This window comes from Oncorhynchus clarkii, chromosome 9, assembly GCF_045791955.1.
Source record: "Oncorhynchus clarkii lewisi isolate Uvic-CL-2024 chromosome 9, UVic_Ocla_1.0, whole genome shotgun sequence".
Lineage (NCBI taxonomy): Eukaryota > Metazoa > Chordata > Actinopteri > Salmoniformes > Salmonidae > Oncorhynchus > Oncorhynchus clarkii.
In genome coordinates this window covers 79,588,944-79,661,032 of record NC_092155.1, presented here as the reverse complement: position 1 = coordinate 79,661,032, position 72,089 = coordinate 79,588,944, and the positions used below count along the sequence as shown (strand labels likewise).

The window sequence follows — 72,089 nt, the reverse complement described above, 5'->3', positions numbered from 1 at the left end:
GCAGGGTTAGTGTGTTAGGACCAGTCAGTCAGCAGGGTTAGTGTGTTAGGACCAGTCAGTCAACTAGCAGGGTAGTGTGTTAGGACCAGTCAGTCAGCAGGGTTAGTGTGTTAGGACCAGTCAGTCAGCAGGATTAGTGCCTTTGGACCAGTCAGTCTACAGGGTTAATGTGTTAGGACCAGTCAGTCAGCAGGGTTAGTGTGTTAGGACCAGTCAGTCAGCAGGGTTAGTGTGTTAGGACCAGTCAGTCAACTAGCAGGGTTAGTGTGTTTGGACCAGTCAGTAAACCAGCAGGGTTGGTGTGTTAGGATCAGTCAGTCAACCAGCAGGGTTAGGGTGTTAGGACCAGCCAGTCAGCAAGGTTAGTGTGTTAGGACCAGCCAGTCAGCAGGGTTAGTGTGTTAGGACCATTCAGTCAACTAGCAGGCTTAGTGTGTTAGGACCAGTCAGTCAGCAGGGTTAGTGTGTTAGGACCAGTCAACAGGGTTAGTGTGTTTTGACCAGTCAGTCAATTAGCAGGGTTAGTATGTTAGGACATGTCAGTCAATTAGCAGGGTTAGTGTTTTGGGACCAGTCAGTCAGCAGGGTCAGTGAGTTAGGACCAGTCAGTCAGCAGGGTTAGTGTGTTAGGACCAGGAAGTCAACTAGCAGGGTTAGTGTTTTTGGACCAGTCAATCAACGAGCAGGGTTAGTGTGTTAGGACCAGTCAGTCAACCAGCAGGGTTAGGGTGTTAGGACCAGCCAGTCAACCAGCAGGGTTAGGGTGTTAGGACCAGCCAGTCAGCAAGGTTAGTTTGTTAGGACCAGTCAGTCAACCAGCAGGGTTAGTGTGTTAGGACCAGTCAGTCAACTAGCAGGGTTAGTGTGTAAGAACCAGTCAGTCAACTAGCAGGGTTAGTGTGTTGGGACCAGTCAGTCAGCAGGGTTAGTGTGTTAGGACCAGTCAGTCAGCAGGGTTAGTGTGTTAGGAACAGTCAGTCAACTAGCAGGGTTAGTGTGTTAGGACCAGTCAGTCAGCAGGGTTAGTGCATTAGGACCAGTCAGTCAGCAGGGTTAGTGTGTTAGGACCAGTCAGTCAACAGGGTTAGTGTGTTAGGACCAGTCAGTCAACTATCAGGTAGTGTATTAGGACCAGTCATTCAGCAGGGTTAGTGTGTTAGGACCAGTCAGTCAATTAGCAGGGTTAGTGTGTTAGGACCAGTCAGTCAATTAGCAGGGTTAGTGTGTCGGGACCAGTCAGTCAGCAGGGTTAGTGTGTCAGGACCAGTCAGTCAGCAGGGATAGTGTGTTAGAACCAATCAGTCAGCAGGGTTGGTGTGTTAGTACCAGTCTGTGAACTACCAGGGTTAGTGTGCTAGGACCAGTCAGTCAACAGGGTTAGTGTGTTAGGAACAGTCAGTCAACTAGCAGGGTTAGTGTGTTAGGACCAGTCAGTCAGCAGGGTTAGTGCATTAGGACCAGTCAGTCAACAGGGTTAGTGTGTTAGGACCTTTCAGTCAACTACCAGGGTTAGTGTGCTAGGACCAGTCAGTCAGCAGGGTTAGTGTGTTTGGACCAGTCAGTCTACAGGGTTAGTGTGTTAGGACCAGTCAATCAGCAGGGTTAGTGTGTTAGAACCAATCAGTCAGCAGGGTTAGTGTGTTTGGACCAGTCAGTCAACTAGCAGGATTAGTGTGTTAGGACCAGTCAGTCAGCAGGGTTAGTGTGTTAGGACCAGTCAGTCAACTAGCAGGGTTAGTGTGTTAGGACCAGTCAGTCAGCAGGGTTAGTGCATTAGGACCAGTCAGTCAGCAGGGTTAGTGTGTTAGGACCAGTCAGTCAGTCAGCAGGGTTAGTGTGTTAGGACCAGTAAGTCAACAGGGTTAGTGTGTTAGAACCAGTCAGTCAGCAGGGTTGGTGTGTTAGTACCAGTCAGTCAACTACCAGGGTTAGTGTGCTAGGACCAGTCAGTCAGCAGGGTTAGTGTGTTAGGACCAGTCAGTCAGCAGGGTTAGTGTGTTAGGACCAGTCAGTCAACTAGCAGGGTAGTGTGTTAGGACCAGTCAGTCAGCAGGGTTAGTGTGTTAGGACCAGTCAGTCAGCAGGGTTAGTGTGTTAGGACCAGTCAGTCAACTAGCAGGGTAGTGTGTTAGGACCAGTCAGTCAGCAGGATTAGTGCGTTTGGACCAGTCAGTCTACAGGATTAGTGTGTTAGGACCAGTCAGTCAGCAGGGTTAGTGTGTTAGGACCAGTCAGTCAGCAGGGTTAGTGTGTTTGGACCAGTCAGTCTACAGGGTTAGTGTGTTAGGACCAGTCAATCAGCAGGGTTAGTGTGTTAGAACCAATCAGTCAGCAGGGTTAGTGTGTTTGGACCAGTCAGTCAACTAGCAGGATTAGTGTGTTAGGACCAGTCAGTCAGCAGGGTTAGTGTGTTAGGACCAGTCAGTCAACTAGCAGGGTTAGTGTGTTAGGACCAGTCAGTCAGCAGGGTTAGTGCATTAGGACCAGTCAGTCAGCAGGGTTAGTGTGTTAGGACCAGTCAGTCAGACAGCAGGGTTAGTGTGTTAGGACCAGTAAGTCAACAGGGTTAGTGTGTTAGAACCAGTCAGTCAGCAGGGTTGGTGTGTTAGTACCAGTCAGTCAACTACCAGGGTTAGTGTGCTAGGACCAGTCAGTCAGCAGGGTTAGTGTGTTAGGACCAGTCAGTCAACTAGCAGGGTAGTGTGTTAGGACCAGTCAGTCAGCAGGGTTAGTGTGTTAGGACCAGTCAGTCAGCAGGGTTAGTGTGTTAGGACCAGTCAGTCAACTAGCAGGGTAGTGTGTTAGGACCAGTCAGTCAGCAGGATTAGTGCGTTTGGACCAGTCAGTCTACAGGATTAGTGTGTTAGGACCAGTCAGTCAGCAGGGTTAGTGTGTTAGGACCAGTCAGTCAACTAGCAGGGTTAGTGTGTTTGGACCAGTCAGTAAACTACCAGGGTTAGTGTGTTAGGATCAGTCAGTCAACCAGCAGGGTTAGGGTGTTAGGACCAGCCAGTCAGCAAGGTTAGTGTGTTAGGACCAGCCAGTCAGCAGGGTTAGTGTGTTAGGACCAGTCAGTCAACTAGCAGGCTTAGTGTGTTAGGACCAGTCAGTCAGCAGGGTTAGTGTGTTAGGACCAGTCAACAGGGTTAGTGTGTTGGGACCAGTCAGTCAACTAGCAGGGTTAGTGTGTTAGGACCAGTCAGTCAATTAGCAGGGTTAGTGTGTTGGGACCAGTCAGTCAGCAGGGTTAGTGTGTTAGGACCAGTCAGTCAATTAGCAGGGTTAGTGTGTTAGGACATGTCAGTCAATTAGCAGGGTTAGTGTTTTGGGACCAGTCAGTCAGCAGGGTCAGTGTGTTAGGACCAGTCAGTCAGCAGGGTTAGTGTGTTAGGACCAGGCAGTCAACTAGCAGGGTTAGTGTTTTTGGACCAGTCAGTCAACCAGCAGGGTTAGTGTGTTACGACCAGTCAGTCAACCAGCAGGATTAGGTTGTTAGGACCAGCCAGTCAACCAGCAGGGTTAGTGTGTAAGAACCAGTCAGTCAACTAGCAGGGTTAGTGTGTAAGAACCAGTCAGTCAACTAGCAGGGTTAGTGTGTAAGGACCAGTGATTCAGCAGGGTTAGTGTGTTAGGACCAGTCAGTCAATAGGGTTAGTGTGTTAGTACCAGTCAGTCAGCAGGGTAAGTGTGTTAGGACCAGTCAGTCAGCAGGGTAAGTGTGTTAGGACCAGTCAGTCAGCATGGTTAGTGTGTTAGGACCAGTCAGTCAGCAGGGTTAGTGTTTTAGGACCAGTCAACAGGGTTGGTGTGTTGGGACCAGTCAGTCAACTAGCAGGGTTAGTGTGTTAGGACCAGTCAGTCAATTAGCAGGGTTAGTGTGTTGGGACCAGTCAGTCAGCAGGGTTAGTGTGTTAGGACCAGTCAGTCAATTAACAGGGTTAGTGTGTTGGAACCAGTCAGTCAGCAGGGTCAGTGTGTTAGGACCAGTCAGTCAGCAGGGTTAGTGTGTTAGGACCAGTCAGTCAACTAGCAGGGTTAGTGTGGTAGGACCAGTCAGTCAACTAGCAGGGTTAGTGTGTTAGGACCAGTCAGTCAATTAGCAAGGTTAGTGTGTTGGAACCAGTCAGTCAACAGGGTTAGTGTGTTAGGACCAGTCAGTCAGCAGGGTTAGTGTGTTAGGACCAGTCAACAGGGTTAGTGTGTTGGGACCAGTCAGTCAACTAGCAGGGTTAGTGTGTTAGGACCAGTCACTCAGCAGGGTTAGTGTGTTAGGACCAGTCAGTCAGCAGGGTTAGTGCATTAGGACCAGTCATTCAGCAGGGTTAGTGTGTTAGGACCAGTCAGTCAGAAGGGTTAGTGTGTTAGGACCAGTCAGTCAATTAGCAGGGTTAGTGTGTTAGGACCAGTCAGTCAATTAGCAAGGTTAGTGTGTTGAGACCAGTCAGTCAACAGGGTTAGTGTGTTAGGACCAGTCAGTCAGCAGGGTTAGTGTGTTAGGACCAGTCAACAGGGTTAGTGTGTTGGGACCAGTCAGTCAACTAGCAGGATTAGTGTGTTAGGACCAGTCAGTCAATTATTAGGGTTAGTGTGTTGGGACCAGTCAGTCAGCAGGGTTAGTGTGTTGGGACCAGTCAGTCAACTAGCAGGGTTAGTGTGTTAGGACCAGTCAGTCAATTAGCAGGGTTAGTGTGTTGGGACCAGTCAGTCAGCAGGGTTAGTGTGTTAGGACCAGTCAGTCAATTAGCAGGGTTAGTGTGTTAGGACATGTCAGTCAATTAGCAGGGTTAGTGTTTTGGGACCAGTCAGTCAGCAGGGTCAGTGTGTTAGGACCAGTCAGTCAGCAGGGTTAGTGTGTTAGGACCAGGCAGTCAACTAGCAGGGTTAGTGTTTTTGGACCAGTCAGTCAACCAGCAGGGTTAGTGTGTTACGACCAGTCAGTCAACCAGCAGGATTAGGGTGTTAGGACCAGCCAGTCAACCAGCAGGGTTAGTGTGTAAGAACCAGTCAGTCAACTAGCAGGGTTAGTGTGTAAGAACCAGTCAGTCAACTAGCAGGGTTAGTGTGTAAGGACCAGTGATTCAGCAGGGTTAGTGTGTTAGGACCAGTCAGTCAATAGGGTTAGTGTGTTAGTACCAGTCAGTCAGCAGGGTAAGTGTGTTAGGACCAGTCAGTCAGCAGGGTAAGTGTGTTAGGACCAGTCAGTCAGCAGGGTTAGTGTGTTAGGACCAGTCAGTCAGCAGGGTTAGTGTGTTAGGACCAGTCAACAGGGTTAGTGTGTTGGGACCAGTCAGTCAACTAGCAGGGTTAGTGTGTTAGGACCAGTCAGTCAATTAGCAGGGTTAGTGTGTTGGGACCAGTCAGTCAGCAGGGTTAGTGTGTTAGGACCAGTCAGTCAATTAACAGGGTTAGTGTGTTGGAACCAGTCAGTCAGCAGGGTCAGTGTGTTAGGACCAGTCAGTCAGCAGGGTTAGTGTGTTAGGACCAGTCAGTCAACTAGCAGGGTTAGTGTGGTAGGACCAGTCAGTCAACTAGCAGGGTTAGTGTGTTAGGACCAGTCAGTCAATTAGCAAGGTTAGTGTGTTGGAACCAGTCAGTCAACAGGGTTAGTGTGTTAGGACCAGTCAGTCAGCAGGGTTAGTGTGTTAGGACCAGTCAACAGGGTTAGTGTGTTGGGACCAGTCAGTCAACTAGCAGGGTTAGTGTGTTAGGACCAGTCACTCAGCAGGGTTAGTGTGTTAGGACCAGTCAGTCAGCAGGGTTAGTGCATTAGGACCAGTCATTCAGCAGGGTTAGTGTGTTAGGACCAGTCAGTCAGAAGGGTTAGTGTGTTAGGACCAGTCAGTCAATTAGCAGGGTTAGTGTGTTAGGACCAGTCAGTCAATTAGCAAGGTTAGTGTGTTGGGACCAGTCAGTCAACAGGGTTAGTGTGTTAGGACCAGTCAGTCAGCAGGGTTAGTGTGTTAGGACCAGTCAACAGGGTTAGTGTGTTGGGACCAGTCAGTCAACTAGCAGGATTAGTGTGTTAGGACCAGTCAGTCAATTATTAGGGTTAGTGTGTTGGGACCAGTCAGTCAGCAGGGTTAGTGTGTTGGGACCAGTCAGTCAACTAGCAGGGTTAGTGTGTTAGGACCAGTCAGTCAATTAGCAGGGTTAGTGTGTTGGGACCAGTCAGTCAGCAGGGTTAGTGTGTTAGGACCAGTCAGTCAACAGGGTTAGTGTGTTAGAACCAGTCAGTCAGCAGGGTTGGTGTGTTAGTACCAGTCAGTCAACTACCAGGGTTAGTGTGCTAGGACCAGTCAGTCAGCAGGGTTAGTGTGTTAGGACCAGTCAGTCAGCAGGGTTAGTGTGTTAGGACCAGTCAGTCAACTAGCAGGGTAGTGTGTTAGGACCAGTCAGTCAGCAGGATTAGTGCGTTTGGACCAGTCAGTCTACAGGGTTAGTGTGTTAGGACCAGTCAGTCAGCAGGGTTAGTGTGTTAGGACCAGTCAGTCAACTAGCAGGGTTAGTGTGTTTGGACCAGTCAGTAAACTACCAGGGTTAGTGTGTTAGGATCAGTCAGTCAACCAGCAGGGTTAGGGTGTTAGGACCAGCCAGTCAGCAAGGTTAGTGTGTTAGGACCAGCCAGTCAGCAGGGTTAGTGTGTTAGGACCAGTCAGTCAACTAGCAGGGTTAGTGTGTAAGAACCAGTCAGTCAACTAGCAGGCTTAGTGTGTTAGGACCAGTCAGTCAGCAGGGTTAGTGTGTTAGGACCAGTCAACAGGGTTAGTGTGTTGGGACCAGTCAGTCAACTAGCAGGGTTAGTGTGTTGGGACCAGTCAGTCAGCAGGGTTAGTGTGTTAGGACCAGTCAGTCAATTAGCAGGGTTAGTGTGTTAGGACATGTCAGTCAATTAGCAGGGTTAGTGTTTTGGGACCAGTCAGTCAGCAGGGTCAGTGTGTTAGGACCAGTCAGTCAGCAGGGTTAGTGTGTTAGGACCAGGCAGTCAACTAGCAGGGTTAGTGTTTTTGGACCAGTCAATCAACCAGCAGGGTTAGTGTGTAAGAACCAGTCAGTCAACTAGCAGGGTTGGTGTGTAAGAACCAGTCAGTCAACTAGCAGGGTAAGTGTGTTAGGACCAGTCAGTCAGCAGGGTAAGTGTGTTAGGACCAGTCAGTCAGCAGGGTTAGTGTGTTAGGACCAGTCAGTCAACAGGGTTAGTGTGTTAGGACCAGTCAGTCAACTATCAGGGTAGTGTGTTAGGACCAGTCAGTCAGCAGGATTAGTGTGTTTGGACCAGTCAGTCTACAGGGTTAGTGTGTTAGGACCAGTCAATCAGCAGGGTTAGTGTGTTAGGACCAGTCAGTCAGCAGGGTTAGTGTGTTTGGACCAGTCAGTCAACTAGCAGGATTAGTGTGTTAGGACCAGTCAGTCAGCAGGGTTAGTGTGTTAGGACCAGTCAGTCAACTAGCAGGGTTAGTGTGTTAGGACCAGTCAGTCAACTACCAGGGTTAGTGTGCTAGGACCAGTCAGTCAGCAGGGTTAGTGTGTTAGGACCAGTCAGTCAGCAGGGTTAGTGTGTTAGGACCAGTCAGTCAACTAGCAGGGTAGTGTGTTAGGACCAGTCAGTCAGCAGGGTTAGTGTGTTAGGACCAGTCAGTCAGCAGGATTAGTGCCTTTGGACCAGTCAGTCTACAGGGTTAATGTGTTAGGACCAGTCAGTCAGCAGGGTTAGTGTGTTAGGACCAGTCAGTCAGCAGGGTTAGTGTGTTAGGACCAGTCAGTCAACTAGCAGGGTTAGTGTGTTTGGACCAGTCAGTAAACCAGCAGGGTTGGTGTGTTAGGATCAGTCAGTCAACCAGCAGGGTTAGGGTGTTAGGACCAGCCAGTCAGCAAGGTTAGTGTGTTAGGACCAGCCAGTCAGCAGGGTTAGTGTGTTAGGACCATTCAGTCAACTAGCAGGCTTAGTGTGTTAGGACCAGTCAGTCAGCAGGGTTAGTGTGTTAGGACCAGTCAACAGGGTTAGTGTGTTTTGACCAGTCAGTCAATTAGCAGGGTTAGTATGTTAGGACATGTCAGTCAATTAGCAGGGTTAGTGTTTTGGGACCAGTCAGTCAGCAGGGTCAGTGAGTTAGGACCAGTCAGTCAGCAGGGTTAGTGTGTTAGGACCAGGAAGTCAACTAGCAGGGTTAGTGTTTTTGGACCAGTCAATCAACGAGCAGGGTTAGTGTGTTAGGACCAGTCAGTCAACCAGCAGGGTTAGGGTGTTAGGACCAGCCAGTCAACCAGCAGGGTTAGGGTGTTAGGACCAGCCAGTCAGCAAGGTTAGTTTGTTAGGACCAGTCAGTCAACCAGCAGGGTTAGTGTGTTAGGACCAGTCAGTCAACTAGCAGGGTTAGTGTGTAAGAACCAGTCAGTCAACTAGCAGGGTTAGTGTGTTGGGACCAGTCAGTCAGCAGGGTTAGTGTGTTAGGACCAGTCAGTCAGCAGGGTTAGTGTGTTAGGAACAGTCAGTCAACTAGCAGGGTTAGTGTGTTAGGACCAGTCAGTCAGCAGGGTTAGTGCATTAGGACCAGTCAGTCAGCAGGGTTAGTGTGTTAGGACCAGTCAGTCAACTAGCAGGGTAGTGTGTTAGGACCAGTCAGTCAGCAGGGTTAGTGTGTTAGGACCAGTCAGTCAACAGGGTTAGTGTGTTAGAACCAGTCAGTCAGCAGGGTTGGTGTGTTATTACCAGTCAGTCAACTACCAGGGTTAGTGTTCTAGGACCAGTCAGTCAGCAGGGTTAGTGTGTTAGGACTATTCAGTCAACAGGGTTAGTGTGTTAGGACCAGTCAGTCAACAGGGTTAGTGTGTTAGGACCAGTCAGTCAACTATCAGGTAGTGTATTAGGACCAGTCATTCAGCAGGGTTAGTGTGTTAGGACCAGTCAGTCAATTAGCAGGGTTAGTGTGTTAGGACCAGTCAGTCAATTAGCAGGGTTAGTGTGTCGGGACCAGTCAGTCAGCAGGGTTAGTGTGTCAGGACCAGTCAGTCAGCAGGGATAGTGTGTTAGAACCAATCAGTCAGCAGGGTTGGTGTGTTAGTACCAGTCTGTGAACTACCAGGGTTAGTGTGCTAGGACCAGTCAGTCAACAGGGTTAGTGTGTTAGGAACAGTCAGTCAACTAGCAGGGTTAGTGTGTTAGGACCAGTCAGTCAGCAGGGTTAGTGCATTAGGACCAGTCAGTCAACAGGGTTAGTGTGTTAGGACCTTTCAGTCAACTACCAGGGTTAGTGTGCTAGGACCAGTCAGTCAGCAGGGTTAGTGTGTTTGGACCAGTCAGTCTACAGGGTTAGTGTGTTAGGACCAGTCAATCAGCAGGGTTAGTGTGTTAGAACCAATCAGTCAGCAGGGTTAGTGTGTTTGGACCAGTCAGTCAACTAGCAGGATTAGTGTGTTAGGACCAGTCAGTCAGCAGGGTTAGTGTGTTAGGACCAGTCAGTCAACTAGCAGGGTTAGTGTGTTAGGACCAGTCAGTCAGCAGGGTTAGTGCATTAGGACCAGTCAGTCAGCAGGGTTAGTGTGTTAGGACCAGTCAGTCAGTCAGCAGGGTTAGTGTGTTAGGACCAGTAAGTCAACAGGGTTAGTGTGTTAGAACCAGTCAGTCAGCAGGGTTGGTGTGTTAGTACCAGTCAGTCAACTACCAGGGTTAGTGTGCTAGGACCAGTCAGTCAGCAGGGTTAGTGTGTTAGGACCAGTCAGTCAGCAGGATTAGTGTGTTAGGACCAGTCAGTCAACTAGCAGGGTAGTGTGTTAGGACCAGTCAGTCAGCAGGGTTAGTGTGTTAGGACCAGTCAGTCAGCAGGGTTAGTGTGTTAGGACCAGTCAGTCAACTAGCAGGGTAGTGTGTTAGGACCAGTCAGTCAGCAGGATTAGTGCGTTTGGACCAGTCAGTCTACAGGATTAGTGTGTTAGGACCAGTCAGTCAGCAGGGTTAGTGTGTTAGGACCAGTCAGTCAGCAGGGTTAGTGTGTTTGGACCAGTCAGTCTACAGGGTTAGTGTGTTAGGACCAGTCAATCAGCAGGGTTAGTGTGTTAGAACCAATCAGTCAGCAGGGTTAGTGTGTTTGGACCAGTCAGTCAACTAGCAGGATTAGTGTGTTAGGACCAGTCAGTCAGCAGGGTTAGTGTGTTAGGACCAGTCAGTCAACTAGCAGGGTTAGTGTGTTAGGACCAGTCAGTCAGCAGGGTTAGTGCATTAGGACCAGTCAGTCAGCAGGGTTAGTGTGTTAGGACCAGTCAGTCAGTCAGCAGGGTTAGTGTGTTAGGACCAGTAAGTCAACAGGGTTAGTGTGTTAGAACCAGTCAGTCAGCAGGGTTGGTGTGTTAGTACCAGTCAGTCAACTACCAGGGTTAGTGTGCTAGGACCAGTCAGTCAGCAGGGTTAGTGTGTTAGGACCAGTCAGTCAACTAGCAGGGTAGTGTGTTAGGACCAGTCAGTCAGCAGGGTTAGTGTGTTAGGACCAGTCAGTCAGCAGGGTTAGTGTGTTAGGACCAGTCAGTCAACTAGCAGGGTAGTGTGTTAGGACCAGTCAGTCAGCAGGATTAGTGCGTTTGGACCAGTCAGTCTACAGGATTAGTGTGTTAGGACCAGTCAGTCAGCAGGGTTAGTGTGTTAGGACCAGTCAGTCAGCAGGGTTAGTGTGTTAGGACCAGTCAGTCAACTAGCAGGGTTAGTGTGTTTGGACCAGTCAGTAAACTACCAGGGTTAGTGTGTTAGGATCAGTCAGTCAACCAGCAGGGTTAGGGTGTTAGGACCAGCCAGTCAGCAAGGTTAGTGTGTTAGGACCAGCCAGTCAGCAGGGTTAGTGTGTTAGGACCAGTCAGTCAACTAGCAGGCTTAGTGTGTTAGGACCAGTCAGTCAGCAGGGTTAGTGTGTTAGGACCAGTCAACAGGGTTAGTGTGTTGGGACCAGTCAGTCAACTAGCAGGGTTAGTGTGTTAGGACCAGTCAGTCAATTAGCAGGGTTAGTGTGTTGGGACCAGTCAGTCAGCAGGGTTAGTGTGTTAGGACCAGTCAGTCAATTAGCAGGGTTAGTGTGTTAGGACATGTCAGTCAATTAGCAGGGTTAGTGTTTTGGGACCAGTCAGTCAGCAGGGTCAGTGTGTTAGGACCAGTCAGTCAGCAGGGTTAGTGTGTTAGGACCAGGCAGTCAACTAGCAGGGTTAGTGTTTTTGGACCAGTCAGTCAACCAGCAGGGTTAGTGTGTTACGACCAGTCAGTCAACCAGCAGGATTAGGTTGTTAGGACCAGCCAGTCAACCAGCAGGGTTAGTGTGTAAGAACCAGTCAGTCAACTAGCAGGGTTAGTGTGTAAGAACCAGTCAGTCAACTAGCAGGGTTAGTGTGTAAGGACCAGTGATTCAGCAGGGTTAGTGTGTTAGGACCAGTCAGTCAATAGGGTTAGTGTGTTAGTACCAGTCAGTCAGCAGGGTAAGTGTGTTAGGACCAGTCAGTCAGCAGGGTAAGTGTGTTAGGACCAGTCAGTCAGCATGGTTAGTGTGTTAGGACCAGTCAGTCAGCAGGGTTAGTGTTTTAGGACCAGTCAACAGGGTTGGTGTGTTGGGACCAGTCAGTCAACTAGCAGGGTTAGTGTGTTAGGACCAGTCAGTCAATTAGCAGGGTTAGTGTGTTGGGACCAGTCAGTCAGCAGGGTTAGTGTGTTAGGACCAGTCAGTCAATTAACAGGGTTAGTGTGTTGGAACCAGTCAGTCAGCAGGGTCAGTGTGTTAGGACCAGTCAGTCAGCAGGGTTAGTGTGTTAGGACCAGTCAGTCAACTAGCAGGGTTAGTGTGGTAGGACCAGTCAGTCAACTAGCAGGGTTAGTGTGTTAGGACCAGTCAGTCAATTAGCAAGGTTAGTGTGTTGGAACCAGTCAGTCAACAGGGTTAGTGTGTTAGGACCAGTCAGTCAGCAGGGTTAGTGTGTTAGGACCAGTCAACAGGGTTAGTGTGTTGGGACCAGTCAGTCAACTAGCAGGGTTAGTGTGTTAGGACCAGTCACTCAGCAGGGTTAGTGTGTTAGGACCAGTCAGTCAGCAGGGTTAGTGCATTAGGACCAGTCATTCAGCAGGGTTAGTGTGTTAGGACCAGTCAGTCAGAAGGGTTAGTGTGTTAGGACCAGTCAGTCAATTAGCAGGGTTAGTGTGTTAGGACCAGTCAGTCAATTAGCAAGGTTAGTGTGTTGAGACCAGTCAGTCAACAGGGTTAGTGTGTTAGGACCAGTCAGTCAGCAGGGTTAGTGTGTTAGGACCAGTCAACAGGGTTAGTGTGTTGGGACCAGTCAGTCAACTAGCAGGATTAGTGTGTTAGGACCAGTCAGTCAATTATTAGGGTTAGTGTGTTGGGACCAGTCAGTCAGCAGGGTTAGTGTGTTGGGACCAGTCAGTCAACTAGCAGGGTTAGTGTGTTAGGACCAGTCAGTCAATTAGCAGGGTTAGTGTGTTGGGACCAGTCAGTCAGCAGGGTTAGTGTGTTAGGACCAGTCAGTCAATTAGCAGGGTTAGTGTGTTTGGACCAGTCAGTCAATTAGCAGGGTTAGTGTGTTGGGACCAGTCAGTCAACAGCGTTAGTGTGTTAGGACCAGTCAGTCAACAGGGTTAGTGTGTTAGGACCAGTCAGTCAACTAGCAGGGTTATTTGCGTTAGGACCAGTCAGTCAATTAGCAGGGTTAGTGTGTTGGGAACCGTCAGTCAGCAGGGTTAGTGTGTTAGGACCAGTCAGTCAACTAGCAGGGTTATTTGCGTTAGGACCAGTCAGTCAACTAGCAGCGTTAGTGTGTTAGGATCAGTCAGTCAGCAGGGTTAGTGTGTTAGGACCAGTCAGTCAGCAGGGTTAGTGTGTTAGGACCAGTCAGTCAGCAGGGTTAGTGTGTTAGGACCAGTCAGTCAACAGGTTTAGTGTGTTAGTACCTGTCAGTCAGCAGGGTTAGTGTGTTAGGACCAGCCAGTCAGCAGGGTTAGTGTGTTAGGACCAGTCATTCAACTAGCAGGGTTAGTGTGTTAGGACCAGTCAGCAGGGTTAGTGTGTTGGGACCAGTCAGCAGGGTTAGTGTGTTGGGACCAGTCAGTCAACTGGGTTAGTGTGTTAGGACCAGTCAGCAGGGTTAGTGTGTTGGGACCAGTCAGCAGGGTTAGTGTCTTGGGACCAGTCAGTCAACTGGGATAGTGTGTTGGGACCAGTCAGTCAACAGGGTTAGTGTGTTGAGACCAGTCAGTCAACAGGGTTAGTGTGTTAGGACCAGTCAACATGGTTAGTGTGTTGGGACCAGTCAGTCAGCAGGGTTAGTGTGTTAGGACCAGCCAGTCAGCAGGGTTAGTGTGTTAGGACCAGTCATTCAACTAGCAGGGTTAGTGTGTTAGGACCAGTCATTCAACTAGCAGGGTTAGTGTGTAAGGACCAGTCAATCAACTAGCAGGGTTAGTGTGTTAGGACCAGTCAGTCAACAGGATTAGTGTGTTAGGACCAGTCAGTCAACAGGGTTAGTGTGTTAGGACCAGTCAGCAGGGTTAGTGTGTTGGGACCAGTCAGCAGGGTTAGTGTGTTAGGACCAGTCAGCAGGGTTAGTGTGTTGGGACCAGTCAGCAGGGTTAGTGTGTTGGGACCAGTCAGTCAACTGGGATAGTGTGTTGGGACCAGTCAGTCAACAGGGTTAGTGTGTTGGGACCAGTCAGTCAACAGGGTTAGTGTGTTAGGACCCATCAGTCAACTAGCAGGGTTAGTGTGTTAGGACCAGTTATTCAACTAACAGGGTTAGTGTGTTAGGACCAGTCAGTCAACTAGCAGGGTTAGTGTGTTGGGACCAGTCAGCAGGGTTAGTGTGTTGGGACCAGTCAGTCAGCAGGGTTAGTGTGTTGGGACCAGTCAGTCAGCAGGGTTAGTGTGTTGGGACCAGTCAGTCAGCAGGGTTAGTCTGTTAGGACCAGTCAACATTGTTAGTGTGTTGGGACCAGTCAGCAGGGTTAGTGTGTTGGGACCAGTCAGCAGGGTTAGTGTGTTGGGACCAGTCTGTCAGCAGGGTTGGTGTGTTGGGACCAGTCAGTCAACAGGGTTAGTGTGTTGGGACCAGTCAGTCAGCAGGGTTAGTGTGTTGGGACCAGTCAGTCAGCAGTGTTAGTGTGTTAGGACCAGCCAGTCAGCAGGGTTAGTGTGTTGGGACCAGTCAACATGGTTAGTGTGTTGGGACTAGTCAGCAGGGTTAGTGTGTTGGGACCAGTCAGCAGGGTTAGTGTGTTGGGACCAGTCAGTCAGCAGGGTTAGTGTGTTGGGACCAGTCAGTCAGTAGGGTTAGTGTGTTGGGACCATTCAGCAGGGTTAGTGTGTTGGGACCAGTCAGCAGGGTTAGTGTGTTGGGACCAGTCAGCAGGGTTAGTGTGTTGGGACCAGTCAGTCAGCAGGGTTAGTGTGTTGGGACCAGTCAGTCAGCAGGGTTAGTGTGTTGGGACCAGTCAGTCAGCAGGGTTAGTGTGTTGGGACCAGTCAGTCAGCAGGGTTTAGTGTGTTGGGACCAGTCAGCAGGGTTAGTGTGTTAGGACCAGTCAGTCAACAGGGTTAGTGTGTTGGGACCAGTCAGTCAGCAGGGTTAGTGTGTTGGGACCAGTCAGCTGGGTTAGTGTTGGGACCAGTCAGTCAGCAGGGTTATTGTGTTGGGACCAGTCAGTCAACAGGGTTAGTGTGTTGGGACCAGTCAGTCAACAGGGTTAGTGTGTTGGGACCAGTCAGTCAACAGGGTTAGTGTGTTGGGACCAGTCAGTCAGCAGGGTTTGTGTGTTGGGACCAGTCAGCAGGGTTAGTGTGTTGGGACCAGTCAGTCAGCAGGGTTATTGTGTTGGGACCAGTCAGTCAACAGGGTTAGTGTGTTGGGACCAGTCAGTCAACAGGGTTAGTGTGTTGGGACCAGTCAGTCAGTAGGGTTAGTGTGTTGGGACCAGTCAGTCAACAGGGTTAGTGTGTTGGGACCAGTCAGTCAGTAGGGTTAGTGTGTTGGGACCAGTCAGTCAGCAGGGTTAGTGTGTTGGGACCAGTCAACAGGGTTAGTGTGTTGGAACCAGTCAGTCAGCAGGGTTAGTGTGTTGGGACCAGTCAGTCAACAGGGTTAGTGTGTTGGGACCAGTCAGTCAGCAGGGTTAGTGTGTTGGGTCCAGTCAGTCAGCAGGGTTAGTGTGTTGGGACCAGTCAGTCAGTAGGGTTAGTGTGTTGGGACCAGTCAGCAGGGTTAGTGTGTTGGGACCAGTCAGTCAGCAGGGTTAGTGTGTTGGGACCAGTCAGTCAGTAGGGTTAGTGTGTTGGGACCATTCAGCAGGGTTAGTGTGTTGGGACCAGTCAGCAGGGTTAGTGTGTTGGGACCAGTCAGTCAGCAGGGTTAGTGTGTTGGGACCAGTCAGTCAGCAGGGTTAGTGTGTTGGGACCAGTCAGTCAGCAGGGTTTAGTGTGTTGGGACCAGTCAGCAGGGTTAGTGTGTTCGGACCAGTCAGTCATCAGGGTTAGTGTGTTGGGACCAGTCAGTCAGCAGGGTTAGTGTGTTGGGACCAGTCAGCAGGGTTAGTGTTGGGACCAGTCAGTCAGCAGGGTTATTGTGTTGGGACCAGTCAGTCAACAGGGTTAGTGTGTTGGGACCAGTCAGTCAACAGGGTTAGTGTGTTGGGACCAGTCAGTCAACAGGGTTAGTGTGTTGGGACCAGTCAGTCAGCAGGGTTTGTGTGTTGGGACCAGTCAGCAGGGTTAGTGTGTTGGGACCAGTCAGTCAGCAGGGTTATTGTGTTGGGACCAGTCAGTCAACAGGGTTAGTGTGTTGGGACCAGTCAGTCAACAGGGTTAGTGTGTTGGGACCAGTCAGTCAGTAGGGTTAGTGTGTTGGGACCAGTCAGTCAACAGGGTTAGTGTGTTGGGACCAGTCAGTCAGTAGGGTTAGTGTGTTGGGACCAGTCAGTCAGCAGGGTTAGTGTGTTGGGACCAGTCAACAGGGTTAGTGTGTTGGAACCAGTCAGTCAGCAGGGTTAGTGTGTTGGGACCAGTCAGTCAACAGGGTTAGTGTGTTGGGACCAGTCAGTCAGCAGGGTTAGTGTGTTGGGACCAGTCAGTCAGCAGGGTTAGTGTGTTGGGACCAGTCAGTCAGTAGGGTTAGTGTGTTGGGACCAGTCAGTCAGTAGGGTTAGTGTGTTGGGACCAGTCAGTCAGCAGGGTTAGTGTGTTGGGACCAGTCTTTACGTAATGGTAAACTCTCACATGCTCCTCTTCCACCTGAGAGAGAGAGAGGGCCGAGCTCGACATTCTCGCTACCTAATCCCTTAAATCTCCCAGGATTCCCCTCTAGTCCTTATCGCGGCTGCCGCCATGTGCCCTCCCAGCCATGCTCACACGGCTCGCGCCCCGCCCGCTGTCAGCATGGAGACCAACATCACCCAGACACATCCGCCCCGGCCGCGCTATGATGTCACCTGAACGCGCTTCTGATCGTTCTACAGCACAGGAGACTGGTGAGGGGAGGCTCATAATAATGTCTGGAATGGAGTGAATGGAATGGTATCAAGCACATGGAAACTGTGTTTTTTTTATGTGCTTAAAACATTCCATTTATTCCATTCCAGAGCCCATCCTCCCCAATTAAGGTGCCACCAGCCGCCCGTGTTCTATAGGTCTATGTTCTTCATGTATCTACACTACCAGTCAACAGTTTGGACACACCTACTCATTCCAGGGTTTTTATTTATTTTTTACTATTTTCTACATTGTAGAATAATAGTTGACGTCAAAATGTGATACTAACACATATGGAATCACGTAGTAACTCAAATTAAAGGGTTAAACAAACCAAAATATATTTGAGATTCCTGTGGAATTTCTTTCCTTCTTAATGCATTTGAGCCAATCAATTGTTTTGTGACAAGATAGGGGTGGTAAACAGAAGAAGCCCTATTTGGTAAAAGACCAAGTCCATATTATGGCAAGAACAGCTCAAATAAGCAAAGAGAAACGACAGTCCATCATTACTTTAAGACATGATTGGTTACTACACGATTCTATATGTGTTATTTCATAGTTTTGATCTCTCTCTGATTCAGAGGGGTTGGGTTAAATGTGGAAGACACATTTCAGTTGAAGGCATTCAGTTGTACAACTGACTAGTGTCTCTATTTCACTATTATTCTACAATGTAGAAAATAGTGAAAAATAAATAAAAACCCTTGACTGAGTAGGTGTGTCCACACTGTTGACTGGTACTGTAGATACAGGGAGCTCCAAAAGGTTTGGGACAGTGACACATGTGTTGTTGTTTTGGCTCTGTTCTCCAGCACTTTGGATGTGTTGTTGTTTTGGCTCTGTACTCCATGTGTTGTTGTTTTGGCTCTGTTGTTGTTTTGGCTCTGTTGTTGTTTTGGCTCTGTTGTTGTTTTGGCTCTGTTGTTGTTTTGGCTCTGTTGTTGTTTTGGCTCTGTACTCCAGCACTTTGGATGTGTTGTTGTTTTGGCTCTGTACTCCATGTGTTGTTGTTTTGGCTCTGTACTCCATGTGTTGTTGTTTTGGCTCTGTACTCCATGTGTTGTTGTTTTGGCTCTGTACTCCATGTGTTGTTGTTTTGGCTCTGTACTCCAGCACTTTGGATTTGAAATGATACAATGACATTAAAGTGCAGACTGTCAGATTTAATTTGAGGGTATTTTCATCTGTATCGGGTGAACCGTTTAGAAATTACAGCCATTTTTGTACCTAGTCCCCCTCATTTTAGGTGACCCTATTCCCTAAGGGCACCCTATTCCCAATGGGCACCCTATTCCCTAAGGGCACCCTATTCCCTAATGGCACCCTATTCCCAATGGGCACCCTATTCCCTAAGGGCACCCTATTCCCAATTGGCCCGCTGGTCAAAAGTAGTGCACTATATAAGGAATAGGGTGCCATTTGGGACTCAGGATGAATCTATGTTTTTATATGTTAAACAATTTCTGGGATCTTTTATTAATTAATGCAAAAGCACATTTTTTGCCGAACCTTTTTAATCCGTATGGATTATTTATGAGATGCTTCATAATCTACTTTATTATCATGTCCTGTGGCTGCAGGATTATTTTCCTACTGTACCAAACTGGCTCTAATTAAGATCCTACTGTAAGATATAAAACAGTGAGGTTTCTTTGAGACCTATACTGTTGCCATTGACCCACAGATGATCTATGATAATGTCAGTCGCTTTACAGTGTGGAGTTGAATCATGTTGTGGGTTGGTGTGTGCATGCTACATGTGTCACGTGTCCAGTATGTTGTATGTGGTCAACTGTGGTGGTGGTGGTGGTGGTGGTGGGGGGGCTCTTAGAGGCAGCAGGGTAATTGTACACCCAGAGGAGAGGCTCTAAATCTGGGTCAGAGAGAAATACGACGCCCCTTCCTGGAGGTCTGCTCTGATCTGGCCATGTCCTCTGGACAACAGGTCACAGCAGTGTGTGTGTGTGTGGAAGAGGGCACTCTCAATGTGTTCTCCGATCCCTCCCAGTGTGTTCTCCGATCCCTCCCAGTGTGTTCTCCGATCCCTCCCAGTGTGTTCTCCGATCCCTCCCAGTGTGTTCTCCGATCCCTCCCAGTGTGTTCTCCGATCCCTCCCAGTGTGTTCTCCGATCCCTCCCAGTGTGTTCTCCGATCTCATATGTTTTTGAGGGAAAAACAATTACTTTGTAAACAAAATCTCATTCTCTGAGAAATTGTGTTAGTATATAATAATTATTTTTTTTGTATAGAATGTAGATCTGTATTAGATGTATTTATTTTATACAGTCATTTTTGCTCATCTTTATCAAGGGTGCGTATAGTTTTTGGAGAATAAGGAATCACGTCGGCTCTGTTGGTGTTTCTATCTGTAACAATATGGCCCTTAAGAGCTGCACTGGCTGGTTCCTCTTGTGTTTCCTACTAAATATGGCCCTAAAGCTGCACTGGATGGTTCCTCTTGTGTTTCCTACTAAATATGGCCCTTAAGAGCTGCACTGGCTGGTTCCTCTTGTGTTTCCTACTAAATATGGCCCTAAAGCTGCACTGGCTGGTTCCTCTTGTGTTTCCTACTAAATATGGCCCTTAAGAGCTGCACTGGCTGGTTCCTCTTGTGTTTCCTACTAAATATGGCCCTAAAGCTGCACTGGCTGGTTCCTCTTGTGTTTCCTACTAAATATGGCCCTAAAGCTGCACTGGCTGGTTCCTCTTGTGTTTCCTACTAAATATGGCCCTTAAGAGCTGCACTGGCTGGTTCCTCTTGTTTCCTACTAAATATGGCCCTTAAGAGCTGCACCGACTGGTTCCTCCGCTCACATTGGCCAATATTCTCATGCCGCATTCACATGCTCATCGGAACTTCCTATTTCGTAGTTGTGATGTTGGAAATACGACTTTGTTTCATCCGTGTGCTTTTTGGTCGGACAAAGCTAGCTTGCTTAACATTGACAAAATGGTCAAACTAGCTACATTATCCATATTTATAGCTGTCAGAAACCGATTTGTTTTCATCTTTTGGTTGAGAAGGCAAAACGTCAGTGGTGAAACATTTACTCGGAACATTTCCCACTTCTAATTCCATCTTGTAGGGTCATTCAAGTGAAACTTCCCAGTCAGAATTAGGAAGTTCCGATAACTCCCTGATCAGGTGATGCCTAATCAGAAGTATAAATACACTCAATTAGCATTTGGTAGCATTGCCTTTACATTGTTTAATTTGGGTCAAACGTTTCGGGTAGCCTTCCACAAGCATCCCACAATAAGTTGGGTGAATTTTGGCTCCTAATAGAGCTGATGTAACTGAGTCAGGTTTGTAGGCCTCCTGACAGAGCTGGTGTAACTGAGTCAGATTTGTAGGCCTCCTGACAGAGCTGGTGTAACTGAGTCAGGTTTGTAGGCCTCCTGACAGAGCTGGTGTAACTGAGTCAGATTTGTAGGCCTCCTGACAGAGCTGGTGTAACTGAGTCAGGTTTGTAGGCCTCCTGACAGAGCTGGTGTAACTGAGTCAGGTTTGTAGGCCTCCTGACAGAGCTGGTGTAACTGAGTCAGGTTTGTAGGCCTCCTGACAGAGCTGGTGTAACTCAGTCAGGTTTGTAGGCCTCCTGACAGAGCTGGTGTAACTCAGTCAGGTTTGTAGGCCTCCTTGCTCGCACCGCTTTTTCAGTTCTGCCCACAAATTTTATATAGGATTGAGGTCAGGGCTTTGTGATGGCCACTCCAATACCTTGACTTTGTTGCAATTTTGCCAAAACTTTGGATGTATGCTAGGGGTCATTGTCCATTTGGAAGACCCATTTGCGACCAAGCTTTAACTTCCTGACTGATGTCTTGAGATGTTGCTTCAATATATCCACATACTTTTCCTGCCTCATGATGCCATCTATTTTGTGAAGTGCACCAGTCCCTCCTGCAGAAAAGCACCCCCACAACATGATGCTGCCACCCCCGTGCTTCACGGTTGGGATGGTGTTCTTCGGCTTGCAAGCCTCCCCCTTTTCCCTCCAAGCACAACGATGGTCATTATGGCCAAACAGTTCTATTTTTGTTTCTTCAGACCAGTGGACATTTTCAGACCAGTGGACATTTTTGAACAAGTTCTGGAAAGCTTTTGTAGGAGACGAGGCACAACAGTAAATAACAGTATCATCAGCATAAAAATGAAGTTTCGCATTTTGGACATTTTTGTCTAAATCATTTATATAAATAGTGAATAAGAGAGGACCAAGTACAGAGTCTTGGGGCACACCATTACAGACAGACAATTTAGCAGACATGGGCCCATCAAATTCAGTACACAGAGTTCTATCAGACAGATAGTTAGAAAACCATGCAACTGCATTCTCCGAAAGATCTATCCTCAGTATAGTATGATCAAAAGAGGCACAGTTTTTTGTCAAGGGCTTCAGTGATACCATTTAAAACCTTCATGGCTGCTATAATTGTGCAATCCCGATTTGGTACATTGATAAAGTATAAAGTATAGTATATAAAAACAAAGTTTAGCTGTTCACTAACAAAGGTTTCAAGTATTTTCACCAGGGGTGACAGTTTTGAGTTTAACCTGTAATTATTTCAAATAGTTGGATCACCCCCTTTTAAAAGTGGTAGGAAAATTTTTGATTTCCAGATCTTTGGAATTTCATTACATTCCAGGGTTAGATTGAACAGAGATGTAAGTGGTTCTATGAAATAAGCTGCCAGATTTAAAAAGCAGGGATCAAGAAGATCAGGAGCTGCAGGCTTTCTCTGATCTAAGGATTTGATTGGAATGATTGACTCGCCTGGTTCAACTACTTCTCTGATAGAGCTCAGTGTGTCAAATCGGAGGGAGTGTTGTCCGGGCCTCTGGCAGTCTCTATGGGGGTGCCACAGGGTTCAATTCTCGGGCCGACTCTTCTCTGTATACATCAATGATGTCAATCTTGCTGCTGGTGATTCTCTAATCCACCTCTACGCAGACGACACCATTCTGTATACTTCTGGCCCTTCTTTGGACACTGTGTTAACTAACCTCCAGACGAGCTTCAATGCCATACAACTCTCCTTCCATGGCCTCCAACTGCTCTTAAACGCAAATCAAACTAAATGCATGCTATTCAACCGATCATTGCCAGCACCTGCCCGCCCATCCAGCATCACTACTCTGGACGGCTCTGACTTAGAATACGTGAATAACTACAAATACCTAGGTGTCTGGTTAGACTGTAAACTCTCCTTCCAGACTCACATTAAGCATCTCCAATCAAACATTTAATCTAGAATGAGCTTCCTATTTCGCAACAAAGCTTCCTTCACTCATGCTGCCAAACATACCCTCGTAAAACTGACCATCCTACCGATCCTTGACTTCGGCAATGTCATCTATAAAATAGCCCCCTACACTCTACTCAGCAAACTGGATGTAGTCTATCACAGTGCCATCCGTTTTGTCACCAAAGCCCCATATACCACTCACCACTGCGACCTGTAGGCTCTCGTTGGTTGGCCCTCGCTTCATACTCGTCGCCAAATCCACTGTCTACAGGTCATCTACAAGTCTCTGAGAGGTAAAGTCCCGCCCTATCTCAGCTCGCTGGTCACCATAGCAGCACCCACTCGTAGCACGCGCTCCAGCAGGTATATCTCACTGGTCACCCCCAAAGCCAATTCCTCCTTTGGTCGCCTTTCCTTCCAGTTCTCTGCTGCCACTGACTGGAATGAACTGCAAAAATCACTGAAGCTGGAGATTCCCATCTCCCTCACTAGCTGTCAGAGCAGCTCACAGATTACTGCACCTGTTCACAGCCCATCTGTAAATAGCCCATCTATCTACCTCATCCTGTATTTATTTATCTTGCTCCTTTGCACCCCAGTATCTCTACTTGCACATCCATCTTTTGCACATCTACCATTCCAGTGTTTAACTGCTATATTGTAATTACTTCGCCACCTTGGCCTATTTATTGCCTTAACTCCCTTATTTGACCTTATTTGCACGCACTGTATATAGACTTTCTTTTTTTTCTATTGTGTTATTGACTGTGCGCTTGTTTATTCCATGTGTATCTCTGTGTTGTTGTATGTGTCGAACTGCTTTGCTTTATCTTGGCCAGGTCGCAATTGTAAATGAGAACATGTTCTCAACTGGCCTACCTGGTTAAATAAAGGTGTTCTCAACTAGCCTACATGGTTAAATAAAGGTGTTCTCAACTGGCCTACCTGGTTAAATAAAGGTGTTCTCAACTAGCCTACCTGGTTACATAAAGGTGTTCTCAACTGGCCTACCTGGTTACATAAAGGTGTTCTCAACTGGCCTACCTGGTTACATAAAGGTGTTCTCAACTGGCCTACCTGGTTACATAAAGGTGTTCTCAACTGGCCTACCTGGTTACATAAAGGTGTTCTCAACTGGCCTACCTGGTTACATAAAGGTGATATAAAGAAAAATGTTGTAACAGACATAAAATATTCAGACTTGGCCTTCCTGAGAAGAAAATAACACTTGTTTTGTAGCTGCCTAAAAACCAGCCAATCAGAACATGACTTCCTTGCTTTAGTCCAGGCTAGATTACATTTGTGAATAATACAAGACAGCTGAGAAGGAAAACATGGATTATCCCACGCTTTAACTCTGAACCTGCGGAATGGGGCATGTCTGTTTACTCTTTGGAGAAAACTATGGATTATCTATTTGGGGGGGGACAGGACATAATGAAAGAATTTCCAGGCAGTTTCCACGTCAGGAATAAGACAAATCTTGCTCCAGTCAAAATAAAACACATCATGAAGGAAAGCCTGCTCATTAAAACTCCATTTCTCTTATGAATAAAGTGTGGGTTTGTCTTAGGAACCTTAGTATTTCTAACAGCAACAACAGCACAATGGTCACTTAAATCATTACAAAAAACACCAACAGCAGAATATTTGTGGAACATTTGTCAATATCAAATCAATCAGGGTAGAGTTCTCTGGACGTTTGGTGGATGAGTCAACTGGGCTTCTTAGAATTATAATACATTCTAAAATCATCCGACACCGGCTTCATCCGACACCAGTTGGGATCACCAATCAAGATCATTTCACGGTAAAAAAGTTTAGACATAAGGTGTGTCAGAGACAAAAACATCACCGAGAGTCTATAACAGCCAATCACAGATCCAGAGAGCAGAGGGGGTCTATAACAGCCAATCACAGATCCAGAGAGCAGAGGGGGGTCTATAACAGCCAATCACAGATATAGAGAGCACAGGGGGGGTCTATAACAGCCAATGACAGTTATAGAGAGCAGAGGGGGGTCTATAACAGCCAATGGCAGTTATAGAGAGCAGAGGGGGGTCTATAACAGCCAATGACAGTTATAGAGAGCAGAGGGGGGTCTATAACAGCCAATGACCGTTATAGAGAGCAGAGGGGGGTCTATAACAGCCAATGACAGTTATAGAGAGCAGAGGGGGGTCTGTAACAGCCAATGACAGTTATAGAGAGCAGAGGGGGGTCTATAACAGCCAATCACGGATATAGAGAGCAGAGAGGGGTCTATAACAGCCAATAACAGTTATATAGAGCAGAGTGGTGTCTATAACAGCCAATGACAGTTATAGAGAAACCCATTGAAACCTCAAGATTCAAAGCAAGAAATTCCAACTGTTTACATATAGTTTCAGACTTACAGTGAATTTAGTCTTTTCACTTTTCATATGTAGCCACACTTACAGGGAATTTAGTCTTTACATATATAGCCACATTCCCACCTTTCTTAACTCGATCAGTGTGAACATAGCTTATACAGTGGCAAGAAAAAGTATGTGAACCCTTTGGAAATACCTGGTTTTCCTGTGGCGGACTGCAATAACATCGAATAGTCCCCGCGATATGCAACTGTTCAGGGAAGTCAGGAACCAATACACACAGTCAGTCAGGAAAGCTAAGGCCAACTTCTTCAGGCAGAAGTTTGCATCCTGTAGCTCCAACTCTAAAAAGTTCTGGGACACTGTGAAGTCCATGGAGAACAAGAGCACCTCCTCCCAGCTGCCCACTGCACTGAGGCTAGGTAACACGGTCACCACCGATAAATCCATGATTATCGAAAACTTCAACAAAACTTTCTCAACGGCGGGCCATGCCTTCCGCCTGGCTAAGCCAACCCCGGCCAACAGCTCCCCCCCCCCCCCCCCCCCGCAGCTACTCGCCCAAGCCTCTCCAGGTTCTCCTTTACCCAAATCCAGATAGCAGATGTTCTGAAAGAGCTGCAAAACCTGGACCCGTACAAATCAGCTGGGCTTGACAATCTGGACCCTCTATTCCTGAAACTATCCGCCGCCATTGTCGCAACCTCTATTACCAGCCTGTTCAACCTCTCTTTCATATCGTCTGAGATCCCCAAGGATTGGAAAGCTGCCGCAGTCATCCCCCTCTTCAAAGGGGGCGACACCCTGGACCCAAACTGTTACAGACCTACAGTGCCTTGCGAAAGTATTCTGCCCCCTTGAACTTTGCGACCTTTTGCCACATTTCAGGCTTCAAACATAAAGATATAAAACTGTATTTTTTTGTGAAGAATCAACAACAAGTGGGACACAATCATGAAGTGGAACGACATTTATTGGATATTTCAAACGTTTTTTAACAAATCAAAAACTGAAAAATTGGGCGTGCTAAATTATTATCAATCTGGTTGAGGTCAGGACACTGCATCTCAATCGGGTTGGGGTCAGGACACTGCATCTCAATCGGGTTGAGGTCAGGACACTCCAGAAGGCATATTATCTTCTGTTGAGTTTCAGTTGGTGGACAGATAGCCTTACATTCTCCTGCAAAATGTCTTGATAATCTTCGGAATGAATTTTTCTGTCGATGATAGCAAGCTGTCCAGGCCCTGAGGTAGCAAAGCAGCCCCAAACCATGATGCTCCCTCCACCATACTTTACAGTTGGGATGAGGTTTTGATGTTGGTGTGCTGTGCCTTTTTTTCTCCACACATAGTGTTGTGTTCCTTCCAAACAACTCAACTATAGTTTCATCTGTCAACAGAATATTTTGCCAGTAGCGATGTGGAACATCCAGGTGCTCTTTTGCAAACTTCAGACGTGCAGCAATGTTTTTTTTTGGACAGCAGTGGTTTCTTCTGTGGTGTCCTCCCATGAACAGCATTGTTTAGTGTTTTACGTACTCTAGACTCGTCAACAGAGATGTTAGCATGTTCCAGAGATGTCTCTAAGTCTTCAGCTGACACTCTAGGATCCTTCTTAACCTCAGTGAGTCATCTTTGCAGGACTGCCACTCCTAAAGAGAGTAGCAACGGTGCTGAAATTTCTCCATTTATACATCATTTGTCTTACCGTTGACTGACTTTAAGAGATCCTTTCCAGGATGAATACAAGGCAACATTTGTTAATCGTAGCTCTTCTGAGATCTCTTTTGTTCCAGGCGTGGTTCACATCAGGCTTCTTGTGAATAGCAAACTCAAATGTTGTGAGTGTATTTTATAGGGCAGGGCAACTCTAACCAACATCTCCAATCTCGTCTCATTGATTGGACTCCAGGTTAGATGATTCCTGACTCCAATTAGCTTTTGGAGAAGTCATTAGCCTTGGGGGTTCACATACCTTTCCCAACCTACACTGTGAATGTTTAATGGCTGTATTCAATATAGACAAGCTAAAATACAATAATTTGTGTTTAAGCACACCTATGTTTGTCTATTGTTGTTGACTTAGATGAAGATCAGATCAGATCAGATTGTATGTCAAATGTATGCAGAAATCCAGGTAATTCCAACTCCTGTTCTTTAAACTGTATGACTGTGTGTCAGAAGGTGAATGGGCTAAATATTTCAGTGCCACTGAACGGTGGCAGTAGGTGCCTGGTGCACTTCGGCTCTAGAGGGTTGAGACACTGCTGTAGGCGACACATTGATCAGTGTGGCCAATTGTTCTCCTCTGGTGTCACAGTGGTGAATTTTGTGATGCTCTGTCCTCACAACACACTGATTCACTATTGTCCTCCTCCGCTTCTCCCTCTTCTCCTCCGCCTCTTGTCCTCCTCCTCTCCTTCCCCCTCTTCTCCTCCCCCTCTCCTCTGACTCTCCTCCTCCTCTTGTCCTCCTCTTCTCCTCCCCCCTCTTCTCCCCCCTCTCCTCTGCCTCTTATCCTCCTCTCCTCTCCTCCCCTCCTCTCCTCTGCCTCTCCTCTGCCTCTTGTCCTCCTCCTCTCCTCCCCCGCTTCTCCTCCCCCTCTTCTCCTCTGCCTCTTGTCCTCCTCTCCTCCCCCTCTTCTCTTCTCCTCCGCCTCTTGTCCTCCTCCTCTCCTCCCCCTCTTCTCCTCCCCCACTCCTCTGCCTCTTGTCCTCCTCCTCTCCTCCCCGTCTTCTCCCCCTCTTCTCCTCCTCCTCTCCTCCCCTTTTCTTCCCCCTCTTCTCCTCCTCCTCTCCTCCCCTTTTCCTCCCCCTCTTCTCCTCCTCCTCCTCCTCTCCTCTCCTCCCCCGTCTCCCCTCTCCTCGTCCTCTCCTCCCCCGTCTCCCCTCTCCTCGTCCTCTCCTCCCCCTCTTCTCCTTCTCTCCTCCCCCTCTCCTCCCCCTCTTCTCCCCCTCTCCCTAATAAGAGAGTGTGTGTGATGAATTGCTGCTGTATGTCAGTGATCCTCCATGGTGTCAGTGTGACCAGGCCCAGGGCCCAGTGTGACCAGGCCCAGGGCCCAGTAGGACCAGGCCCAGGGCCCAGTAGGACCAGGCCCAGGGCCCAGTAGGACCTAGTATATCTTATTATTACACTGGGCCTTTTATTCTCCAGTCTCTTCTCTGGCATGTACAGTACCAGTCAAAAGTTTGGACACACCTACTAATTAAAGTTTTTTTTTTTTACAATTTGTTCTACATTGTAGAATAATAGTGAAGACACCAAAACTATGAAATGACACATATGGAATCATGTAGTAACCAAAAAAGTGTTAAACAAATCAAAATATATTTTACATTTGAGATTCTTCTAAGTAGCCACCCTTTTCCTTGATGACAGTTTTGCACACTCTTGGCATTCTCTCAACCAGCTTCATGAGGTAGTCACATGGAATGCATTTCAATTAACAGGTGTGCCTTGTTAAAAAGTTAATTTGTGTAATTGATTTTCTTTTTAATGCATTTCAGACAATCAGTTGTGTTGTGACAAGGTAGGGGTGGTATACAGAAGATATCCCTATTTGGTAAAAGACCAAGTCCATATTATGGCAAGAACAGCTCAAATAAGCAAAGAGAAACGACAGTCGATCATTAATTTAAGACATGAAGGTCAGTCAATACGGAACATTTCAAGAACTTTGAAAGTTTCTTCAAGTGCAGTAGTAAAAACCATCAAGCGCTATGATGGAACTGGCTCTCATGAGGAACGCCACAGGAAAGGAAGACCCAGAGTTACCTCTGCTGCACAGGATGAGTTAGATTGCAGCCCAAATTAATGCTTCAGAGTTCAAGTAACAGACACATCTCAACATCGACTGTTCAGAGGAGACTGCATGAATCAGGCCTTCATTTTTTTTTTTTTTTTTTATATTTAACCTTTATTTAACTAGGCAAGTCAGTTAAGAACAAATTCTTATTTACAATGACGGCCCACCAAAAGGCAAAAGGCCTCCTGCGGGGACGGGGGCCTGGGATTAAAAATACAAAAATCAAATATAAATATAGAACAAAACACACATCAGAACAAGAGAGACAACACAACACTACATAAAGAGAGACACCACAACACTACATAAAGAGAGACACCACAACACTACATAAAGAGAGACACCACAACACTACATAAAGAGAGAAAACACAACACTACATAAAGAGATACCACACAACACTACATAAAGAGAGACACCACAACACTACATAAAGAGAGACACCACAACACTACATAAAGAGAGACAACACTACATAAAGAGAGACACTACAACACTACATACAGAGAGAGAGACTACAACACTACATAAAGAGACGCCACAACACTACATACAGAGAGAGACCCCACAACACTACATAAAGAGAGACACTACAACACTACATAAAGAGAGACAACACTACATAAAGAGAGACACCACAACACTACATACAGAGAGACACCACAACACTACATAAAGAGAGACAACACAACACTACATAAAGAGAGACAACACAACACTACATAAAGAGAGACACCACAACACTACATACAGAGAGACACCACAACACTACATAAAGAGAGACAACACAACACTACATAAAGAGAGACAACACAACACTACATAAAGAGACACAACACAACACTACATAAAGAGAGACACCACAACACTACATAGAGACACCACACCACTACATACAGAGAGAGACCCCACAACACTACATAAAGAGAGACACTACAACACTACATAAAGAGAGACAACACTACATAAAGAGAGACACCACAACACTACATACAGAGAGACACCACAACACTACATAAAGAGAGACAACACAACACTACATAAAGAGAGACAACACAACACTACATAAAGAGAGACACCACAACACTACATACAGAGAGACACCACAACACTACATAAAGAGAGACAACACAACACTACATAAAGAGAGACAACACAACACTACATAAAGAGACACAACACAACACTACATAAAGAGAGACACCACAACACGACATAAAGAGAGACAACACAACACTACATAAAGAGATACCACACAACACTACATAAAGAGAGACACTACAACACTACATAAAGAGAGACAACACTACATAAAGAGAGACACCACAACACTACATACAGAGAGACACCACAACACTACATAAAGAGAGACAACACAACACTACATAAAGAGAGACAACACAACACTACATAAAGAGAGACAACACAACACTACAAAAAGAGAGACACCACAACACTACATAAAGAGAGACAACACAACACTACATAAAGAGAGACAACACAACACTACATAAAGAGAGACAACACAACACTACATAAAGAGAGACACCACAACACTACATAAAGAGAGACAACACAACACTACATAAAGAGAGACAACACAACACTACATAAAGAGAGACAACACAACACTACATAAAGAGAGACAACACTACACTACATAAAGAGAGACAACACTACACTACATAAACAGAGACAACACAACACTACATAAAGAGAGACAACACAACACTACATAAAGAGATACCACACAACACTACATAAAGAGAGACAACACTACACTACATAAAGAGAGACAACACAACACTACATAAAGAGAGACAACACAACACTACATAAAGAGATACCACACAACACTACATAAAGAGAGACAACACAACACTACATAAAGAGAGACAACACAACACTACATAAAGAGAGACAACACAACACTACATAAAGAGAGACAACACAACACTAAATAAAGAGAGACACCACAACACTACATAAAGAGAGACAACACAACACTACATAAAGAGAGACAACACAACACTACATAAAGAGAGACAACACAACACTACATAAAGAGAGACAACACAACACTACATAAAGAGAGACACCACAACACTACATAAAGAGAGACACCACAACACTACATAAAGAGAGACACCACAACACTACATAAAGAGAGACACCACAACACTACATAAAGAGAGACACCACAACACTACATAAAGAGAGACACCACAACACTACATAAAGAGAGACACTACAACACTACATAAAGAGAGACAACACAACACTACATAAAGAGAGACACCACAACACTACATAAAGAGAGACACCACAACACTACATAAAGAGAGACACCACAACACTACATAAAGAGAGACACCACAACACTACATAAAGAGAGACACCACAACACTACATAAAGAGAGACACCACAACACTACATAAAGAGAGACAACACAACACTACATAAAGAGAGACAACACAACACTACATAAAGAGAGACGACACAACACTACATAAAGAGAGACAACACAACACTACATAAAGAGAGACAACACAACACTACATAAAGAGAGACAACACAACACTACATAAAGAGATACCACACAACACTACATAAAGAGAGACAACACTACACTACATAAAGAGAGACAACACAACACTACATAAAGAGAGACAACACAACACTACATAAAGAGATACCACACAACACTACATAAAGAGAGACACTACAACACTACATAAAGAGAGACAACACAACACTACATAAAGAGAGACACCACAACACTACATAAAGAGAGACAACACAACACTACATAAAGAGAGACACCACAACACTACATAAAGAGAGACAACACAACACTACATAAAGAGATACCACACAACACTACATAAAGAGAGACAACACAACACTACATCAAATCAAATCAAATCAAATCAAATTTTATTTGTCACATACACATGGTTAGCAGATGTTAATGCGAGTGTAGCGAAATGCTTGTGCTTCTAGTTCCGACAATGCAGTAATAACCAACAAGTAATCTAAAATAAACACCACAACACTACATAAAGAGAGACAACACAACACTACATAAAGAGAGACACCACAACACTACATAAAGAGAGACAACACAACACTACATAAAGAGAGACAACACAACACTACATAAAGAGAGACAACACAACACTACATAAAGAGAGACCTAAGACAACAGCATAGCATGGCAGCAACACATGACAACACAGCATGTTAGCAAAACAACATGACAACAACATGGTAGCAACCACAACATGGTAGCAGCACAAAACATGGTACAAATATTGTTGGGCACAGACAACAGCACAAAGGGCAAGAAGGTTAGAGACAACAACACATCACACAAAGCACCTACAACTGTCAGTAAGAGTGTCCATGATTTTGTCTTTGAATGAAGAGATTGAGATAAAACTGTCCAGTTTGAGTGTTTGTTGCCGCTCGTTCCAGTGGCTAGCTGCAGTGAACTGAAAAGAGGAGCGACCCAGGGATGTGTGTGCTTTGGGTTCCTTTAACAGAATGTGACTGGCAGAACAGGAGTTGTATGTGTAACCGATGTGAAATGGCTAGCTAGTTAGCGGTGGTGCGCGCTAAAAGCGTTTCGATCCGTGACGTCACTTGCTCTGAGACCTTGAAGTAGTGGTTCCCCTTGATCTGCAAGAGCCGCGGCTTTTGTGGAGCGATGGGCAACGATGCTTCGTGGGTGACTGTTGTTGATGTGTGCAGAGGGTCCCTGGTTCAAGCCCGGGTAGGGGCGAGGGGACGGACTAAAGTTATACTGTTACATATGTGGAGGACGAGGGCTGCAGTAGATATCTCAGATAGGGGGAGTGAGGCCTAAGAGGGTTTTATAAATAAGCATCAACCAGTGGGTCTTGCGACGGGTATACAGAGATGACCAGTTTACAGAGGAGTATAGAGTGCAGTGATGTGTCCTATAAGGAGCATTGGTGGCAAATCTGATGTCAGAATGGTAAAGAACATCTAGCCGCTGGAGAGCACCCTTACCTGATGATCTATAAATGATGTCTCCGTAATCTAGCATGGGTAGGATGGTCATTGAATCAGGGTTAGTTTTGGCAGCTGGGGTGAAAGAGGAGCGATTACGATAGAGGAAACCAAGTCTAGATGGTCGAATAGCTGCAAAGAAACCCCTACTAAAGTACACCAATAAGAAGAAGAGACTTGCTTGGTCTGATGAGTCCAAATTGGTTCCAAAGTTCTCCACATGTGTGGTTCCCACCGTGAGCATGGAGGAGGAGGTTTGGGGATGCTTTGCTGGTGACACTGTCAGTGATTTATTTAGAATTCAAGGCACACTTAACCAGCATGACTACCACAGCATTCTGCAGCGATACGCCATCCCACCTGGTTTGGGCTTCGTGGGATTACCATTTGCTTTTCAACAGGACAATGACAATGACCCAACACACACCACCAGGCGGTGTAAGGCCTATTTGGGATTATTTGGACCGCAGAGTGAAGGAAAAGCAGACAACAAGTGCTCAGCCTATGTGAGAACTCCTTTAAGGCGGTTGGAAAAGCATTCCTCATAAAGCTGGTTGAGAGAATGCCAAGAGTTTGCAAAGCTGTCATAAATAAATGTTGATTTGTTTAACACTTTTTTGGTTACAACATGATTCCATATGTGTTATTTCATAGTTGTGATGTCTTCACTATTAATCCACAATGTAGAAAACAGTAAAAATAAAGAAAAACCCTTGACTGAATAGGTGTATCCAAACTTTTGACTGGTACTGTAGATAACCATCCTGACCCAATGGTACCATGTGCTTCAGTTGGTTGAGCATGGTGCTTGCAACACCTAGCATCCTGAGTTCGATTCCCGCTGGGGCCACCCATAGAAAGACGTTCTCCTCCATAGCGGACATAAACACATGCAGTAACACCAGACTGCCACATGGTGGGGCACTGAGCACAACAGAGGAGCTGGAATAGTGCCACGTTGGGTAAGTGTCTAGAGACAACCCCTATTTTACAACCAACACCACCACCCAACCCAGGGGGAAGTTGCCCCTAAACGCTGATCTGAGGTTAGTGTAGCATTTTCCCCACTAAGGGAGAGGGGGAGCTGATCCTAGATCTGTACCTAGGGGAAACTTCACCTCTGAGAACATCTTCACCTGAGAGCACACTTTGGACCCCAGGAAGAGTAGCTGCTGCTTTTGCAACAGCTAATGGGGATCCTGATAAAATACCAAAGTACCTTAAGCCAACATAACCTAACCTTAAATAACCCAATTTAACCCAACCTAACCTAACCTTAAATAACCCAACCTAACCTAACCTAACCTAACCTAACCCAAACTAACCCAACCTTAAATAACCCAACCTAACCCAACCTAACCTTAAATAACCTAACCTAACCCAACCTTAAATAACCCAAACTAACCCAACCTAACCCAACCCAACCTAACCCAACCTAACCTTAAATAACCTAACCTAACCTTAAATAACCCAACCTAACCCAACCTAACCTTAAATAACCTAACCCAACCTAGCCTAACCTAACCCAACCTAACCTAACCTAACCTTAAATAACCTAACCCAACTTAACCTAACCTAACCTTAAATAACCCAACCTAACCCAAGCTAATCTAACCCAGCCCAACCTAACCTTAAATAACCTAACCCAACCTAACCTAACCTTAAATAACCTAACCTAACCCAACCTAACCCAACCTAACCTAACCTTAAATAACCCAACCTAACCTAACCTGAAATAACCCAACCTAACCTAACCCAACCCAAAGTAACCTAACCTAACCTTATATAACCTATCCTAACCCAACCCAACCAAACCTAACCTTAAATAACCCAACCTAACCTAACCCAACCCAACCTAACCTTAAATAACCCAACCTAACCTAACCCAACCCAAAGTAACCTAACCTAACCTTATATAACCTATCCTAACCCAACCCAACCAAACCTAACCTAACCTAACCTAACCTAATCTAACCTAACCTAACCCAACCTAACCTAATCTAAACTAACCCAACCTAACCCAACCTAAGCTAATCTAATCTAAACTAACCCAACCTAACCTAATCTAACCTAACCTAACCCAACCTAACCTAACCTAACCTAATCTAACCTAACCTAATCTAACCTAAACTAACCTAACCTAATCTAACCTAAGCTAACCCAACCTAACCTAACCTGTAGGCCAAACCATTTGGACACTACAGACGTTTACGTGAGAAGAACAATCTTCAGGATGTCTCATGGTCTGACAAACATCCCTCTAGCTCTGCCACCTCTAGCTCTGCCACCTCTAGCTCTGCCACCTCTAGCTCTGCCACCTCGAGCTCTGTCACCTCGAGCTCTGCCACCTCGAGCTCTGCCACCTCGAGCTCTGCCACCTCGAGCTCTGCCACCTCGAGCTATGCCACCCCGAGCTCTGCCACCTCGAGCTCTGCCACCTCGAGCTCTGCCACCTCTAGCTCTGCCGCCTCGAGCTCTGCCACCTCTAGCTCTGCCACCTCTAGCTCTGCTACCTCGAGCTCTGCCACCTCGAGCTCTGCCACCTCTAGCTCTGCCACCTCTAGCTCTGCCACCTCGAGCTCTGCCGCCTCTAGCTCTGCCACCTCTAGCTCTGCCACCTCTAGCTCTGCCACCTCGAGCTCTGCCACCTCTAGCTCTGCCACCTCGAGCTCTGCCGCCTCTAGCTCTGCCACCTCAAGCTCTGCCACCTCTAGCTCTGCCACCTCGAGCTCTGCACCTCGAGCTCTGCCACCCCTGTGACATTGGGTTCTATAGGTGTCCTGGAGGGCACATACGGCACCACTCACCTCCTCCCTGTAGGCTGTCTCGTCATTGTTGGTAATCAGGCCTACTACTGTAGTGTCGTCTGCAAACCTGATGATTGAGTTGAAGGTGTGTGTGGCAACATAGTGATGGGTGAACAGGGAGTACAGGAGGGGGCTGAGCACGCACCCTTGTGGGGCCCCAGTGTTGAGGATCAGTCGTGGGTGAACAGGGAGTACAGGAGGGGGCTGAGCACGCACCCTTGTGGGGCCCCAGTGTTGTGGATCAGCGGGGTGGAGATGTTGTTTCCTACCTTCACCACCTGGGGGGCGGCCTGTCAGGAAGTCCAGGACCCAGTTGCACAGGGTGGGGCAGGACCCAGGGCCTCCAGCTCAATGATGAGCTTGGAGGATACTATGGTGTTGACTACTGAGCTATAGTCAATGAACAGCATTCTTGTCCATCTGAACAATAGGTATTCCTCTTGTCCAGATGGGATGGGGCAGTGTGCAGTGCGATGGTGATTGCATCGTCTGTGGATCTATTGGGGCGGTAAGCAAATTGGAATGGGTCTAGGGTGTCAGGTAGGGTGGAGGTGATATGGTCCTTGACTAGTCTCTCAAAGCACTTCATGATGACAGAAGTGAGTGCTACAGGGCGGTAGTCATTTAGTTCAGTTATCTTTGCAAAATCACTTGCCACTTTTTAATAAAACAAACGTGTGGTTGAATTTATTCCGCCGCTGTGTGACTGTTGTCTCTTTTGATGTCACGGGCCTTATTGTATATCACGGTGGTATATTAACGAAAGGGGTTATAGAGCAAACCTCACAATTATCACAACATACAGTAGGTTGTAATATGGCTTTTATACTGGCTTGGCTTCCCCAGTGATTTCCCCCACGCACCACTACTGGAACCAAGTACAAGGACACAACTAAGTATTCACTGTTGTATTAGTTCAACGAAACCATATTACACTCTTGAATAATGTAATAATTCACAAGCATGTGCAGACGTATCAATGGTTTCTTTTCTCATCTATACACTCAGCTGCTAGCTAGCTAGCTAACAACATTTGCTTCATCAGGTTATTTCAGCATCGAAAAAAATAAACGTTTAACCCTCTCATACGACTATAACAGTAACGTTATTATACAGTGTAATTCATATTATACAGAGCTAGGTAGCAGGCTAAACAAATTGTCTGCATCCTCTCCACATACAGCTAACTTACTAGCTAAGTTAGCTAATTAGTTAGCTGAATGCTGACGTCAACCAACATTACCTAAACAATAGCTAGCTTCTATATTATTTTTCAGCCTACCTTCATTTTTATCAATATCATGCAAATAACTACATGAAAAAAAGCAAATTGTGACTGAAAAAGTTGACAATTCACTGGGGCAGTTGATAATAGTGGTGGAGAGTCGACTCCAAAAGAGTTGATTCCCTGGACTCCTTGACCACTGGGAGTCGACTCCAAAAGAGTTGATTCCCTGGACTCCTTGACCACTGGGAGTCGACTCCAAAAGAGTTGATTCCCTGGACTCCTTGACCACTGGGAGTCGACTCCAAAAGAGTTGATTCCATGGACTCCTTGACCACTTCGAGTCGACTACAAAAATCCTAGGCAACTAGGTTGACATCGGCTCAAAGAGTTTGCACACATACAGTAGGTTTGGTTAGTTCCTAGCAGAACTCGGCTAGGCGAAGGGAATGTCTGTGGATACTTCCTTCAAATACCTTTGCTTGAAAAACGAGAAAAAGGCGGCCGCACTTCCTCGAAATTGTTTAAATTAATCTAAAATAACCCCCCCCCCCCCCAAAAAAAAAAAACAAATTGGTAATACATTTTGACGTTTTTGCCGAGAAGATCTTAGTCACACAGTTCTACGTCTAACTAAGATGTTGGTGCAGTATTTCTCAAGTGAAAAAATGTTCATGAAAATGAATTGTCTGAACGACAAGACACAGTTCATTGAAGAATCCCTGCTGTTGGCCAATACACGTCGGCTACTGAATTGCGACACGCCTCAAGAAAAAAATAAAATAAAGTGTGTGCTTGGAACAGACGTGGAAAAGAAAACTCTCCTCATCACAACATGACATCTCAATATATACTCAAACTGGTTCGACTAGGAAGCATGTGGTAAAGCGTAATGCTTGTCCTTGAATATTTTGATTCAGTAGGCAACAATTTCAGTCTGCTTAAATTCTGATTTCTGAATTCTCATGGCTAAGCGTGTAGGTAGAGGTCGAGACGTAAGAAGTTAGCATTTTACATTTTAGTAAACGGTCTGTCCGAGGGTATTCTCTCAAAGTCTTTAGAGAATCTGTTTAGTCTAGTGTGAATAGCCTATTATAAAGATGGGGTGCTAGGGGGGTCAACCGAGGTCTGTTTTATTAGGATGGGGGGCTAGGGGGGTCAACCGAGGTCTGTTATATTAGGATGGGTGCTAAGGGGGTCAACCAAGGTCTGTTTTATTAGCATGGGGTGCTAGTGTGGTCAACCAAGGTCTGTTTTATTAGGATTGGGGGCTAGGGGGGTCAACCAAGGTCTGTTTTATTAGGATGGGGGGCTAGGGGGGTCAACCAAGGTCTGTTTTATTAGGATGGGGGGCTAGGGGGGTCAACCAAGGTCTGTTTTATTAGGATGGGGGTTTAGGGGGGTCAACCAACGTCTGTTTTATTAGGATGGGGGGCTAGGGGGGTCAACCAAGGTCTGTTTTATTAGGATGGGGAGCTAGTGGGGTCAACCAAGGTCTGTTTTATTAGGATGGGGGGCTAGGGGGGTCAACCAAGGTCTGTTTTATTAGGATGGGGGCCTAGGGGGCACAACCAAGGTCTGTTTTATTAGGATGGGGGGCTAGGGGGGTCAACCAAGGTCTGTTTTATTAGGATGGGGGTTTAGGGGGGTCAACCAACGTCTGTTTTATTAGGATGGGGGGCTAGGGGGGTCAACCAAGGTCTGTTTTATTAGGATGGGGAGCTAGTGGGGTCAACCAAGGTCTGTTTTATTAGGATGGGGGGCTAGGGGGGTCAACCAAGGTCTGTTTTATTAGGATGGGGGGCTAGGGGGGGGTCAACCAAGGTCTGTTTTATTAGGATGGGTGCTAAGGGGGTCAACCAAGGTCTGTTTTATTAGGATGGGTGCTAGGGGGTCAACCGAGGTCTGTTATATTAGGATGGGTGCTAGGGGGGTCAACCAAGGTCTGTTTTATTAGCATGGGGTGATAGTGGGGTCAACCAAGGTCTGTTTTATTAGGATGGGGTGCTAGTGGGGTCAACCAAGGTCTGTTTTATTAGGATGGGGGGCTAGGGGGGTCAACCAAGGTCTGTTTTATTAGGATGGGTGCTAAGGGGGTCAACCAAGGTCTGTTTTATTAGGATGGGTGCTAGGGGGGTCAACCGAGGTCTGTTATATTAGGATGGGTGCTAGGGGGGTCAATCAAGGTCTGTTTTATTAGCATGGGGTGCTAGTGGGGTCAACCAATGTCTGTTTTATTAGGATGGGGGGCTAGGGGGGGGTCAACCAAGGTCTGTTTTATTAGAATGGGGGGATAGGGGGGGTCAACCAAGGTCTGTTTTATTAGGATGGGGGGCTAGGGGGGTCAACCAAGGTCTGTTTTATTAGGATGGGGGGCTAGGGGGGGGGGTCAACCAAGGTCTGTTTTATTAGGATGGGGGGCTAGGGGGGGGGTCAACCAAGGTCTGTTTTATTAGGATGAGGGGCTAGGGGGGTCAACCAAGGTCTGTTTTATTAGGATGGGGGGCTAGCGGGGTCAACCAAGGTCTGTTTTATTAGGATGGGTGCTAAGGGGGTCAACCAAGGTCTGTTTTATTAGGATGGGTGCTAGGGGGGTCAACCAAGGTCTGTCTTATTAGGATGGGGGGCTAGGGGGGTCAACCAAGGTCTGTCTTATTAGGATGGGGTGCCGGAGGGGGTCAACCAAGGTCTGTCTTATTAGGATCGGGGGCCAGGGTTGTGTCAACAAAGGTCTGTTTTATTAGGATGGGGTGCCGGGGGGGTCAACCAAGGTCTCTCTTTCTTCATCCTCCCCTCTTTCAGCCCAGGATAGAGAGGTATGGTGGGGGTCGTCTCTGCCTCCTCCTCTCCCTCCTTCTCTCGCTCCAGATCCATGCGGAGTAAGATTGTGATGGAGTCTGGTGAGGGAGGAGAGGACGGAGAGAGGTGGTGAGAAAGAGGAGAGGTGGAGGCGGAGGGTGGAACACATCTGTCCCTGGGGGGTCTCTTCCAGACCCTCGTACTCCGCCTGCACCTCTGTCATCACGGGCAGGAAGAGAGGTGGTCGTACCCTGAGAACACACACACTTCATGCACACACACACACACCAGATATATACATACAGGATGTGCTGTACATAGTGCTCTGACACAGACACAAAATATGAATCTCTAGTGTGTGTGTGTATCTGTCTGTGTTGTACCTGTTCTGTAGGTTTCTGCGGAGGCTGGAGTCCAGGATGTTCATTAAATAGAACATGATCTGGCGTAGATCCTGCCACAGCCAGAACCCTAAAACTCCCATCCTGACACACACACACACACACACACACACACACACACACACACACACACACACACACACACACACACACACACACACACACACACACACACACACACACACACACAGAGAGAGAAAGAAAAGAAAAGCTTTAAAAAAGCGATGTCCTGCTAATTCCCTGACTTACTAAATGTGTGTATTTTACACTGCTCATTTGTCACAATTTTGACATCACAAACAGACAAGTATTTAGCGCAGTTATTTTAAAAACAATTCCTGACTTAGCCCACCAAGACAATGTGCTGTAGGATGTTGGTATACACACAGGCGCTAATGTCTCTCTCTCTCCTCACTGAATGAATAAGCCTCTCTCTCTCTCTCTCCTCACTGAATGAATGAGTCTCTCTCTCTCTCCTCACTGAAGTCTCTCTCTGCTCACTGAATGAATGAGTCTCTCTCTCTCTCCTCACTGAAGTCTCTCTCTCCTCACTGAATGAATGAGTCTCTCTCTCTCTCCTCACTGAATGAATGAGCCTCTCTCTCTCTCTCCTCACTGAATGAATGAGCCTCTCTCTCTCTCTCTCCTCACTGAATCAACGAGTCTCTCTCCTCACTGAAGTCTCTCTCTCCTCACTGAATGAATGAGTCTCTCTCTCTCTCCTCACTGAAGTCTCTCTCTGCTCACTGAATGAATGAGTCTCTCTCTCTCTCCTCACTGAAGTCTCTCTCTGCTCACTGAATGAATGAGCCTCTCTCTCTCTCTCTCCTCACTGAATGAATGAGTCTCTCTCTCTCTCCTCACTGAATGAATGAGTCTCTCTCTCTCTCCTCACTGAAGTCTCTCTCTGCTCACTGAATGAATGAGCCTCTCTCTCTCTCTCTCCTCACTGAATGAATGAGCCTCTCTCTCTCTCTCCTCACTGAATGAATGAGTCTCTCTCTCTCTCCTCACTGAATGAATGAGTCTCTCTCTCTCTCCTCACTGAAGTCTCTCTCTGCTCACTGAATGAATGAGCCTCTCTCTCTCTCTCTCCTCACTGAATGAATGAGCCTCTCTCTCTCTCTCCTCACTGAATGGATGAGTCTCTCTCTCTCTCTCCTCACTGAATGAATGAGTCTCTCTCTCTCTCCTCACTGAAGTCTCTCTCTCCTCACTGAATTAATAAGCCTCTCTCTCTCTCTCTCCTCACTGAATGAATGAGTCTCTCTCTCTCTCTCCTCACTGAATGAATGAGTCTCTCTCTCTCTCTCTCTCCTCACTGAAGTCTCTCTCTCCTCACTGAATGAATGAGCCTCTCTCTCTCTCTCTCCTCACTGAATGAATGAGTCTCTCTCTCTCTCCTCACTGAATGAATGAGTCTCTCTCTCTCTCCTCACTGAATGAATGAGTCTCTCTCTCTCCTCACTGAATGAATGAGTCTCTCTCTCTCTCCTCACTGAAGTCTCTCTCTGCTCACTGAAGTCTCTCTCTGCTCACTGAATGAATGAGTCTCTCTCTCTCTCCTCACTGAAGTCTCTCTCTCCTCACTGAAGTCTCTCTCTGCTCACTGAATGAATGAGTCTCTCTCTCTCCTCAATGAAGTCTCTCTCTCCTCACTGAATGAATGAGTCTCTCTCTCCTCACTGAAGTCTCTCTCTCCTCACTGAATGAATGAGTCTCTCTCTCTCCTCACTGAATGAATGAGTCTCTCTCTCTCCTCACTGAATGAATGAGTCTCTCTCTCTCCTCACTGAATTAATGAGTCTCTCTCTCTCTCCTCACTGAAGTCTCTCTCTCCTCACTGAATCAACGAGTCTCTCTCCTCACTGAAGTCTCTCTCTCCTCACTGAATGAATGACGTCTCTCTCTCTCTCCTCACTGAAGTCTCTCTCTCCTCACTGAAGTCTCTCTCTCCTCACTGAACGAATGAGTCTCTCTCTCCTCACTGAATGAATGAGCCTCTCTCTCTCTCTGCTCACTGAATGAATGAGCCTCTCTCTCTCTCTGCTCACTGAATGAATGAGCCTCTCTCTCTCTGCTCACTGAATGAATGAGTCTCTCACTCTCTCCTCACTGAAGTCTCTCTCTGCTCACTGAATGAATGAGTCTCTCTCTCTCTCTCCTCACTGAAGTCTCTCTCTCCTCACTGAATGAATGAAGTCTGATCAGTGTGATCAGTAGAACATAGAGCCTTATAGTGTGATCAGTAGAGCATAGAGCCTTATAGTGTGATCCGCAGAGCATAGAGCCTTATAGTGTGATCAGTAGAACATAGAGCCTTATAGTGTGATCAGTAGAGCCTTATAGTGTGATCAGTAGAGCCTTATAGTGTGATCAGTAGAGCCTTATGGTGTGATCAGTAGAGCCTTATAGTGTGATCAGTAGAACATAGAGCCTTATAGTGTGATCAGTAGAACATAGAGCCTTATAGTGTGATCAGTAGAACACAGAGCCTTATTGTGTGATCAGTAGAACACAGAGCCTTATCGTGTGATCAGTAGAGCCTTATAGTGTGATCAGTAGAGCCTTATAGTGTGATCAGTAGAACATAGAGCCTTATAGTGTGATCAGTAGAACATAGAGCCTTATAGTGTGAACAGTAGAACATAGAGCCTTATAGTGTTATCAGTAGAGCATAGAGCCTTATAGTGTGATCAGTATAACATAGAGCCTTATAATGTGATCAGTAGAACATAGAGCAGTATAGTGTGATCAGTAGAACATAGAGCCTTATAGTGTGATCAGTAGAACATAGAGCCTTATAGTGTGATCAGTAGAACATAGAGCATCATAGTGTGATCAGTAGAACATAGAGCCTTATAGTGTGATCAGTAGAACACAGAGCCTTATAGTGTGATCAGTAGAGCCTTATAGTGTGATCAGTAGAACATAGAGCCTTATAGTGTGATCAGTAGAACATAGAGCCTTATAGTGTGATCAGTAGAACACAGAGCCTTATAGTGTGATCAGTAGAGCCTTATAGTGTGATCAGTAGAATATAGAGCCTTATAGTGTGATCAGTAGAACATAGAGCATTATAATGTGATCAGTAGAGCCTTATAGTGTGATCAGTAGAACACAGAGCCTTATAGTGTGATCAGTAGAGCCTTATAGTGTGATCATTAGAACACAGAGCCTTTGCGAAATGCCACAAAGCAGGACGACATGTATCTTTAGACACCGGAAGTTGTTATAAGGTGTGTCATTCAGAGAGCGAAGCCCTGACCTGTCTGGGCTTTGACTTCTCACTGTCCTAGAAATGCCTCTGATGTGATGAAAACAAGCCCCTTTAAAAAACGAATAACAGAGATGTTGGTTAATCGCTCAGCACTAGTGTGTGCGTGTGCATGTGTCTTACCTGTGTGTATTTTCAATCAGGAAGCTGAGTAGCACGGTGAAGGGGAGGAGCAGGTATGACATCACACAGAGTAGGGGATGAGTCCACAGCAACTCCATGATGTTGCATAGCAACGCTGAAACACCAATCACAGCTGGTAATAACATGACACTTCCTTATACCCGGCCACTCTCAGTCTATTAAGTGTTCTCAAGGTAAAAATCGAATCATTTACATTTTAGTCATTTATCAGAGGCTCTTATCCAGAGCGACTTACAGTTAGTGCGTTCATCTTACAGTAGTTTAGGGAGACACATCACAGTCATAGTAAGGACATTGTTTCTTCCATAGAGTACCAGAGTATGAGTCATAATACCCATAAAACCTAGCCGTAAAAAAAGGAAGTGGTTGCAATCGTTTTCCCACCATTCATGTTTCCCCAAAGGGGATTTTAGAAACATATACGGGCTATGATTCGTGTAGGCTTACCTTGGCGTGACATGTTGATAACCATGTATATCTCTCTAGGACAAGGTGACTTTTATCTGTATAAAAGTAATGCTAATTAGCTGCTAATGTAGCTATCATCAAGAAAAAAAGATGCCATGATGGCCTGGAAGAGACTGCTGAATCGAGGCATATCCTGTGGACTGTCTTATGCAAGTTTTAAATTGACACAACACCTGGCAGTAAATGTGTCAGCTAGAGACCGGCAGGATCAATACCTGGTAGTAATGGTATCAGAGATGACCTGCAGGATCAATACCTGGTAGTAATGGTATCAGCTAGAGACCTGCAGGATCAATACCTGGTAGTAATGGTATCAGAGATGACCTGCAGGATCAATACGTGGTAGTAATGGTATCAGAGATGACCTGCAGGATCAATACCTGGTAGTAATGGTATCAGCTAGAGACCTGCAGGATCAATACCTGGTAGTAATGGTATCAGAGATGACCTGCAGGATCAATACCTGGTAGTAAAGATGTCAGATAGAGACATGCAGGATCAATACCTGGTACTAAAGGTGTCAGAGATGACCTGCAGGATCAATACCTGGTAGTAATGGTATCAGAGATGACCTGCAGGATCAATACCTGGTAGTAATGGTATCAGCTAGAGACCTGCAGGATCAATACCTGGTAGTAATGGTATCAGAGATGACCTGCAGGATCAATACCTGGTAGTAATGGTATCAGAGATGACCTGCAGGATCAATACCTGGTAGTAAAGATGTCAGATAGAGACATGCAGGATCAATACCTGGTACTAAAGGTGTCAGAGATGACCTGCAGGATCAATACCTGGTAGTAATGGTATCAGAGATGACCTGCAGGATCAATACCTGGTAGTAATGGTATCAGCTAGAGACCTGCAGGATCAATACCTGGTAGTAATGGTATCAGAGATGACCTGCAGGATCAATACCTGGTAGTAATGGTATCAGAGATGACCTGCAGGATCAATACCTGGTAGTAAAGATGTCAGATAGAGACATGCAGGATCAATACCTGGTACTAAAGGTGTCAGAGATGACCTGCAGGATCAATACCTGGTAGTAATGGTATCAGAGATGACCTGCAGGATCAATACCTGGTGGTAATGGTATCAGCTAGAGACCTGCAGGATCAATACCTGGTAGTAATGGTATCAGAGATGACCTGCAGGATCAATACGTGGTAGTAATGGTATCAGAGATGACCTGCAGGATCAATACCTGGTAGTAATGGTATCAGCTAGAGACCTGCAGGATCAATACCTGGTAGTAATGGTATCAGAGATGACCTGCAGGATCAATACCTGGTAGTAAAGATGTCAGATAGAGACATGCAGGATCAATACCTGGTACTAAAGGTGTCAGAGATGACCTGCAGGATCAATACCTGGTAGTAATGGTATCAGAGATGACCTGCAGGATCAATACCTGGTAGTAATGGTATCAGCTAGAGACCTGCAGGATCAATACCTGGTAGTAATGGTATCAGAGATGACCTGCAGGATCAATACCTGGTAGTAATGGTATCAGAGATGACCTGCAGGATCAATACCTGGTAGTAAAGATGTCAGATAGAGACATGCAGGATCAATACCTGGTACTAAAGGTGTCAGAGATGACCTGCAGGATCAATACCTGGTAGTAATGGTATCAGAGATGACCTGCAGGATCAATACCTGGTAGTAATGGTATCAGCTAGAGACCTGCAGGATCAATACCTGGTAGTAATGGTATCAGAGATGACCTGCAGGATCAATACCTGGTAGTAATGGTATCAGAGATGACCTGCAGGATCAATACCTGGTAGTAAAGATGTCAGATAGAGACATGCAGGATCAATACCTGGTACTAAAGGTGTCAGAGATGACCTGCAGGATCAATACCTGGTAGTAATGGTATCAGAGATGACCTGCAGGATCAATACCTGGTAGTAATGGTATCAGCTAGAGACCTGCAGGGTCAATACCTGGTAGTAATGGTATCAGAGATGACCTGCAGGATCAATACCTGGTAGTAATGGTATCAGAGATGACCTGCAGGATCAATACCTGGTAGTAATGGTATCAGAGATGACCTGCAGGATCAATACCTGGTAGTAATGGTATCAGAGATGACCTGCAGGATCAATACCTGGTAGTAATGTTATCAGAGATGACCTGCAGGATCAATACCTGCAGGATCAATACCTGGTAGTAATGGTATCAGAGATGACCTGCAGGATCAATACCTGGTAGTAATGGTATCAGAGATGACCTGCAGGATCAATACCTGGTAGTAATGGTATCAGAGATGACCTGCAGGATCAATACCTGGTAGTAATGGTATCAGAGATGACCTGCAGGATCAATACCTGGTAGTAATGGTATCAGCTAGAGACCTGCAGGATCAATACCTGGTAGTAATGGTATCAGAGATGACCTGCAGGATCAATACCTGGTAGTAATGGTGTCAGATAGAGATGACCTGTAGGATCAATACCTGGTAGTAATGGTATCAGAGATGACCTGTAGGATCAATACCTGGTAGTAATGGTATCAGATAGAGATCTGCAGGATCAATACCTGGTAGTAATGGTATCAGAGATGACCTGCAGGATCAATACCTGGTAGTAATGGTATCAGAGATGACCTGCAGGATCAATACCTGGTAGTAAAGGTATCAGAGATGACCTGCAGGATCAATACCTGGTAGTAATGGTATCAGCTAGAGACCTGCAGGATCAATACCTGGTAGTAATGGTATCAGAGATGACCTGTAGGATCAATACCTGGTAGTAATTGTATCAGATAGAGACCTGCAGGATCAATACCTGGTAGTAATGGTATCAGAGATGACCTGCAGGATCAATACCTGGTAGTAATGGTATCAGAGATGACCTGCAGGATCAATACCTGGTAGTAAAGGTATCAGAGATGACCTGCAGGATCAATACCTGGTAGTAATGGTATCAGCTAGAGACCTGCAGGATCAATACCTGGTACTAAAGGTATCAGAGATGACCTGCAGGATCAATACCTGGTAGTGATGGTATCAGAGATGACCTGCAGGACAATACCTGGCAGTAATGGTATCAGAGATGACCTGCAGAATCAATACCTGGTAGTAATGGTATCAGATATGACCTGCAGGATCAATACCTGGTAGTAATGGTATCAGAGATGACCTGTAGGATCAATACCTGGTAGTAATGGTATTAGAGATGACCTGCAGGATCAATACCTGGTAGTAATGGTATCAGAGATGACCTGCACGATCAATACCTGGTAGTAATGGTATCAGAGATGACCTGCAGGATCAATACCTGGTAGTAAAGGTATCAGAGATGACCTGCAGGATCAATACCTGGTAGTAATGGTATCAGAGATGACCTGCAGGATCAATACCTGGTAGTAATGGTATCAGAGATGACCTGCAGGATCAATACCTGGTAGTAATGGTATCAGATATGACCTGCAGGATCAATACCTGGTAGTAATGGTATCAGAGATTACCTGTAGGATCAATACCTGGTAGTAATGGTATCAGAGATGACCTGCAGGATCAATACCTGGTAGTAATGGTATCAGAGATTACCTGCACGATCAATACCGGGTAGTAATGGTATCAGAGATGACCTGCAGGATCAATACCTGGTAGTAATGGTATCAGAGATGACCTGCAAGATCAATACCTGGTAGTAATGGTATCAGAGATGACCTGCAGGATCAATACCTGCAGGATCAATACCTGGTAGTAATGGTATCAGAGATGACCTGCAGGATCAATACCTGGTAGTAATGGTATCAGAGATGACCTGTAGGATCAATACCTGGTAGTAATGGTATCAGAGATGACCTGCAGGATCAATACCTGGTACTAAAGGTATCAGAGATGACCTGCAGGATCAATACCTGGTAGTAATGGTATCAGATAGAGACCTGCATGAGCAATACCTGGTAGTAATGGTATCAGAGATGACCTGTATGATCAATACCTGGTAGTAATGGTATCAGAGATGACCTGCAAGATCAATACCTGGTAGTAATGGTATCAGAGATGACCTGCAGGATCAATACCTGCAGGATCAATACCTGGTAGTAATGGTATCAGAGATGACCTGCAGGATCAATGCCTGGTAGTAAAGGTATCAGAGATGACCTGCAGGATCAATACCTGGTAGTAATGGTATCAGCTAGAGACCTGCAGGATCAATACCTGGTAGTAATGGTATCAGAGATGACCTGTAGGATCAATACCTGGTAGTAATGGTATCAGAGATGACCTGCAGGATCAATACCTGGTAGTAATGGTATCAGAGATGACCTGCAGGATCAATACCTGGTAGTAATGGTATCAGAGATGACCTGCAGGATCAATACCTGGTAGTAATGGTATCAGAGATGACCTGCAGGATCAATACCTGGTAGTAATGGTATCAGAGATGACCTGCAGGATCAATACCTGGTAGTAATGGTATCAGATATGACCTGCAGGATCAATACGTGGTAGTAATGGTATCAGAGATGACCTGCAGTTTCAATACCTGCAGGATCAATACCTGGTAGTAATGGTATCAGAGATGACCTGCAGGATCAATACCTGGTAGTAAAGGTATCAGAGATGACCTGCAGGATCAATACCTGGTAGTAATGGTATCAGCTAGAGACCTGCAGGATCAATACCTGGTAGTAATGGTATCAGAGATGACCTGTAGGATCAATACCTGGTAGTAATGGTATCAGAGATGACCTGCAGGATCAATACCTGGTAGTAATGGTATCAGAGATGACCTGCAGGATCAATACCTGGTACTAAAGGTATCAGAGATAACCTGTAGGATCAATACCTGGTAGTAATGGTATCAGAGATGACCTGCAGGATCAATACCTGGTAGTAATGGTATCAGATAGAGATGACCTGTAGGATCAATACCTGGTAGTAATGGTATCAGAGATGACCTGCAGGATCAATACCTGGTAGTAAAGGCATCAGAGATGACCTGCAGGATCAATACCTGGTAGTAATGGTATCAGAGATGACCTGTATGATCAATACCTGGTAGTAATGGTATCAGAGATTACCTGCACGATCAATACCTGGTAGTAATGGTATCAGAGATGACCTGCAGGATCAATACCTGGTAGTAATGGTATCAGAGATGACCTGCAGGATCAATACCTGGTAGTTAAGGTATCAGAGATGACCTGCAGGATCAATACCTGGTAGTAATGGTATCAGAGATGACCTGCAGGATCAATACCTGGTAGTAAAGGTATCAGAGATGACCTGCAGGATCAATACCTGGTAGTAATGGTATCAGCTAGAGACCTGCAGGATCAATACCTGGTACTAAAGGTATCAGAGATGACCTGCAGGATCAATACCTGGTAGTGATGGTATCAGAGATGACCTGCAGGACAATACCTGGCAGTAATGGTATCAGAGATGACCTGCAGAATCAATACCTGGTAGTAATGGTATCAGATATGACCTGCAGGATCAATACCTGGTAGTAATGGTATCAGAGATGACCTGTAGGATCAATACCTGGTAGTAATGGTATTAGAGATGACCTGCAGGATCAATACCTGGTAGTAATGGTATCAGAGATGACCTGCACGATCAATACCTGGTAGTAATGGTATCAGAGATGACCTGCAGGATCAATACCTGGTAGTAAAGGTATCAGAGATGACCTGCAGGATCAATACCTGGTAGTAATGGTATCAGAGATGACCTGCAGGATCAATACCTGGTAGTAATGGTATCAGAGATGACCTGCAGGATCAATACCTGGTAGTAATGGTATCAGATATGACCTGCAGGATCAATACCTGGTAGTAATGGTATCAGAGATTACCTGTAGGATCAATACCTGGTAGTAATGGTATCAGAGATGACCTGCAGGATCAATACCTGGTAGTAATGGTATCAGAGATTACCTGCACGATCAATACCGGGTAGTAATGGTATCAGAGATGACCTGCAGGATCAATACCTGGTAGTAATGGTATCAGATAGAGACCTGCATGAGCAATACCTGGTAGTAATGGTATCAGAGATGACCTGCAGGATCAATACCTGGTAGTAATGGTATCAGAGATGACCTGCAGGATCAATACCTGGTACTAAAGGTATCAGAGATGACCTGTATGATCAATACCTGGTAGTAATGGTATCAGAGATGACCTGCAAGATCAATACCTGGTAGTAATGGTATCAGAGATGACCTGCAGGATCAATACCTGCAGGATCAATACCTGGTAGTAATGGTATCAGAGATGACCTGCAGGATCAATACCTGGTAGTAATGGTATCAGAGATGACCTGTAGGATCAATACCTGGTAGTAATGGTATCAGAGATGACCTGCAGGATCAATACCTGGTACTAAAGGTATCAGAGATGACCTGCAGGATCAATACCTGGTAGTAATGGTATCAGATAGAGACCTGCATGAGCAATACCTGGTAGTAATGGTATCAGAGATGACCTGTATGATCAATACCTGGTAGTAATGGTATCAGAGATGACCTGCAAGATCAATACCTGGTAGTAATGGTATCAGAGATGACCTGCAGGATCAATACCTGCAGGATCAATACCTGGTAGTAATGGTATCAGAGATGACCTGCAGGATCAATGCCTGGTAGTAAAGGTATCAGAGATGACCTGCAGGATCAATACCTGGTAGTAATGGTATCAGCTAGAGACCTGCAGGATCAATACCTGGTAGTAATGGTATCAGAGATGACCTGTAGGATCAATACCTGGTAGTAATGGTATCAGAGATGACCTGCAGGATCAATACCTGGTAGTAATGGTATCAGAGATGACCTGCAGGATCAATACCTGGTAGTAATGGTATCAGAGATGACCTGCAGGATCAATACCTGGTAGTAATGGTATCAGAGATGACCTGCAGGATCAATACCTGGTAGTAATGGTATCAGAGATGACCTGCAGGATCAATACCTGGTAGTAATGGTATCAGATATGACCTGCAGGATCAATACGTGGTAGTAATGGTATCAGAGATGACCTGCAGTTTCAATACCTGCAGGATCAATACCTGGTAGTAATGGTATCAGAGATGACCTGCAGGATCAATACCTGGTAGTAAAGGTATCAGAGATGACCTGCAGGATCAATACCTGGTAGTAATGGTATCAGCTAGAGACCTGCAGGATCAATACCTGGTAGTAATGGTATCAGAGATGACCTGTAGGATCAATACCTGGTAGTAATGGTATCAGAGATGACCTGCAGGATCAATACCTGGTAGTAATGGTATCAGAGATGACCTGCAGGATCAATACCTGGTACTAAAGGTATCAGAGATAACCTGTAGGATCAATACCTGGTAGTAATGGTATCAGAGATGACCTGCAGGATCAATACCTGGTAGTAATGGTATCAGATAGAGATGACCTGTAGGATCAATACCTGGTAGTAATGGTATCAGAGATGACCTGCAGGATCAATACCTGGTAGTAAAGGCATCAGAGATGACCTGCAGGATCAATACCTGGTAGTAATGGTATCAGAGATGACCTGTAGGATCAATACCTGGTAGTAATGGTATCAGAGATTACCTGCACGATCAATACCTGGTAGTAATGGTATCAGAGATGACCTGCAGGATCAATACCTGGTAGTAATGGTATCAGAGATGACCTGCAGGATCAATACCTGGTAGTTAAGGTATCAGAGATGACCTGCAGGATCAATACCTGGTAGTAATGGTATCAGAGATGACCTGTAGGATCAATACTTGGTAGTAATGGTATCAGAGATGACCTGCACGATCAATACCTGGTAGTAATGGTATCAGAGATGACCTGCAGGATCAATACCTGGTAGTAATGGTATCAGAGATGACCTGCAGGATCAATACCTGGTACTAAAAGTGTCAGAGATGACCTGCAGGATCAATACCTGGTACTAATGGTATCAGAGATGACCTGCAGGATCAATACCTGGTACTAAAGGTGTCAGATAGAAATGACCTGCAGGAGCTTGCAAAGATTTATAGTTTTGCATGATGTCTACTTTGATGCTAACTAACATTTTTGAATCTGAGAGTAAACAGAGCCGAATATATTGATAAAAGTCACCTTGTCGTAGAGAGATTTACATGGTAATCAAAACGTCAGGTCACGGTGGCCTCCACGAAACACAGCCCTTATTTTAAGTGTTTTTAAAATACCCTACGGGAAAAATGTATGGTGGCAAAGTCAGCGCGAGTAAGAAAAGACACGTGCAAGTGTTAGATCAAGAAAGGTGGCGGTGATGGTTTCAGCATTTAATTTGCTTGATGACGCTGAGAGTGTGTGTGTGTGTGTTGCGAGTGTGTGTGCACGGCACCTGTGTTTATCCAGGTGGGCAGGGCTAGGTAAATGGCCTGCTCCAGGCTTGCCAGATGCCAAGGTAGATCTCCCCCTTCAAGATAACAGTTTCTCTGACTGCCTCTGGTCTCTGTCTGGGAGGACCACACATTCACCTCATCCACCCATTCTTCATCCTCCTCCTCCTCCTCTTCATCATCATCCTCCTTTTGCTCCCATCTCTTCATCTGCCTCCTCTCTATCTGCTCCTCCTCCTTCTCCTCCTCCTCCTCCTCCTCTTCATCATCATCCTCCTTTTGCTCCCATCTCTTCATCTGCCTCCTCTCTATCTGCTCCTCCTCCTCCTCCTCCTTCTCCTCCTCCTCCTCCTCCTCCTCCTCCTTCTCCTCCTCCTCCTCCTTCTCCTCCTCCTCCAGGTCTGTCTCCAGATCTGTCCATCCATCAGGAGGAGGTGAGAAGTGAGGCTCTGATGGTGTGTTAAGAAGTGGCAGACATAGGACCAGGTCTAGTGGGGTGGGGAGGGGGGATGCAGGGGTAGAGAGAGATACAGAGAGTGAGTGAGAAATAGAGAGAGAAAAAAAAACATAAGGAGTCACTAGCACTTCATCTCTTGCCACCATAAAGCGACTCATGTATACAGAGATCACATGACATCATGACCCACCACTGGTTTGTAGGAAGTGAAGGCCGTCTCTGTATCCACTGTGGTAGGCCTTGTCCAGAGCCTGAGGAGAGGTTATAGACACAAACACCCCTTCTGTTATCAACTATCATGTTTACAGCACTCTCACATTTACTGTGTGTAAGTAATGTCTCCACCTGGCCTTCTGATAGGCTAATCATTTGCTAGTCTGCAGATCTGAAAGGTGGGGATAGGTGGAGGCAATATGGTGGAGTCATCACTACATTAAGTTGTGCCATGGGAAGGAGGTTAGGGGTTGTTTAGGGGCCTATGGGAAGGAGGTTAGGGGTTGTTTAGGGGCCTATGGGAAGGAGGTTAGGGGTTGTTTTGGGGCCTATGGGAAGGAGGTTAGGGGTTGTTTTGGGGCCTATGGGAAGGAGGTTAGGGGTTGTTTTGGGGCCTATGGGAAGGAGGTTAGGGGTTGTTTTGGGGCCTATGGGAAGGAGGTTAGGGGTTGTTTTGGGGCCTATGGGAAGGAGGTTAGGGGTTGTTTAGGGGCCTATGGGAAGGAGGTTAGGGGTTGTTTAGGGGCCTATGGGAAGGAGGTTAGGGGTTGTTTTAGGGCCTATGGGAAGGAGGTTAGGGGTTGTTTAGGGGCCTATGGGAAGGAGGTTAGGGGTTGTTTTGGGGCCTATGGGAAGGAGGTTAGGGGTTGTTTTGGGGCCTATGGGAAGGGGGTAGAAGTAGAGAACTGGGTGGAGAGGTAGAGGGCTGAGTTTGTTTTGTGGTTATACCTCCCAGTCGTAGGGGTAGATGGCGTGTAGCATCCGGTAACCGTTGACAAGACTGCAGTGGAGGTACGCTCCGCTCACCACGATGTCACACAGTGGGGCGGGGTCCTTTGGGCAGATGTCCGTCTCACCAGCGAATGGAGACACAGTGAGGGTGTGGCCAATTGAGCAGGAGTTGGTCGGCTGGATACTGGAGAAACCACCGTCCACGTAATGCTGCGGGACAACACACAAACAGGGATATGATCACATGCACCATGGAGCACTGCTTTATAGCAGTCTCTTTCAAACCACTCATCAGGGAGCCGGTCCGTTGATCTAAACTATTCCAGAACCAGCACACCTGATTCAACTGGTCGACTAATCATCAAGCCCTTGACTCAGGTGTGCTACTCCAGGGGTTCAACTCCAATGTAAAACGTTTTGTGTATTAGTTTAAAGTGTAACAGGTTTAATATTAGCCCACAGACAGTGAGCAGTGTGGGGACTCACCACTCCTTTGTATCTTGGTGGCTGTATACCACAGTACCCAGGCAGAAAGCAACCGCACAACAGCGCCTCCATGTGGGGGAAACACAGAACTGCAGTTAAACATCTGGCTCATAGACAGACACCATCACTAAATTCAACATGTTGATACTTATATTTAATGCTGTGTACCATGGTAAACTGAGATCTACTCACGGTAAACTGAGATCTACTCACGGTAAACTGAGATTTACTCACGGTAAACTGAGATCTACTCACATTAAACTGAGATATACTCACTGTAAACTGAGATCTACTCACGTTAAACTGAGATATACTCACTGTAAACTGAGATCTACTCACGGTAAACTGAGATCTACTCACGGTAAACTGAGATTTACTCACGGTAAACTGAGATTTACTCACAGTAAACTGAGATCTACTCACAGTAAACTGAGATCACCTCACGGTAAACTGAGATCTACTCACGGTATACTGAGATCTACTCACTGTAAACTGAGATCTACTCACGTTAAACTGAGATCTACTCATGTTAGTTTTATCTATGTAATTGTCTATAGCATAACACACCTGCACCACGTCTTCTCGGGACGTGAACTTTGACACCATGATGTTCTGTCCATCTGGGATGCGTGTCATGGCGATGGCCAGGCGTCCGCTGGCCCTGATGTGGGCGTCGGCCGGTAGCAAGAGGCGCAGCATCCGTTCTATCCACACAGACACGTTCCCCGCAGGGTGCAGCGGCCCCAGGAGACGGCCCCTCATCTGCCGCGCAAACCTCAGCATCTCATCACGCACCATGTCTGCATGGCACACACACACACACATAAACAGTTGGCTTGTTACAGACAGACACACACAGACAGACACACACACACACACATATATAGACAGACACACACACACACATATATAGACAGACACACACACACACACATATAGACAGACACACACGCATAAACAATCGGCTTGTTACACACACACACACACACACACACACACACACACACACACACACACACACATATATAGACAGACACACACACATAAACAGTCGGCTTGTTACAGACAGACACACACACACACACAGACAGACACACACACACACACATATATAGACAGACACACACACACACACACATATATAGACAGACACACACACACACATATATAGACAGACACACACACACACACATATAGACAGACACACACGCATAAACAATCGGCTTGTTACACATACACATAGACACACACACACGCACACACACACACACACACACACACACACACACACACACACACACACACACACACACACACATATAGACAGACACACACACATAAACAGTCGGCTTGTTACAGACAGACACACACAGACACACACAGACAGACACACACACACACAAACAGTCGGCGAGTTACAGACAGACACACACAGACAGACACACACACACAAACAGTCGGCTTGTTACAGACAGACAGACACACACACACAGACACACACACAAACAGTCGGCTTGTTACAGACAGACACACACACACACACACACACACACACACACACACACACACACACACATATATATATATAGACAGACACACAAACGTAAACAGTTGGCTTGTTACAGACAGACACACACACACACACACACACACATGTATATAGACAGACATACACACAAACAGTCGGCTTGTTACAGACAGACACACACAGACAGACACACACACACACACACACAGACACACACACAAACAGTCGGCTTGTTACAGACAGACACACACACACACACACACACACACACACACACACACACACATATATATATATAGACAGACACACACACATAAACAGTCGGCTTGTTACAGACAGACACACACACACACAGACAGACACACACACACACACACACACACATATATAGATAGACACACACACATAAACAGTCGGCTTGTTACAGACAGACACACACAGACAGACACACATATATAGACAGACACACACACACACATATATAGACAGACACAAACACACACACACACACAAATATAGACAGACACACACACACACACACGCACACACACACACACACACACACACATATATAGACAGACACACACACACACACATATATAGACAGACACACACACACACATATATAGACACACACACACACACACACACACACATATATAGACAGACACACACACACACACACACACACACACATAGACAGACACACACACACATATATAGACAGACACACACACACACACACACACACACACACACACACACACACACACACACATATATAGACAGACACAAACACACACACACACACAAATATAGACAGACACACACACACACACACACACATATATAGACAGACACACCCACATAAACAGTCGGCTTGTTACAGACAGACACACACACACACACACACACACACACACACACACACACACACACACACATTTAGACAGACAGACACACACATAAACAGTCACCTTGGCACACACACATATTGATAAATACACACACACACAAACCCACACACATGTAGACAGACACACACACACAGAGACAGACACACACATACATAGACAGACACACACACACACATAGACAGACACACACACACACATAGACAGACACACACACACACATAGACAGACACACACACACATATAGACAGACACACACACACACACACACATAGACAGACACAAACACACACATAAACAGACACACACACACACACATAGACAGACACACACACACACACATAGACAGACACACACATAAACAGTCAGCTTGGCACACACACCGACAAGCACGTACACTCATACTGTACAATTAACTCTCTTACCCAGACTGGTCAACTTCTCAGCATAATTAACTTCTTGATTCTACTTGAGACGCATATGTCTCAAGTAGGCACCTGGAAATGCAAATGCGCTACGCTAAATGCTAAATGTACTCGTTTAAACTCAAACCTTGATCAAAATTCACAAGCAGGGTATTGAATTAAAGCTACACTCGTTGTGAACCTAGCCAACAAGTCAGATTTTTAAAATGCTTTTCGGCGAAAGCATGAGAAGGTATTATCTGATAGCATGCACCACCTGAAAATGCCTGAATGCGACGTAAACAAAGACTCTGCTTATCCGGCGCTGCACAAAACGCAGAAATAAAATATAAAACATTCATTACCTTTGACGAGCTTCTTTCTTGGCACTCCTATATGCCCCATAAACATCACTATTGGGTCTTTTTTTCGTTTAAATCGGTCCATATATACCCAAAATAGCTTTCTGTGGAAGCTGTGTCATTCAGAAAAAAACATCGTTTTTTAACGCTGCATCATTTTTTTAAATAAAAAAAGTTGACGATAAACTTTCACAAAACACTTCGAAATCCTTTTGTAATCCAACTTTAGGTATTAGTAAACGTTTATAATCTATCAAAATGATTACAGGGCGATGTATATTCAATAGCTCCTCGTGTGCAAATCAATGGCTGCCCATGTCCACATTAACAACGTCCTGGTGGAGACTGGAAGAAACGGAAGCCAGATAGATGGATTTTCCAACAATAAATTCAATTGAAAATGACGACAATGGCGACATCGTGTGGAATTTGTATGAATTGCATGCAGGTCGATATTAAATTTTGTCCTCTTTTAACAACCCATGGAAGTGACTTATGGAAATTATTTTTAGCTTTCAGAGAGCAGTTTTTCTTGCGTTTTTCAATGAAACACACGATCTGTTATAGTCACAGCCGTGATTTAACCAGTTTTAGAAACTTCAGAGTGTTTTCTATCCACACATACTAATCATATGCATATACTATATTCCTGGCATGAGTAGCAGGACGCTGAAAAGTTGCGCGATTTTTAACAGAATGTTCGAAAAAGGAGGGGGTAGAAGTTTAACTCTCTTACCCAGACTGGTCAACTTCTCAGCATAATTAACTCTCTTACCCAGACTGGAGCCACAGACTACGGCAGCAGCCACCAGAGACCCGGCCGAGGCCCCCATGACCTTAGGGGCCGTCTGCAGCACCCTGGGGGACCGGTCCCGCATGCTCTGGGCCACACCCAACTGGTACGTAGCCAGGAACCCCGATCCAGAGAAGGAGATGGACAGAGGAGCAGGCACAGACTGACCAGACACAGACTGCCCACTGGAGAGAGGAGGCTCCACAGACCTCGATGGAGACATGTTTAGGATACAGGAACAACAATCAACTAGACTTGACTTTCACTGTTATTGGTGTCCGAGGAGACGAGGAGAGGTTATCAGGCTTGTTATCTTTCGGTGTCCAAGAGGAATAGGAGAGGTTATCAGGCTTGTTATCTTTCGGTGTCCAAGGAGAATAGGAGAGGTTATCAGGCTTGTTATCTTTCGGTGTCCAAGGAGAATAGGAGAGGTTATCAGGCTTGTTATCTTTCGGTGTCCAAGGATACGAGGAGAGGTTATCAGGCTTGTTATCTTTCGGTGTCCAAGGAGACGAGGAGAGGTTATCAGGCTTGTTATCTTTCTTCTTCTCAGCCTCTATTGAGGTTTAGTCTTCTCATCAGGAGAATATCTGAGGTTTTAGCAGACGGGCGGAGTGGTCACAAGTCCTCGCCGAGTTATTTGACGTTCTGTAAATCCAATCAAGGAACAGAGGGATTAGAACTGGAGTACTCTGGCTGAGCTCTGTTGCTCTTTACATAGTCCAGTAGATAACATCGGTCACACTAGTTTAGGAGTGTATTCATTAGTCACACACCGTAGCAAAAACATTCAGAAACTGTTTAATCCAAACGTAAAACATTTTACGATGAAAACAAGTTTATTTCGGACAAATTCAGGTAGGTCCCGCTCTGTTTTGTTTCGTTTGGTTCCTAATGAATACACCAGGGTTTGATGACAGTTATCGATGTCGATCAGCAGCACCCGGGTCTCTCGGTGGAATGTGTGATGTCCTCAATAGTGCATATCATAGACAATCAATTAGTAAATTGATTATAATTCTTAGGCAATCAGTTGGAGACCTCTTGTCTCCCAGATCTCTTCAGTGTGTCTTGTCTCTCTCTGTGCTGTGAACAAATAGTCTGCTCCATGATCTCTGAACTGCATCAACAGGAAGCTGGTAATCAGAGCCTAGAGCCTGTATTATTCAGAGAGTGTGTCAGACTGCTGATCTATGATCAGCTCTCCCCTCTTATTCATTATGATCTTAAAGACATAACTGATCCTAGACCAGCTCTCCTCTCGTATTCATTATGATCTTTAAAGACATAATTGATCCGACATCAGCTCTCCTACTGATACGGTTTGTGAATAGGATTTACGCGTGATGTTCTTCAGCATCAATCAGCCGTTGTTTAAAGTCCCCACTGAGAATGATCTGATTACCACCACCACATGAACCAGGGTGCCGTTGTGTCGACACACAACAGGGAGTGTGTTCCCCAGATATCAAAGGGAAGCAGAATGAAACGAGGAGGAACCTACCTTCATTTGTCAAAAGGAAACTCCTGTTTTCATTGCAACACAACAAAAAAAACGTTTTCCCGTTTGGATGGTTTTCCGTTTCAAAAATCATTGGATTCCATGAAAATGCAACATGCCTAGTGTTGGGGTAAGGAGCTACCTAAAGTGTTGGGGTAAGGAGCTACCGAAAGTGTTGGGGTAAGGAGCTACCGAAAGTGTTGGGGTAAGGAGCTACCGAAAGTGTTGGGGTAAGGAGCTACCTAAAGTGTTGGGGTAAGGAGCTACCTAAAGTGTTGGGGTAAGGAGCTACCTAAAGTGTTGGGGTAAGGAGCTTTCTAAAGTGTTGGGGTAAGGAGCTACCGAAAGTGTTGGGGTAAGGAGCTACCGAAAGTGTTGCGGTAAGGAGCTACCGAAAGTGTTGGGGTAAGGAGCTACCTAAAGTGTTGGGGTAAGGAGCTACCTAAAGTGTTGGGGTAAGGAGCTACCTAAAGTGTTGGGGTAAGGAGCTACCTAAAGTGTTGGGGTAAGGAGCTACCTAAAGTGTTGGGGTAAGGAGCTACCGAAAGTGTTGGGGTAAGGAGCTACCGAAAGTGTTGGGGTAAGGAGCTACCGAAAGTGTTGGGGTAAGGAGCTACCTAAAGTGTTGGGGTAAGGAGCTACCTAAAGTGTTGGGGTAAGGAGCTACCTAAAGTGTTGGGGTAAGGAGCTTTCTAAAGTGTTGGGGTAAGGAGCTTTCTAAAGTGTTGGGGTAAGGAGCTACCGAAAGTGTTGGGGTAAGGAGCTACCGAAAGTGTTGCGGTAAGGAGCTACCGAAAGTGTTGGGGTAAGGAGCTACCTAAAGTGTTGGGGTAAGGAGCTACCTAAAGTGTTGGGGTAAGGAGCTACCTAAAGTGTTGGGGTAAGGAGCTACCTAAAGTGTTGGGGTAAGGAGCTACCGAAAGTGTTGGGGTAAGGAGCTACCGAAAGTGTTGGGGTAAGGAGCTACCGAAAGTGTTGGGGTAAGGAGCTACCTAAAGTGTTGGGGTAAGGAGCTACCTAAAGTGTTGGGGTAAGGAGCTACCTAAAGTGTTGGGGTAAGGAGCTTTCTAAAGTGTTGGGGTAAGGAGCTTTCTAAAGTGTTGGGGTAAGGAGCTACCGAAAGTGTTGGGGTAAGGAGCTACCGAAAGTGTTGCGGTAAGGAGCTACCGAAAGTGTTGGGGTAAGGAGCTACCTAAAGTGTTGGGGTAAGGAGCTACCTAAAGTGTTGGGGTAAGGAGCTACCTAAAGTGTTGGGGTAAGGAGCTACCTAAAGTGTTGGGGTAAGGAGCTACCTAAAGTGTTGGGGTAAGGAGCTACCTAAAGTGTTGGGGTAAGGAGCTACCTAAAGTGTTGGGGTAAGGAGCTACCTAAAGTGTTGGGGTAAGGAGCTACCTAAAGTGTTGGGGTAAGGAGCTACCTAAAGTGTTGGGGTAAGGAGCTACCTAAAGTGTTGGGGTAAGGAGCTACCTAAAGTGTTGGGGTAAGGAGCTATCTAAAGTGTTGTCGAATCCAACGTAAATCTATCAGTCATTATAAACTAGTAATAAAAGCTTGTGAAATTCTAGATAGCATCAAGGCTGATGACCACACACACACACACACACACACACACACACACACACACACACACACACACACACACACACACACACACACACACACACACACGGACGGACGGACAATTTTTTCAGAATGGCACAAATTCCCCGATATCAGGGTACTCATGTCAACATCCGTCCGACCGACCATTTTTGGACCGACCGACCGACCGACCATTGGTTCCCTCCCACATGGAACCATGTTCCCTTCCCTGTGGACCCTGGTCGACGGACGGACCGGACCGGACCGACCGACCGACCATTTTTGGACCGACCGACCGACCGACCATTGGTTCCCTCCCACATGGAACCATGTTCCCTTCCCTGTGGACCCTGGTTAACAGTAGAGGACTGTACGGGTTCCCTTCCCTGTGGACCCTGGTCAACAGTAGAGGACTGTACGGGTTCCCTTCCCTGTGGACCCTGGTCAACAGTAGAGAACTGTGTGGGTTCCCTTCCCTGTGGACCCTGGTCAACAATAGAGGACTGTACGGGTTCCCTTCCCTGTGGACCCTGGTCAACAGTAGAGGGTACGGGTTCCCTTCCCTGTGGACCCTGGTCAACAGTAGAGGACTGTACGGGTTCCCTTCCCTGTGGACCCTGGTCAACAGTAGAGGACTGTACGGGTTCCCTTCCCTGTGGACCCTGGTCAACAGTAGAGGACTGTACGGGTTCCCTTCCCTGTGGACCCTGGTCAACAGTAGAGGACTGTACAGGTTCCCTTCCCCTGGTCAACAGTAGAGGACTGTATGGGTTCCCTTCCCTGTGGACCCTGGTCAACAGTAGAGGACTGTACGGGTTCCCTTCCCTGTGGACCCTGGTCAACAGTAGAGGACTGTACGGGTTCCCTTCCCTGTGGACCCTGGTCAACAGTAGAGGACTGTATTGGGTCTCTTCCCCTGGTCAACGGTAGAGGACTGTATGGGTTCCCTTCCCCTGGTCAACGGTAGAGGACTGTACGGGTTCCCTTCCTTGTGGACCCTTGTCAACGGTAGTGGACTGTACGGGTTCCCTTCCTTGTGGACCCTGGTCAACAGTAGAGGACTGTACGGGTTCCCTTCCCTGTGGACCCTGGTCAACAGTAGAGGACTGTACGGGTTCCCTTCCCCGTGGACCCTGGTCAACCACAACTACTGACCACAACCACTGTCCACAACCACACAACTACCACATCTACATAACCACTGACCACATCTACATAACCACTGACCACATCTACATAACTACTGACCACATCTACATAACTACTGACCGCATCTACATAACTACTGACCGCATCTACATAACCACTGACCCATATACATAACCCCTGACCACATTTACATAACTCCTGACCACATATACATAACCCCTGACCACATCTACATAACTACTGACCGCATCTACATAACTACTGACCACATCTACATAACCCCTGACCACATCGACATAACCCCTGACCACATCTACATAACTACTGACCACATCGCCATAACTACTGACCCAATCTACATAACCCCTGACCACATCTACATAACTACTGACCACATCTACATAACCACTGACCACATATACATAACCCCTGACCACATCTACATAACTACTGACCACATCTACATAACTACTGACCACATCTACATAACTACTGACCACATCTACATAACCCCTTACCACATCTACATAACTACTGACCACATCTACATAACCACTGACCACATATACATAACCCCTGACCACATCTACATAACTACTGACCACATCTACATAACTACTGACCACATCTACATAACTACTGACCACATCTACATAACCCCTTACCACATCTACATAACTACTGACCACATCTACATAACCCCTTACCACATCTACATAACCACTGACCACATCTACACAACCACTGACCACATCTACATAACTACTGACCACATCTACATAACTACTGACCACATCGACATAACCACTGACCACATCTACATAACTACTGACCACATCGACATAACTACTGACCACATCTACATAACTACTGACCACATCTACATAACTACTGACCACATCTACATAACCCCTGACCACATATACATAACCACTGACCACATCTACATAACCACTGACCACATCTACATAACTACTGACCACATCTACATAACCACTGACCACATCTACATAACTACTGACCACATCTACATCTCTACTGACCACATCTACATAACCACTGACCACATCGACATAACCACTGACCACATTGACATAACTACTGACCACAATGCTTCTGTTCTCAGTCTCTACAGTACATGTAATGCTTGTGTTTTCAGTCTCTACAGTACACGTTATGCTTGTCTTCTCAGTCGGTACTGTAAGTGTTATGCTTGTCTTCTCAGTATTTAGTGTATCTGCTTGTGTTCTCAGTCAATACAGAATATAAATGTGTTTTCAGTCTGTACTGAAAACTTTTTATATGTGTTTTCAGTCTGTACTGTAAGTGTTATACTTGTGTTTTCAGTATGTACTGTAGTTTCTGTTTTCAGTCTGTACTGTAAGTGTTTGTGCTTTCAGTGCATTTGGAAAGTATTCAGACCCCTTGACTTTTTCCACATTTTTTTTTATATTACAGCGTTACTCTAAAATTCAATAAGTTGTTTATTTTCCTCATCAATCTACACACAATACCCCATAATGACAAAGAAAAAACAGTTTTTTAGAATTTTTTGCAAATGTATGAAAGTTAAAAACGGAAATATTGTATTTACATAAGTATTCAGACCCTTTACTCAGTACTTTGTTGAATAACCTTTGGTAGCGAATACAGCCTCCAGTCTTCTTGGGTATGACGCTACAAGCTTGGCACACCTGTATTTGGGGAGTTTCTCCCATTCTTCTCTGCAGATCCTCTCAAGCTCTGTCAGGTTGGAAGGGGAGCATCGCTGCACAGCTATTTTCAGGTCTCTCCAGAGATGTTGGATCGGGTTCAAGTCCGGGCTCTGGCTGGGCCACTCAAGGACAGCATTGTCTTGGTTGTGTGCTCAGTGTCATTGTCTTGTTGGAAGGTGAACCTTCTCCCCAGTATGAGGTCCTGAGCGCTCTGGAGCAGGTTTTCATCAAGGATCTCTCTGTACTTTGCTTCGTTCATATTTCCCTCAATCCTGACTAGCCTATGTTAGAAGTTCACCTAGGGGTCATCAAATATTTGATTTATTAGAATAATTGATTATGCTTATGTTGTATTAATAGAAGGGGAGGGGTTATAAGACCCCTTACATTTATAGGGTCCTAGACTACAGATTAACTATATATATATATATATATATATATTCATTATAGAGGTTTGGAATTGGTCCACAGTTGTTTTTTAGTTCTCTCTCTCTCTCTTTCTCTTATAGAGAAGACCCATCTTAGAGATGTGTGACTGAGACAGAACTCTGCAGAGGAGTCTGGGAGATAAGAGGCTCGTCAAACATTCCACAGTAAATCAACTTTGAGGACGTTTACTGCTAAGTTTGTAGATAACACTAAAAGCCTTGTTTATGTAGCTTGGTAGGCACGGGGTTTTGGTCTCAGGAGTAAAAAGGTAATGACGTAGTCAGTGACATCACGAAGGTGGGACGTCGGTTTAACAAAACACCTGGAGACCTTTTGTTTGATGCAGAACTTACTCAGAAACATGTGTGCTGTGTTCCTGTTCCTGTTCCTGTTCCTCTTCCTGTTCCTGTTCCTGTTCCTGATTGTCAACTTCTTTCTGCAATTGCATTAATAAAGGATTTGTAATGATTTAATTAAAGATATTGTCATAATGCTAATTTCACCAATGAGCCAATGATTGACAAGGACGAAAGGAACCAACCCTAACACCTACCAGTCCCTGCCATTGAAAAACATCCCCACAGCATGATGCTGCCACCACCACGCTTCACTGTAGCGATGGTGCCAGGTTTCCTCCAGATGTGACGCTTGGCTTTCAGGCCAAAGATTTAGATCTTGGTTCTATCAGACCAGAGAATCTTGTTTCTCATGGTCTGATAGTTCTTTAGGTGTCTTTCGGCAAACTCCAAGCTGGCTGTCATGTGCCTTTTACTGAGGAGTGGCTTCCGTCTGGCCACTCTACCATAAAGGCCTGATTGATGGAGTTTGATGAGAATTATTTATTATAAGCTTGTAACATGCCTCTGATTATTCATTATGAATAGGATGTATAGGATGTGTTTCGTTTACATTCTTCGGTGGAACCACAATGTCACAAATAATGGAACACACACAGCATGAGCATTAGTCCCAAAAAAGATGTGTTAAAGACAATTAGAAAGAAGGTTGGTATTTATTTATTTTGACTGTAACTGTTCCTGTTTCTGTTTCATTGGGGCCTGAAACTGAACCTGTTTCTGTTTCATTAGGGCCTGTAACTGAACCTGTTTCATTGGAGGCTGTAACTGAACCTGTTTCATTGGGGCCTGTAACTGAACCTGTTTCGTTAGGGCCTGTAACTGAACCTATTTCTGTTTCATTAGGGCCTGTAACTGAACCTGTTTCATTGGGGCCTGTAACTGAACCTGTTTCATTAGGGCCTGTAACTGAACCTGTTTCATTAGGGCCTGTAACTGAACCTGTTTCATTAGGGCCTGTAACTGAACCTGTTTCATTAGGGCCTGTAACTGAACCTGTTTCTGTTTCTTTAGGGCCTGTAACTGAACCTGTTTCTGTTTCTTTAGGGCCTGTAACTGAACCTGTTTCATTAGGGCTTGTAACTCAACCTGTTTCATTAGGGCCTGTAACTGAACCTGTTTCATTAGGGCCTGTAACTGAACCTGTTTCATTAGGGCCTGTAACTGAACCTGTTTCTGTTTCTTTAGGGCCTGTAACTGAACCTGTTTCTGTTTCTTTAGGGCCTGTAACTGAACCTGTTTCATTGGGGCCTGTAACTGAACCTGTTTCTGTTTCATTGGGGCCTGTAACTGAACCTGTTTCATTAGGGCCTGTAACTAAACCTGTTTCATTAGGGCCTGTAACTGAACCTGTTTCATTAGGGCCTGTAACTTAACCTGTTTCATTGGGGCCTGTAACTGAACCTGTTTCTGTTTCATTAGGGCCTGTAACTGAACCTGTTTCTTTGGGGCCTGTAACTGAACCTGTTTCTGTTTCATTAGGGCCTGTAACTGAACCTGTTTCATTAGGGCCTGTAACTGAACCTGTTTCTGTTTCATTCGGGCCTGTAACTGAACCTGTTTCATTAGGGCTTGTAACTCAACCTGTTTCATTAGGGCCTGTAACTGAACCTGTTTAATTAGGGCCTGTAACTGAACCTGTTTCATTAGGGCCTGTAACTGAACCTGTTTCTGTTTCATTAGGGCCTGTAACTGAACCTGTTTCTGTTTCATTAGGGCCTGTAACTGAACCTGTTTCATTAGGGCTTGTAACTGAACTTGTTTCATTAGGGCCTGTAACTGAACCTGTTTCATTAGGGCGTGTAACTGAACCTGTTTCATTAGGGCCTGTAACTGAACCTGTTTCATTAGGGCCTGTAACTGAACCTGTTTCATTAGGGCCTGCAACTGAACCTGTTTCGTCCAGATACTCAGCTTATTTGTGTTTTGACTTTTTTTTAGGAATGAGAGTGTTTCTATGAATATCTATTTGTACAGCTGTGGACAGGTTTATCGGGATAGTATTACGCCCAGTCTACTATGGGAGAGATTTTTGGAATATTAATTTGTACAGCTGTGGACAGGTTTAGGTTATCGGGACATTATTGCGCCCAGTCTATGTTTACAACTATTGATTATAAAAGTGTTCTCTTCTCTGTCCATTTATACAGCTTGTGTCATAATGGAGGTTTATGGATATGGATGCAGTTGGCAGATTAGAGACACCTTTTATTTCCATGTGTAGACCACAGGAGGAGGGTGGCACATTAAACTGTGTCTGAAGCCGTTCCATTTGCTCCGTTCCAGACATTATTATGAGCCGTTCCTCCCCGCAGAATCCGGCACTGGTGTAGACGCAACAAATCTCCATCAGATAGAGATTGGATCATCTTGATTGGATGGCGACAACCACATGTTAACGCAAGGTGAAACCAGGGCTAGAGAGAGAGGGGTTGGGATAGAGAGAAGGAAAGGGAGAGAGAGAGAGAGATAGAGCGAGCGATAGAAATGGATACACAGAGAGACAGAGATAGCTGGAGGAGTTATAGAAAGAACGATAGAGATGGATAGACGGAGAAAGAGAGAGAGAGAGAGAGAGACAGAGAGACAGAGAGAGAGAGAGAGAGAGCGAGCGAGCGATACAAATGGATACACAGAGACAGAGAGAGGTGGAGGAGTTAGAGAAAGAACGATAGAGATGGATAGAGAGAGAGAGAGAGAGAGAGAGAGAGAGGGATATAGAGAGAGAGCGCGAGAGAGACACTCTCAAACTTCGAGTACTGTAAGCCTCATTCAAATATAGTGTACTACTTTAGGCCAGGGCCCTATAGAACCCTATTCCCTATATAGTGCACTAATTTAGACCAGGGCTCTATAGAACCCTATTCCCTATATAGTGCACTGCTTTATATCAGGGCCCTATAGAACCCTATTCCCTATATAGTGCACTACTTTAGACCAGAGACATTTGGGATGCATACAGCCTATGACATATCTGGGGGATCTTACAACTATGGAAATAGAATCCCACGGAATGGATGAATTCTGTTCAATGAAACAACTAGGTTATTATATTTGGTTGAGTTTGGTTTGGTTTATATTTGGTTGAACACCATTTCAGGAGGGGAAAATATATCACCATTTCAGGACGATAAGATATATCAACATTTCAGGAGGATAAGTCATATCACCATTTCAGGAGAAGTTATATCACCATTTCAGGGGAAGTTATATCACCATTTCAGGGGAAGTTATATCATAATTTTTGAAGGAGAAGTTATATCACCATTTCAGGGGAAGTTATATCACCATTTCAGGGGAAGTTATATCACCATTTCAGGGGAAGTTATATCACCATTTCAGGGGAAGTTATATCACCATTTCAGGGGAAGTTATATCACCATTTCAGGGGAAGTTATATCACCATTTCAGGGGAAGTTATGTCATCATTTCAGGGAAAGTTATATCACCATTTCAGGGGAAGTTATATCATCATTTCAGGGAAAGTTATATCACCATTTCAGGGGAAGTTATATCACCATTTCAGGGGAAGTTATATCATCATTTCAGGAGGAGAAGTTATATCACCATTTCAGGAGGAGAAGTTATATCACCATTTCAGGAGGAGAAGTTATATCACCATTTCAGGTGAAGTTATATTAACATTTCAGGAGGAGAAGTTGTAACGTTCGTCTTCTTCCTCTGATGAGGAGTAAGAGAGATCGGACTAATTTGCGGCGTGGTAAGTGTCCATTTTAATGAGACAAACTGAACACTACAAAATACAAAATCACAAAGTGAAACAAACGAAACGGTCCCGTGTAACAAACACTGACACGGAAAATAATCACCCACAACTCAAAAGTGAAACCAGGCTACCTAAATATGGTACTCAATCAGGGACAACGGTAAACAGCTGCCTCTGATTGAGAACCAAACCAGGCCAAACACAGAAATCCCAAAACATAGAAAAAGGAACATAGACAACCCAACCAACTCACGCCTTGACAAAACTAAAACAAAGACATAATAAAATAATTAAGGTCAGAACGTGACAGTACCCCCCCGCCCCCCAAAGGTGCGGACTCCGGCCGCAAAACCTAAACCTATAGGGGAGGGTCTGGGTGGGTGTCTGTCCGCGGTGGCGGCTCTGGCGCGGGACGTGGACCCCACTCCACCATAGTCCTTCTCCGCCTCTTTACCCGCCTCCGTGGCCTCTTTAACGTGACGACCCTTGCCGCCGACCTCGGACTGGGGACCCAAGCCACGGGTTCCGAATGGACGGGAGATTCCGGCAGCACTGGACGGACGGAAGATTCCGGCAGCACCGGACAGGAGGGAGACTCCGGCAGCTCCAGAGTGATGGGCGATTCTGGCAGCGCCGGTGTGACGGGCGATTCTGGCAGCTCCTGGCTGACTGACGGCTCTGGCAGCTCCTGGCTGACTGGCGGCTCTGGCAGCTCCTGGCTGACTGGCGGCTCTGGCAGCTCCTGGCTGACTGGCGGGTCTGGCAGCTCCTGGCTGACGGGCAACTGTGGCAGCTCAGGACAGAAGGGAGACTCTGGCAGCTCAGGACAGACAGGAGACTCTGGCAGCTCAGGACAGACGGGAGACTCTGGCAGCTCAGGACAGACGGGCGACTCTGGCAGCTCAGGACAGACGGGCGACTCTGGCAGCTCAGGACAGACGGGCGACTCTGGCAGCTCAGGACAGACGGGCGACTCTGGCAGCTCAGGACAGACGGGCGATTCTGGCAGATCCGGACTGGAGGGAGACTCTGGCAGATCCGGACTGGAGGGAGACTCTGGCAGCTCTGGACAGGAGGGAGACTCTGGCAGCTCTGAACAAGAGGGAGACTCGGCAGCTCTGAACAGGCAGGAGAACCTGTAGGGAGGAGACGGAGAGACAGTCTGGTGCGGGGGGCTGCCACCGGAGGGCTGGTGCGTGGAGGTGGCACCGGATAGACCGGACCGTGAAGGCGCACTGGAACTCTCGAGCACTGAGCCTGCCCAACCTTACCTGGTTGAATGCTCCCCGTAGCCAGGCCAGTGCGGCGAGGTGGAATAGCCCGCACTGGCAAGTGCTGGCGAACCGGGGACACCATGCGTAAGGCTAGTGCCATGTACCCCGGCCCAAGGAGACGCACTGGAGACCAGATGCGCTGAGCCGGCTTCATGGCACCTGGCTCGATGCCCGCTCTAGCCCGGCCGATACGAGGCGCTGCTATGTATCGCACCGGGCTATGCCTGCGCACCGGGGGCACCGTGTGGCTCACGGTATAACACGGTGCCTGCCCGGTCCCTCTCTCTCCACGGTAAGCACGGGGAGTTGGCGCAGGTCTCCTACCTGACTTCGCCACACTCCCCGTGTGCCTCCCCCAAGCAATTTTTGGGTCTGCCTCTCAGGCTTCCAGCCGCGCTGCCGTGCTGCCTCCTCATACCGCCGCCTCTCAGCTTTCGCTGCCTCCAGCTCTGCCTTGGGGTGGCGATATTCCCCAGCCTGTGCCCAGGGTCCTTTGCCAGCAAGGATCTCCTCCCATGTCCAGGAGTCCTGAGATCTCTGCTGCTGCTGCTGCCCGTTACCACGCTGCTTGGTCCTTTGGTGGTGGGTGATTCTGGAACGTTCTTCATCTTCCTCTGATGACGAGTAAGAGAGATCGGACCAATTTGCGGCGTGGTAAGTGTCCATTTTAATAAGACAAACTGAACACTACAAAATTACAAAATAACAAAGTGAAACAAACAAAACAGTCCCATGTGGTACAAACACTAACACAGAAAATAATCACCCACAACTCAAAAGTGAAACCAGGCTACCTAAGTATGGTTCTCAATCAGGGACAACGATAAACAGCTGCCTCTGATTGAGAACCATACCAGGCCAAACACAGAAATCCCAAAACATAGAAAAAGGAACATAGACAACCCACCCAACTTAGGCCCTGACCATACTAAAACAAAGACATAATAAAAGAACTAAGGTCAGAACGTGACAGAAGTTATATAATTTCAGGAGGTGAAGTCATATCCCCATTTCAGGGGAAGTTATATCACCATTTCAGGTTAAGTTATATCACCATTTCAGGAGGAGAAGTTATATCACCATTTCAGGAGGAGAAGTTATATCACCATTTCAGGAGGAGAAGTTATATCACCATTTCAGGAGGAGAAGTTATATCTTCATTTCTGGGGAAGTTATATCACCATTTCAGGGGAAGTTACAGTGCCTTGCGAAAGTATTCGGCCCCCTTGAACTTTGCGACCTTTTGCCACATTTCAGGCTTCAAACATAAAGATATAAAACTGTATTTTTTTGTGAAGAATCAACAACAAGTGGGACACAATCATGAAGTGGAACGACATTTATTGGATATTTCAAACTTTTTTAACAAATCAAAAACTGAAAAATTGGGCGTGCAAAATTATTCAGCCCCCTTAAGTTAATACTTTGTAGCGCCACCTTTTGCTGCGATTACAGCTGTAAGTCGCTTGGGGTATGCCTCTATCAGTTTTGCACATCGAGAGACTGACATTTTTTCCCATTCCTCCTTGCAAAACAGCTCGAGCTCAGTGAGGTTGGATGAAGAGCATTTGTGAACAGCAGTTTTCAGTTCTTTCCACAGATTCTCGATTGGATTCAGGTCTGGACTTTGACTTGGCCATTCTAACACCTGGATATGTTTATTTTTGAACCATTCCATTGTAGATTTTGCTTTATGTTTTGGATCATTGTCTTGTTGGAAGACAAATCTCCGTCCCAGTCTCAGGTCTTTTGCAGACTCCATCAGGTTTTCTTCCAGAATGGTCCTGTATTTGGCTCCATCCATCTTCCCATCAATTTTAACCATCTTCCCTGTCCCTGCTGAAGAAAAGCAGGCCCAATCCATGATGCTGCCACCACCATGTTTGACAGTGGGGATGGTGTGTTCAGCTGTGTTGCTTTTACGCCAAACATAACTTCTTGCATTGTTGCCAAAAAGTTCAATTTTGGTTTCATCTGACCAGAGCACCTTCTTCCACATGTTTGGTGTGTCTCCCAGGTGGCTTGTGGCAAACTTTAAACAACACTTTTATGGATATCTTTAAGAAATGGCTTTCTTCTTGCCACCCTTCCATAAAGGCCAGATTTGTGCAATATACAACTGATTGTTGTCCCATGGACAGAGTCTCCCACCTAAGCTGTAGATCTCTGCAGTTCATCCAGAGTGATAATGGGCCTCTTGGCTGCATCTCTGATCAGTCTTCTCCTTGTATGAGCTGAAAGTTTAGAGGGACGGCCAGGTCTTGGTAGATTTGCAGTGGTCTGATACTCCTTCCATTTCAATATTATCGCTTGCACAGTGCTCCTTGGGATGTTTAAAGCTTGGGAAATATTTTTGTATCCAAATCCGGCTTTAAACTTCTTCACAACAGTATCTCGGACCTGCCTGGCGTGTTCCTTGTTCTTCATGATGCTCTCTGCGCTTTTAACGGACCTCTGAGACTATCACAGTGCAGGTGCATTTATACGGAGACTTTATTACACACAGGTGGATTGTATTTATCATCATTAGTCATTTAGGTCAACATTGGATCATTCAGAGATCCTCACTGAACTTCTGGAGAGAGTTTGCTGCACTGAAAGTAAAGGGGCTGAATAATTTTGCACGCCCAATTTTTCAGTTTTTGATTTGTTAAAAAAGTTTGAAATATCCAATAAATGTCGTTCCACTTCATGATTGTGTCCCACTTGTTGTTGATTCTTCACAAAAAAAAACAGTTTTATATCTTTATGTTTGAAGCCTGAAATGTGGCAAAAGGTCGCAAAGTTCAAGGGGGCCGAATACTTTCGCAAGGCACTGTATATCACCATTTCAGGTTAAGTTATATCACCATTTCAGGAGGAGAAGTTATATCACCATTTCAGGGGAAGAAGTTATATCACCATTTCAGGAGGAGAAGTTATATCACCATTTCAGGGGAAGTTATATCACCATTTCAGGAGGAGAAGTTATATCACCATTTCAGGAGGAGAAGTTGTATCATCATTTCTGGAGGGAAGTTATATCACCATTTCAGGAGGAGAAGTTATATCACCATTTCAGGAGGAGAAGTTATA

The 72,089-nt window shown here is 45.9% G+C and overlaps 1 protein-coding gene across 1 annotated transcript; it reads right to left on the bottom strand.

Moving 5' to 3' along the window:
- Window positions 1-34,342: 34,342 nt before the first annotated feature.
- LOC139417635 (patatin-like phospholipase domain containing 1) lies at window positions 34,343-69,430 on the bottom strand. Its single transcript, XM_071166843.1, is given in 15 exon segments — window positions 34,343-34,697; window positions 38,743-38,892; window positions 38,894-39,025; window positions 39,158-39,259; window positions 42,576-42,690; window positions 51,396-51,487; window positions 51,710-51,881; window positions 52,041-52,101; window positions 52,793-53,005; window positions 53,282-53,347; window positions 53,849-54,081; window positions 57,265-57,445; window positions 68,166-68,292; window positions 68,769-68,876; window positions 69,339-69,430. Coding segments are annotated over 15 exon segments (2,199 nt in total).
- Window positions 69,431-72,089: the final 2,659 nt, after the last annotated feature.